Genomic DNA, 72,089 nt, shown 5'->3' with positions numbered 1-72,089 from the left:
TTTTCTTTCTTCAAACCATAAGTTCCTCAAGCGAATAATATATTGGGAACGTCCCAACCCAGTGTATGATAATGATATCCATTTTGGTCACCTTTTCATAATCAAAATGGTTCGTTTTTAAAATGCCTTATCCACTCCAGTTTGAATAAAATCAAATGCTTTAAAAAATAGGAAAATGCTTTTGTATTAAGAGCCTCCAAAGTCAAAATTCTTTTTTGTTAGTTGAGGTATGATTGGCTTACAATATTATATTGTCAGGTATACAACATAGTAGTTTGAAATTTTATGGATATAGTCCATACAAAGTTATTATAAAATATTGGCTATATTCCCTATGCTAAGCATTACATCATTTAAATTTTTTTTTACTTTATACCTAATTGCTTATACCTTTTGATCCCTTTAAGCAATTTTACCACCCCCACCTCATGCCTCTCCCCACTGGCAACCACTAGCTTTTTCTTTGGGCTTCCCTGGTAGCTCAGCTTGTAAAGAATCCACCTGAAATGCAGGAGACCTGGGTTCAATCCCTGGGTGGGGAAGCTCCCCTGTAGGAGAGCATGGCAACCCACTGCAGTATTCTTGCCTGGAGAATCCCCACGGACAGAGGAGCCTGGCGGGCTACAGTCCGTGGGTTGCAAAGAGTCCAATGCAACTAAGCACAGCTTTTTCTTTGTATCTGTTCATCTGTTTCATTTTGTTACATCTGTTCTTTTGTCTTATTTTTTAGATTCCACATATAAATAAAAACACACAGCATGTGTCTTTCTCTGTCTGACTTACTTCATTAAGCATAATACATCTTTTTTATCCCTTCATTTGTTGGTGTACACTTAGGTTGCTTCCTTATCTTGGCTATTGTAGGTGAACGCTGGTGCTATGAACATATGCATTTTGACTTAGTGTTTTTGTTTTCTTAGTATAAATACCCAGGAGTAGATTGCTAAATGGTATCATAATTCTCTTTTTACTTTTTGAGGGCACTCCATACTGTTTTTCATAGTGATTTTATTAATTTACATTCCCACCAATAGTGCACAAGCATTCCCTTTTCTCCACATCCTTACCAACACTGTCAACACATTATTTCTTATCTTTCTGATGATAGCTATTCTAACTAGTGTGAGGTAATATCTCATTGTAGTTTTTGATTTTCATTTCCCTGATCAGAATCTTTTTATGTGCTTGTTGTCTATCTGTATGTCTTCTTTAGAAAAATGCCTTTTCAGATCCTCTTCCCATTTTATAACTGGGTTCATTTTTTTATATTGAGTTTTATGAGTTATTTACATATTTTGAAAGTAAAAATTCTTATTCAAAATATTTTAAAAAGTGAGTAAATAATCTATTAAATATGACAATGTACGTTCTAATAATATAACTTCCTTTTAATTATTTTTCAAGGTATTCATTACAACTTTTTAATTAATTAAAATAATACATAGTACTGGTATACATCTGTGACAGAGGAATGGGAAGCTATTAGTTTTCATCTTAAGTCAATAAAATAATCTTGCTTTTTGTTAGAAAAGATAATTTGTCTTTTTTATCCAATTGAGTATGCTGATAACAAATTATTAGTTAACAATAATTAAATATCATTTGTTATTAATGAGGATTTAGATGAAGATGTAGTGTTTAAAACAAGTTCATTTCTTTTCTTGAATTCACACCAATATTGTCTCAAAAGAATCTCAGATTAGTAGATCAACTATTGATGAGTATTTTTAACAGGCCTTTTTACTAGAAACATCCTGATTAATTTCAATGAAACAAATTGTCATAGACTAGAATAAATAGAAAAAGAAAGGGCAAAATATCAGAGTAGCTGAGATATTTTCTCTTAAATCTTTACCACTCTATTTAATTAAAACAACTGAAAAGATATCTGAAATTTTGATGACAGGGGTTTGATAAATAGTTTATCAATAACATGCTGCAGATAAAACCACATAAGCATCTGCTCAGGAAACAGATAACTAACTTGAACATATGTCTGGGAAATGTTTGAGTTAGTTTAAGCCTTAAAACAAAAGAAGACAATCAAAGCCATCTCTGCTACCAAATTACATTATCTGGTCTAGAAATACTGAAATATTGTTTAATATTTTGAAATGAATATTTTGAAGAAAAGGCAGCTATGCCATTTCCAGTCAATATGCAATTGGGTTGAAAATACTGCCTTCTTTCCATGAAATAAGATTCTTTTCTTCTGTTATATGCATACTAATTTGATTAACAATGAGAATTACTAACTTGTGTGTAGATTTTTGAAGCTTGAAATATAGTTAGTGACTTCGACAGTTTGAAAAGTCTCTTTACCAACCATAGTTCTGTCTAAAAATGAAATCTTAGAGTCATATTATAAGCAAAACACATAGAATACCTAGAAACATATTTAGATTTACTGTTTTGGTCAAGAAGCAGCAGAGAAAACTGTGACTTTCTAATTTCTACACTGGTAAATGCTGCTGTATTTATTTTGGTGTTATTCCATCAATCCTGTAATGTATGATGAAAATCCTTGTCATAATTAGAGCTATAGCTTTGACTCAACCTCTTCTTGGAAGTTTTTTTTAATTAATGTGACTAGAATATAATATGAAGTGATTCTTTACCACTCAGAATATTTGTTGGATTTGCAGAGGATTAGTCTTGGATTAGTCTTGAATTATTCTTGAATAGCAGAAAGTGAAGAAGAGCTAAAGAGCTCTTGATGAGGGTGAAAGAGAAAAGTGGAAAAGCTAGCTTAAAACTCAGCATTCAAAAAAAGTTAAGATCATGGCATCCGGTCCCATCACTTCATGGCATGTTAGATGGGGAAGAAATGGAAATAGTGACAGACTTTATTTTCTTTGGCTCTAAAATCACTCTGGATAGTGACTGCAGACTTGAAATTAAAAGACACTTGCTCCTTGGAAGAAAAGCTATGACAAACCTAGACAGTGAATTAAAAAGCAGAGACATCACTTTACCATCAAAGGTCCATATAGTCAAAGCTATGGTTTTTCCAGTAGTCATGTATGGATGTGAGAGTTGGACCATAAAGAAGGCTGAGTGCTGAAGAACTGATGCTTTCTAATTGTGGTGCTGGAAAAGATGCTTGAGAGTCCCTTAGATTGCAAGGAGACTGAAGGCAAAAGGAGAAGAAAGTGGCAGAGGATGAGATGGTTAGATAGCATCACTGACTCAGTGGACATGAATTTGAGCAAACTCCACGAGATGGTGAAGTACAGGGATGCCTGGTGTGCTGCAGTCAATGGGGTCACAAAGAGTCAGACACAACTTGCCAACAGAAAAACAACAAGCCTTGAAGCCTTTGATAGAGTTTTTATTGGGAAATATCACTGTTTTCTTATAAAAATGAAATCACTTTCCAACTTGACAAACACAACAATCTGAGTTTATCTGTGGCTTTACTTCCTGAGTAGATATTGGCCGGCACACGAATGAGAATGGTTTTTATTTAAGGCTCTGTGATTACAAACCCACTTGCTGCTAAGCATATAATTTGTCAACATGTTCATCTGGAAATGCGATTGAAGACAGTAGAAGGATATGCTTTTGAAGACTTGTCAAATTTGCTGCAGGTGGAAATCAACAGACATCTAGAAACAATGCATAAGTTTTGACAGAAACTTTGGTTAATACCACTTAAAAAAGAATGTGGACTAATTGCAACTTATTACTAAAGAAGAAGGACTTCCCAGGTGACTCAGTGGTAAAGAATCGGCCTGCCAATGCAGGAGGCACAAGACAGACCGTTTGATTCCTGGGTCAGGAAGATCCCCTGTAGTAAGAAATGGCAAATTCCAATATTCTCGCCTGGAAAATTCCATGGCCAGAGGAGCCTGGTGGGCTACAGTCCATGCGGTCTCAAGGAGTCGGACACTACTGAGCACAGATACACACACACACACACACACACACACACACACACACAGAGTAAGGAAGAAACACTAGAACTTACCAAAACTGACTTTGATGATTTATGTAAAAAAAATGTAAAAAACAACTTTAATGCAGTGAGTTGGGGATAATTCTGTGCCTCTCAATTCAAGAGCTTCCTCTGTGGCAGAGGCTGTTTTCTATTTAACACTAATTCTTTCCATTTCTCAGCTTGCTTACTATTAGAGACGGAAATAAACACTCTTCTCCACAGCCAACAAATTGAGTCCCTGTCTCAGATAAGAGATAGCCACGAAATGTGAGCAGCTATTAAACTTTTAACTGTTTCCTCTTCATTTTTCTTAATGCTGGAAACACGTATCTGATGTCTGGTGGTCCTGCAGTCATATTATCATCACGAGTTCTTGTTAAGGATAGTGAAGATGGAAAACAGGGAAAGCATGTGATATCAAGGATATAAATGAGGACAAAAACAAGCCTCAATTTTGCTTAAAATTTTGTTTGTTCGCTTTAGGTCTGTATAACTAGTGCTAAATAACATTAGTATAGCTAGATATGGAAACGTTGATTCCATTTGATTAAACATACTTTGTAAATCAGTGTTTTGGCCTGGTTGTAACCAAACTGAGTGGTAAAAATTGACTAGATGCCAAAAGTTATATAGCAATTGACATTATATATTATCCATACGTTCATCTTTCTAATTTAAATGCTATAGAAATAGTTTCACTATTAAAATTCCTTTTGTATTTGAATTAAAGTATATTTTGTGGGATTTTTTACATCATTTTTTTTTTTTCCTGAAATTGATCCTTCATTTTTGTACTGTAACATAAGATTGAGCAAGATATGTTTCTTTGTTGGCTGAGATCAGGTTCCTTCAGAACTCTGACACTCAAGTGGAACTTGATAGTGGTCTCTAGTTAAGGCAAGTAGGCCAGGTCTTTATTACACTGGCATTGACTGGTCTTTGGAGGTGGACCATCCAAGGGAGTTAGTTTGGTTTGTGTGAGGCTGTTGTCAGCTGAGTGGAGGTTGACAGTCAGAGGCAGACTGATGGGTAGCATTTCTGCTGAGGATGTAAAACATCTATTTGTTTTGTTTTGTTTTTCTTTTTTTCTTTTTTCTTTTTTTAAATTATGAAAGTATGATAATACATTTACAGGAGACTTGGTAAATATAGAACAAAGTTACATATAGTTCCTCTATATATTAAAATAATTTTAAGTAGATAAATTAAGATTTTTAGTTAGAGTTTCAATGTCAAATTCTCAAAAATTAACGGAATGAATATGTAGAAAAGTAGAAGGATATAGTAGACCTAAAAAGCACTATGTACCAATTCAATATAATTAAGATTTATATAATTTTCACATAATAGCAAGATATGAATTCTATTCAAGTTCCCATAGACTATAAACCAGGAGACACTGGAACATATCCAGGGACATAAAACAAGATGCATAAATTTCATGGTCTAAAGGTATCAAAATCATACAGAGTCTCTTTTCTTATCACTGAGGAATTATGTTAGAAATGATATCAAAAGATATTTGAAAATAACTCACATTGTTTCAAGTATAATGTGACATTTACAGAGTGATCTTTGAGCCATGAAAAGTCTCAATAAAGTTAAAAGACTGAACAAACATGGAGGGTGGTAAATCCTCTATTTCTAAATGGTAGTGTGTTTCTGGGCAATACATCACAGAATCACAGAAATAAAATTATTTTCTTAAAAAATCAATTTCACATGCAACAAAAAGTGGTATGTATGTGCAATTTTCTGAAGAGAAATAAATAAAACTAGGATGAAATCCTCAATTTTTTAAAACTTCTATCTTGACACAAATAGTTTAAAAACTGCTTAGTCTTTTGGAGATAGGCAAAAATACTGCTCAATTAAAAACCTAGCATGCAAAAAATGAATTTTCAATGAGTGAATTTTAGGCAGACATGTCTTAGGTAAATTCATCGTTAGGCAAAGTGACTTGAGGCTGGTTAGTAAGATGAAAGGCAGTAGTTTTGCTGATTCCAAATTTCTAGGTAAGAGCAACCAATCAATAGTTTTATCCCTAAAAAGGTGATTACTTAAAACAATGATTTCTTTTGATGAATCTCTGTTTAAGAAATGCACTATCCTAAATCAAAATAAACAGAATGATGATTGAAGAATTCTAAAGCCATGCTACACTGTGTCCTTGAGCAAATCATTCGTAATTTTAGTTCCTCCATCCTACTATTCAAACATTGTTTCTTTGTCAAAATTATTTGATTAATGTTGTGAAAACACCCTAGAACAAAAAGATGAACACTGAACAAGCGCAAAATACCATTATGTTTTTTATTCTTGTCATTAATCGCCTATATCTCTCTATTATTTAATCTAAGAAGGAAAGGTAACACTCCATGTCCCTTCTATCACTGTGAAAATAAATAAGCATAACAACTGCTTTCAATTGGAATAATAGATTGGCTGTGATGTGTGCTGTGCTTAGTTGCTCAAGCATGTCTTACTCTTTGTGACCCCATGGACTGTAGCCCTTAAGGCTCCTCTGTCCATGGGATTCACCAGGCAAAAACACTGGAGTGGGTTGCCATACCCTCCTCAAGGGGATCTTCCCAACCCAGGGATCAAACCCAGGTGCCACAATGCAGGCGAATTCTGCACAAGCTGAGCCACCAGGGAAGCCCAATAGATGGGCAACTGCTTTATTTATTCATTTTTTCAATGTATTTTTTAAATTAAGTGGATTTTATTTTTTTAGAGCTTTTAAATTTTTTCAGCAAAATAGAGCAGGAAATACAGAGCTCCCATACACCCCTTGCTTCCACAGCCTCCCCAACTATCAACTTCATAGACCAAAGTGGTACATTTTTCACAGTCAGTGAATCTACACTGATGTGAGTGATAATATTATTATCACTCAGAATCCATAGTTTACAATAGAGTTCACTTTTGGTGTTGTGCATTCTATGGGTTTGACAAACGTTGAATGACATGTATCTATCATTCTGGTAACACACACAGTATTCTCATTGCCCTTAAAATCCTCTGTGCTCTACCTAGTTATCCCTCTCTCACCTTCCCAACCCTCAGAAACCATTGATTATTTTCCCTGTCTTCACTGTTTTGCCTTTTCCAGAATGTTACATAGTTGGAGCGGCACTTTTAGATTGATTTATTAAACTTATTAATGCATATTTAGGTTTCCTCTATGTCTTTTCATAACTTTATAGCTCATTTCTTTATAGTACAAAATAATATTCCATTGTCTGAATTATCACAGTTTGTTTATCCATTTACCTATTGAAGGATATCTTGTTAATTTCTGTTTTGGCAATTATGAATAACGTGCCTATAAACAATCACGTCCAAGTTCTTGTGTGGTTACACTTTTAACTAGTTTGGATAAACAGTAGAGCATGCAATTCCTAGAACAGGAGAGCATGCAATTCCTAGAACATATGGTAAAAGCCTGTTTCATTTTGTAAGTGATGGAGAAATTTTCTTCCAAAGTGACTGTACTATTTTGCATTCCCACCAGCCATAAATAAGAGTTCCTTTTGCTCTACATTATGGTCAGCATTAGATGTGTTTTGGATTCTGGTCATTCTAATAAATACGTGGGAAGATCCCCTGGAGGAGGGCATGGCAACCCATTCCAGTGTTCTTACCTGGAGAATCCCCATGGACACAGGAGCCTGATGGGCTATAGTCCACGGAGTCGCAAAGAGTTGGACAGGACTGAGTGACTAAGAAGAGTAAATATGCAGTGGTGTCTTGTTTTAATTTGCATTTCCCTGATGATATATGATGTGGAGGATTTTTTTCATATGCTTGTTTCTTCTTTGGTGAGATGTTTGTTTAAGGGGTCTTTGATCCATTGTTAAGTTATTGTGTTTTTTATTGCTGAGTTTTGTTTTATATATTTTGGATAACAATCCCTTATTAGATATGCCTTTTGCAAAGATTTTCTCTCAGTCTGTGACTTCTTATTCTTTTTCACAGAAGACAAGTTTTTAATTTTAATATTCAGCTTATAAATTATTTCTTTCAAGAATCATGTCTTTGATGCTATATCTAAAAAGTTATATCCAAAGTCATCTAAATTTTCTCCTTTTGTCTTCTAGAAGTTTTATACTTTTTCAGCAAAAACTTTAATGACTAGTAGATCCGTGATGCATTTCCTTATAATTGCTAGTAAAATTACTATAATTTGAGCCGTGAGGATGTATGGATTGAAGTGGTGACTGTCTATTTAAATCTTCAGTATACCAAATTAAAAAGAAATACCAATTAAAAAGGAAAATAGAAAGAACTATTTTCCCATTTTAATTTAAATTCCTATGACAAATGTCACCTGGCCTTCTGATTTTACAGATATTAAAAAAGTACATGTGATTGTCACAACCACCTACATATCCTATTTAACCAGTCATGTTTTGCAAGTTTTCTTTATGTAAAGTTCAGCTCAACGGTGTGATATAAAATTTTTGTGGCAAATTGAGAGCTACTCATTTCCCCTACCCATTCCTTTATAGTTCTGATTCCCTCGATGATGGAGAAAAAATAATCAGGGCACTAACACCAAAGTGGGTGAAAAAAGACCTGAATGATTTTTCACTGGTCAATCATTTTGGCAAAACTTCTTTAGCAGTGCCTCACTACTTTTATATGTGGAATAATCCTTAAGTATATTCTAAATTTGGTGAACAGGAAAACACATTAAAGAAATCTATGCTCCGATTCTGACTTCATCGCTTAGAACTAAATGAACACCTGTGATTTAGTTGACTCCTGTGAGCTTCATTTAACCCATTTTCAGATGAGGATGGCAGTACCTATTTTATAGAACTGTTAGGAAGAGTGAATGGAATAGAATATAGAGAATTTTTAGCTGTACATGACAAATGCTAACCACTTGAAAATGTTTATTTTCACTCACTTTTTACTCCTATTCATTCCTGTTTTAGCTATTTATATTTTACATTTATTCTACTATTTTCCTATGTTTGGCACTTTGTTTCTGTCTTTCTTAACTATCAATGTTTTCTTCTCTGATCAGAGTTTCTATTGCTTGGGTTTTACTATGAAATATTTTGTCACAAAATTTCCTTACTGTTATTCCTGCCTCTTTCCATATCAAAAGACTCTTTGTGATTTCTTAACTGTCCTTTTATTGCTTCAGATTCTTTCACTAAGTATTCAAATGTATTCACTTGACCAATTCATTCATTTCTTCAGTAGATTCAACAAGTAAATGAGTATGTAAAGCTCCTTTTGTGTACAGCACTCTACTAGCCACTGCAGCTGCTGCTGCTAAGTGGCTTCAGTCGTGTCCGACTCTGTGCAACCCCATAGACGGCAGCCCACCAGGCTCCTCTGTCCCTGGGATTCTCCAGGCAAGAATACTGGAGTGGGTTGCCATTTCCTTCTCCAATGCGTGCATGCATGCTACTATTGCCACTAGTTTCATAGTAAGAATTGAAACAGTCACAGTGAGAAAGACAAAAACAACTTTAAATTGTATAAATATTTCAATACATATGGGGATTGAACAGAGTCTCTTAACTGAGATTTCCAAACGTTCTTGGCTCACAACACCACTAAGCAAAAAGAAATTAATAATTTGTTATTAATAGATTAGGTCCAAAAAAATTAGCATTACTAGACTGTTTGGTGTCTGGCAGATGTTGCTATGAATTAAGTTCAGAATATTAAATTCTGTAACAGTGCCCCTGTAAGTTTGCTGTGGCACCACAGGCTACCTCAGTACACAGCAGTTTGAGAATCATGAGATTTAAGAGTTAAGGTGTGATCACCTTTGAGGAAGAACACTCTGGGAAGCTGCTAGTGTCAGGGGAGTGTGCAATTTCCTTGCTTTTGTCTAGCTACAGCAAAGATTTGAAATGGCAGACCATTGTTACAGCTCGGTCACAGTTCAGTTTTATTTGACAAGCAAAGGAGAGTACACCCTCAAGGCGTAAGGGTGAGCCGACCCCAAAGGAGAGGCCTCAATCTGTGTTGACCTTCTCCTCTTTCCTCTATTTCTTTGCATTGTTCATTTAAGAAGGCCTTCTTATCTCTCCTTGCTATTCTCTGGAACTCTGCATTCAGTCGGGTATATCTTTTTCCTTTCTCCCTTGCCTTTTACTTCTTTCCTCAGTTCTTTGTAAAGCCTCCTCAGAAAACCACTTTGTCTTCTGGCATTTCTTTTTCTTTGGGATGGTTTTGGTCACTGCATTCTGTACAGTGTTATGAACCTCCATCCAGTTTTTCAGGCATTCTGTCTATCAGATCTAAATTCTTGAATCTATTCATCACCTTCATTGTATAATCACAAGGGATTTGATTTAGGTCATACCTGAATGGCCTAGAGGTTTTCCCTACTTTTTAAATTTAAGCCTGTATTTTGTAATAAAGAGTTCATGATCTGAGTCACAGTCAGCTTCAGGTCTTGTTTTTACTGACCGTATAGAACTTCTTCAGTTTGGGCTGCAAATAACATAATCAATCTGATTGATTGATTGATGATTTGGTGATGTCCATGTGTAGTCATTTCTAGGTTTGTTGGAAAAGGATATTTGCTATGAGCAGCATGTTCTCTTGACAAAATTCTGTTAACCTTTGCCCTGCTTCATTTTATACTAAAAGGCCAAACTAGGCTGTTATTCTGGGTATCTCTTTACTTCCTACTTTTGCATTCCAATCCTTTATGATGAAAAGGACATCCTTTTTGGTGCTAGTTCTAGAAGGTGTTGGAGGACTTATAAAGAACTGGTCAATTTCAGATTCTTTGGCATTAATGGGTGGGGCCTAGACTTGGGTTACTGTGATGTTGAATGGATTGCCTTAGAAACAAGATCATTCTGTCATTTTTGAAACTGCACCCAAGAATTGCATTTCAAAGTCTTTTGTTGACTATGATGGCTACTCCATTTCTTCTAAAGGCTTCTTGCCCACAGTAGTAAATGTAATGTTCATCTAAATTAAATTCACCTATTCCCATTCATTTTTGTTCACTGATTCCTAAGATGTCAACAAGACTGTCTGAGTCCAAGTTTCCTTTGTAATGACCATTCTGGAAAAAATATAGAGTTCATATTTCCTTCAGACTAGGAGTCTTTGTCTTGTCTCTTATGCCATTGATCCATTTGTCAAAAAAGTGAAGTATAATACTTTTTGTACCATGGACATGTTTTGACAAGACTGAAATTTAGCATCATTGATTTTACACAGTTGGTGGTCATCTCATCCACCTGCAGTCAAATGTAGCACTTGACTTTTCCTTATTTCCTGCTGTTAGTTTTTATTTGTCTGTATAACTTAGGGTTTGTATTACTCATGAAAAGAACAGGTTGATTTTAAAAGATAATCATTTTTAGTTTACTTATACATTTTAACAAAGTAAAAAGATTTGTATTGAAGGTAACAAATCTGACATAATGTTTTTTATACATGCACTTTATAAGTCAAATTAATCACAGATTGTGTGTTTAGGTGTGTGTTTTCTGTACGGGAATCTGTATGTGGATTTCTCTAGTTACTTCACCTTGAAGATTAATAGCCAAATGTATTATTTATCAGTTTAGGAAGAAGCATGAACATAAATAAACCTCTTTTTTCCCCCGTGATGACTGAGTGTGAGTAAGATAATACACAGCCACCCATATGCACAAGCACACATTATCTGAAGATATTTAATAGAAAAATAATGATTAAACAGTACATTTCATTTTTAATTAAAAATAGCACTCACATTATCATTTGAACAAACATCTGATACCTTTATAAATGCTCTTTAAACTTTATGTTTTCCACAGACCAAAAAACAACAACCAAAAAACCCAACAGCAACTTTGTCTAGATAGTGAAAAACTAGATATTAATCTAGTTTTAAAATAGAAACATAGACTAGGTCAGAAATAATGAGACCCAAATCCATTTTTATAACAATATTAACTAACTTTCTTAGATAGAGCCTTCTCCCCTGAATTTTAAGACAGTTGTTATTAAAATTTTAAGTTATCTTGTTGTGTTCTACGTGACATGATTTGACTTCTAATTGAATTTGAGTTTTCTTGTGTGATTTTTCTGTATGTTCCCATGGGGAAAAAAAATCAGTGTTATTTTTGTCATTTCCTTTTTATATTAGAGTATATCACAATAAAATGTACAGCCACATTTAAATCTAGATGCGCTTGCTCTCAAGCAGTTTTCTTTCCTTCCATCATGCTTTTGAAGTTCCTTAAGATTCAGTTTTAGGTTTTCTTGCTCATCTCGTTCTGTAAGAAGACTCATTCAAACCATTTTCTTCAATTACTTGAAAGTCAGCTTAGAGTACTTTTGTGACTTCAATACTTACTTATTAGCCTACCTCATAAACATCTCAAACTCAGCATACATAAAACCAAGACATAGGTCCCCTATTGACCTCTAACTGCACAAGCTGTACCCTGTCTAACACACACACACACACACACACACACACACACACGAAATTCAAAGTCTTTTCACTTATCTCCAACCTTATTCAAAGACACCATTTTTCACTCAGTTGATCAAGCAAATAACCAAAAAGCCATTCTATATAGCTCTTTCACAGCTCTATATAACAAACCTGTCACTAAGTTCTATTCCTCAGAGCTCTACTTTCTCTTGAAACTATAATATTTGTTTCTCTCTTTCCCTGATTTCATCAGAACAGTCTCAGGAAGTATCATCTTTCACCTAGACTCCTAGAATAGTAGATGTTCTCTTCCTACCCATCTGACTTTGCTCTATTTTTCACACTGCTTCCAGGGATACTTTTTTCAAATTTAAATCTGGTGATGTCATACCAAGGATTAAAACTCTTCAGCAGCTTCCCGTGGCTAATAGAATTATGACCAAAATTAATATGACCTTTAAGTTTTTTATGATTTAATCTTTGCTGACCTCAGCATGCTCATCAATCTTTGTTCTTCACTATCTGCACACTGACCTTTCAGTCCCTCTTCTTTGTCATGCATGTTCTAATTTTTGTATACATCTTTTCTCAGTCTGGGATGGTCTGTCCTTCCAGACACCCAGTAGATATCAGCTTAAAGGTAATATTTTCAGGGAAATCTTGGACCTCTCTACCTAAATGTATCCCTGGATTATTGACACTCATAGAACTAAGTATATAACATTTATTAGCATTTGTTATAGTTACTTTTTCATATGTTTATGAATAATTAATCTTTCTTCTCTATCATATTATAAGCACAGTGAGGACTGAATTGTTTATTTTTTTTTTTTAACTTTTTATTTTATATTGGAGTATAGTTGATCAACAATGTTGTGATAGTTTCAGGTATGCAGCAAACTGATTCAGTTATACATATACATATATCTGCTGCTACTGCTGCTGCTGCTAAGTCGCTTCAGTTGTGTCCGACCCTGTGCGACCCCACAGACGGCAGCCCACCAGGCTCCGCCATCCCTGGGATTCTCCAGGCAAGAATACTGGAGTGGGTTGCCATTTCCTTCTCCAGTGCATGAAAGGGAAAAGTGAAAGTGAAGTCGCTCAGTCGTGTCCGACTCTTCATGACCTCATGGCCTGTAGCCTACCAGGCTCCTCCGTCCATGGGATTTTCCAGGCAAGAGTATTGGAGTGGGGTGCCATTGCCTTCTCCATACATATATCTATTCCTTTTCAAATTATTTCCCCATTTAGGTTGTTTCAAAATATTGAACAGAGTTCCCTGAGCTATATAATGAGTCCTTGTCGGTTACCCATTTTAAACACCAAAGTGTACATGTCAATCCCAAGCTCCCTAGGTAGCCCTCCCTTCGACTCTTCTCCCTGGTAACCGTTAAGCTTGTTCTCTAAGTCTGTGAGTCTGTTTCTATTTTGTAAGTAAGTTCATTTGTATAATTTCTTTTTAGATTTCACTTATAAGCAATATCATATGATATTTCTCTTTCTCTCTCTGGGTGAAGTAAGTCAGACAGAGATGGACTGTTTATTTTTACTCACGAGTTTAACCCCACTTATGCTAGCAATTAGAAAGTGTCTCACATATGGTACAGACCTCAATAAGGATATATTAACTGACTACAAGAATAAATGAATGAATTGTTGAATAAATCATCTGAAAAATTATCCCAACAAAAAAACAAACAAAAAGTATTTATTGGTTATAATTATGAAGCTGCCAAGAGCAAGTTCTTAATAAATGCCTGAAAATTGCTTACCATGAAACAGATACTACAATAAGATAGGTGCTTTGACAGTGTATGAAGAATTGAAAACGAATGCTGTTACTAATGTTATTACCTTTTATATTTAACTTCTTTTAGAAATAATTATTAGGCAATAATAAATCATGCAAAACTGCCACTTATATTTTTGTTATGTTTCAATCTTATATGGTAAAGTGAAAACAATCAATCTAACAATTCTTTATGTAGAAATTGAGAAACAATTTTCAACATCATTTCTGTCATTTACTTGCTGTCAATGTTAATTGAAACCAGTTGACTAACTTGTTTTAAAGTTGAGTTTCTTATTCTTTAAAATATGTATACTGCACTGTATCATATAGGATTGTTGCGAGGATTACGTGAGATACATACAAACATACCTGTCATAGAAAAAATTTAGGTTCATAAATATTTGTAGTTTAATAAAGTGAATGCTTAAGTATAATTTAGCAATGTAATAAAAACACAGTGTAACACATGCCAGAAACACAAATCTATATCAATTCAATTAGTATTTTCTAGGCTCATGATGGGGGCTTCCCCAATGGCTTAACAGGTAAAGAATCTGCCAGCGAAGCAGGAGACACAGGAAACGCGAGTTGGATCCTTGGGTCGAGAAGATCCCCTGGAGAAGGAAAATGGCAACCCACTCATTCTTGCTTGAAAAATCCCATGGACAGAGGAGCCTGGTGGGATACAGTCCACTGGGTCACAAAGAGTGGGACACGACTGAGCAAGTGAGCACAGCACTAGGCTCATGGCATTTCACACAAACTATCATCATCTATCTGTGTAAGGTGTCCCTAATCAAAGAGAAATTGAGATATTATTATATGGTATTTTGAAAAGATACTCAACATCTTTGTGGTGAATAAGTACCCTTATATATACATCCTCTCTAGTTACAAATAACTCTAGTGGTAAGTCTTATAAAAGAGACCTTATTTCCAGTATGTCTCTGGATAGTAGAAATGTGTTCCTTAGTGGTTTTGTTAAAGTAAATAAAAGATATTATTCAGCCAATGTTTTTGACCAGTTGGATTTGCAAAAATTTAAATAATTCTATCAAAAAATGAATTACTGCTCTTAACAACTAAGGACATTTAAATATTAAGATTTGTCTTGTTTGTTTTACTGTATAGTTGGCCCTCTTCATCTGTGGGTTCTGCATCCATAGGTTCAACCAACCTTGCTGAAAATAGCACCAAAAAAAAAAAAAATCCAGAAAGTTCCAAAAAGCAAAATTTGAATTTGCAGCATGCTGGCAACTATATACATTTACATACACTTATAACTATTTACAATGCAGGAAACCCAGGTTCAGACACAATTAAGTGACTAACACTTTCACTTCCTTTTCATAACTATTTACGTAACATTTATATTATATTAAATTTGATGATTAATCTCCTAAGTAAGCAAGAGTTAGTTGCTCAGTTGTGTCTGACTCTTTGTGACCCCATGGCCTGTAGTCCACCACACTCTTCTGTCCATGAAATTCTCCAGGCAAGAATAGTGGAGTGAGTGCCATTCCCTTCTCCAGGGGATCTTGCTGACCCAGGGATCGAATCCCAGTCTCCTGCATTGCAGGCAGCTTCTTTACCACGTGAGCCACCAGGGAAACTAGAGACAATTGAAACAATGCTGGATGATGTGTGTAGGTTATATGCCAATACTATGCCATTTTATATAAGGGCCTTTAGCATTCACACATTTTGGTATCCACAGGGTATCCTGGAATCAATCCCTGACTGATACCAAGGGAGAACTATAGAGTAGAAAGAAAATCAAATTAGTAACAAGAGGCAGGCATTTTTCTGTCATATGTATGTGTACTTAGCATGTATGGATGTATGAACGTGTAAAGATCTATCTATCCATCTGCCTGTCTTTCACTAATCTGGAATATATTAAATATGTTAAAACTCCTTTCTGTGGGTATATAACCATTCAACTGAATTTTTCATCTTAATTTCATACTGCTAATTTGCACATATATTTTTATGATTTGCCAGGAAATTATCTCGGATTCCCTAAGTATGTACCATATCATCAGTGACCGAGAGTATATTTTTCTTTAATTATACTTACTTTTTACTTTCTTAAATCATCCCCCCCCATTTTCTGTTAATTTCCATTTTCTAGTAATTATTGAATAAAAGTAGTGAAAACAGACATCCCCATCACCCTCTTTTATAAATTGTTTTATACATTTTTCTCTATATTTTTTATGTTTTTTTTTTTTTTTGGCCATACTGCATAGCCTGTGGGATCCTACTTCCTTAGCCAGGGATTGAACCTATAACCCCGCAATGGAAGTGTGGAGTCTTAGCCATGGACCACCAAGGAAGTCCCTCTATATTTTGGATGAAATTTTTAGCAGTATCACCTAGATGATGAATGACCCCACATTTAATGCATATTGTCATTGAATTTTTTGTTCTAATGATCACATTTTATATGTTGAAAATTCTACTTACTCTTTGTTCATAGGGTTTTAATCAGTTCTGTCACTTGTTCTTTGTTCATATTTACAATTCCCTCTATTTTTCATCTTTATATATTAGAACTATTTTATATTCAGTATTTTACAGACCCAATATCTTAAGCTCTTGTGGTTATAATGTCTTATGTGGTTTACCAAGTTGTTAGTTTTGAAATTATCTGTATCTATTTCTTTCCTATAATATTTTATAGAAATATTTTTTATAGAAACCTGCTTCCAAATTTACTTCCGTTAAATCTTGACTTATATTTCACATAAAAATGTGATTTTTAATTTATTCCCTTTAGTTTATTTTCTCTAGGAACTTACTTTAACATTACTGATGAGGGTTTAGGTAATGTCATCTAGTTTCCCTTATTTGAGATCTGTCCTATTTATGTGATCCTTGCCTTTTCAAAATCAACCTATGCATGTATATGCAGAGATACATAAATTGCTATCATAAGCAATTATTTAAAAAAGCAAACATAGACAAAAAAAATATTAAGTTCTATTCTTTGGCCTCTTCACTGTGATGGCAATTTAGAGTAGAACTGTACACTTCTAGATGCCTCAGAGTACTAAATGTGGTTAGCATGTATAAAATTTAGCTACCTGAAGAGAATGCTTCATATGAAATTAATGGCATGGGCATAAAAGCAACCTTCACAGTCCTATAAAGCGTCTCCCTAAAAAGATTCTAAGATGATCAAAAGCAAGGAAAAACAAGCAGAGAGGGGAAGATGATATTTTGTTAAACTCTACATGGGTATCTGAATAGTATATTAAATAGGTTTTTTTAATGAAAACTATTTGAATTTGTCAAATTGCTTTACCATATCTGCCTCTAACATTTTTGTGAAAATTTATTTCATATATTCATATTTGTATTTTCTTTAATAAATGATAAATACATGTTTTAATATATATGTATATATTGCTAAATATTTTCATTTGCATATAGATATATATACACATACATATGGATATACATGGCTGTTATATATATTTATCTCATAAAAATCCTATATATAAGATACATATATATGTGTAATGTGTATGTATATCTATATACATATACATATATTCTTTTTGAAGAATTGGAGCTGGGTCAAACCAAGATTTGAACACAGATTTGTGTGTATGTGTATCTTGATTTCTGGTCTGTACCAAACTAACTCTTTTACTATAGAAAAGTTGCTTTTCATTTGGAATCTCAGAATCTTAAAATAAGAATAGTTATTACACATGTTTATTGGTAGATTGAAAGAACATAAAGGCATTAACATGTACGTGAACAATAAGAAATTACCATAGCATGATAAAAATATCACTTTTCATGCAGAGTGAAGGATTGGAAGGCTACACAATAGGAATTTGACATGCTTGGAATTAAGGGCTCATTCACAGTCATAGATGAAGTAATGACAACTTTGAGAAGCTTTGAATTTCCAGTCTCCTTTTATATCACTGACCCAGGATAACATTAGTCAGAACATGTTTCTTGGTAATTGCCATTTCGAAAGATAGGCTGTGTTTATTGGATGAATTATTCCTCTTTGAAGCAGTAATATGCACTTGAATGTGTGATTAGTTAATATCAGTATGTGTTAGAGCACGCTAAGGTCTAGAAAAACGTCCCACTGAAATCAAATAAAATCTACCTGATTTATGTGCCAGACAGTTAAACAAGACTCACAATGATTTTAGCAGCTTTATTGGTACTCAGATTTACAGACAATTGAGTTTCTGCAGCAGAATCTTCCTGACAATAAAATTTAGTGACAAAGTAGGAAACATTGTTAGCACTAAGAAGGATATTGTTAAGAAGAGAAATTGAAATTTGTTATGGCAGCAGCAGAAAGATTCAGTGTGAGTAAAGTTAAGTTAGCCATCGAGGGAGACAGAAAAAGAAACCTAAGTAAATGTTTAGAATGATATTAATCTTGCGAAAACAGAGGGTAGGAAAAGACCTGGGGATATCATAGTAATTAATAGCCTGAAATTAAAAGTTCAGGGTCTGACAGGTATAATGAAGGGAAGTAAAATCCCAGGACATATAATTTCTTAAAAAGGTAATTAAAAATCAGGTAGATAATAGACCTTGTTTCACATGGTGTGCCAGTACTAATCACTATTTCAGTATTGAGCTGATTTGAAGTATTATTCTTTTTTTCCTCCTCACACACATAAAACCTTAAAAGATGGTGTTAAAAAAGTAGAAATGTGTAGAGCGAAAATGCAAAATGCAACAACATATTTACCAGGATTCAATTAAGAGCTATTTCTCAGAATACTCTGATATTCTAAGTGTAGGTTAACCTTTGAGTCCATGGGTTCTGTGTGTTTTTTTTTTTTTATGTGCATTATAAAAGCCTCCAACAGATGTGTTATTATTCTAACAGTCGAGTGATCATTTTGAAAACTCAAGAATGTTCATTAGAATGTATTCTATTTGAATATCAAGGTTGGTTTTCTTCAGTATTTAGTCATGAATGACCTTAACTAAGTAGTATAGTCTTCGCATTCTATTGACTTAATTTGATATTTTTCTGAAAGTATAATCATATTTTAAGTTAAATATAAACAGATCTAAATAATAGCCCATCAGAGATCCAAATAATAGCCCTTCCAAAAATTATTACATACTTGTAATAGATGTTTAATTTGAACTTGAAAATATTTCTCAAAAACACATGTTCACTTCAACAAATGTTCATTAAATACATACTATTATCATAGACCCAGGTAGCCTGGTGCAGAGGTGAAAAGGATGAAGGTCTAGATCTTCAAAGGATTCCTTTGCAAGAGAGATTGTAGACTTTCTTTGGGATGAGAATACTAGTAGTAAAGCAGGGAAACCAAGGCTTTGATGCTGGAACTTAATTTTTGAATTCTACCCAAGCCCTTGGTAGGTGGTGAATCTGGTTCATTATACAGAAGCTCCGAGTTCCACTTTCCTCTCTTGTAAACTAGAGTTAATACTTGTGCTAGAATATCAATATCTGCAAAACTTGACATTAAATAAGGACTGGCTGAGTGGTAAAGAATCTGCTGCTAGTGCAGGAGATGCATTTTCCACCCCTGGGAAGCCCCATATATATATACAGATGAATATTATTATAAATGTTTTCTATGTTCAAATTTGTAATTATCATATATTGATTCTCTGGCTTCTTTTTGTACAATTGCTTTGATGTACAAAATTTTATTTTCTGCCATGCTGTATTTGAGTCTGTATTTCAGTTCAGTTCAGTCGCTCAATCATGTCCGACTCTTTGTGACCCCTTGGACTGCAGCACGCCAGGCCGCCCTGTCCATCACCAACTCCCGGAGTTTACTCAAATTCATGTTCATTAAGTCGGTGATGCCATCCAACCATCCCATCCTCTGTCATTCCCTTCTCCTCCTGCCCTCAATCTTTACCAGCATCAGGGTCTTTTCAAATGACTCAGTTCTTTGCAGCAAGTGGCCAAAGTATTGGAGTTTCAGCTTCAGCGTCAGTCCTTCCAGTGAATATTCAGGACTGATTTCCTTTAGGATGGACTGGTTGGATCTCCTTGCAGTCCAAGGGACTTTTTAAGAGTCTTCTCCAATACCGCAGTTCAAAAGCATCAATTCTTTGGAGTATGTATTTACTATTTAGTAATTGTATATAGAAAACAATGACATTAAAAATGCTGCTGTGATTATGACTTATGAGAAGATTAAATAAGATGACAGAATTACAACAAAATTTGCCTATTTGTCCATTGGATATGTTTATATTGAAATATATCAACATGTTTTATTAAATGTATAATATACATTTAATTATAAATGTTCCTTAATAAATTGATAATTTTTTGTTAGTCTATATTTTCTGACTTCAGTTTTCTCAATATTTAGCAGTCTGTCCTCTTTTATTTTTTTCCCTCCTTCCTTCAGGTTGATGTGATAAGGCAATAAAAATGATCATAGAAATTGTGGTTACCTATAGTAACAAGTATTTGGAGCATCTGTGAACTGTTTTGAAAGCTGAAACTAGTAGTAATTCTCTACTAAAATGGCAGATTTAATTGAGGTTAAGAATGCTAAATGGGACTTCCCTCGTAGCTCAATCAGTAAAGAGTCTGCCTGCAATGCAGGAGACCTGGGTTCGATTCCTGGTTCAGGAAGATCCCCTGGAGAAGGCAATGGCAACCCACTCCAGTATTGTTGCCTGGAGAATCCCAGTATTATTGCCTGGACAGAGGAGCCTGGCAGGCTACAATCTGTAGGGACCTAAGAGTCAGACATAACTGAGCGACTAAGCACACACACACGTAAGAACGCTAAACAGCACATTTTCCTACTTTCAAAGAGACAAGAGTATTTAAAGGCAACGATAAACACTGAAAACATAAGGGAAAATACAAACCTTGTAACTCAGCAATAGTCACAGAAATATTCTAAGAAAATGAAGCAATAATTTAGAGTACAGGTATAAAGAAAAAACGAAGACCATGGCAGCCGGTCCCATCACCTCATGGCAGATAGATGGGGAAACAGTGGAAACAGTGGCTGACTTTATTTTTCTGGGCTCCAAAAGCACTGCAAATGGTGATTGCAGCCATGAAATTAAAAGACGCTTACTCCTTGGAAGGAAAGTTATGACCAACCTAGACAGCATATTAAAAAGCAGAGACATTACTTTGCCAACAAAGGTCCGTCTAGTCAAGGCTATGATTTTTCCAGTGGTCATGTATGGATGTGAGAGTTGAACTATACAGAAAGCTGAGTGCCGAAGAATTGATGCTTTTGAACTGTGGTGTTGGAGAAGACTCTTGAGAGTCCCTTGGACTGCAAGGAGATCCAACCAGTCCATCCTAAAGGAGATCAGTCCTGGGTGTTCACAGGAAGGACTGATTTGAAGCTGAAATTCCAATACTTTGGCCACCTGACGCGAAGAGCTGACTCATTGGAAAAGACCCTGATGCTGGGAAAGATTGAGGGCAGGAGGAGAAGGGGATGACAGAGTCTGAGATGGCTGGATGGCATCATCGACTTGCTGGACATGGGTTTGGGTGGACTCCGGGAGTTGGTGATGGACAGGGAGGCCTGGCATGCTGCGGTTCATGGGGTCGCAAAGAGTTGAACACGACTGAGCGACTGAACTGATAAAGAAAAAAGTAAATGTTTTATTTGATGAATTTGTGTTTTATTTTTGTTTTTAAGTTTAATCTTCATGTATTGCTTTAAGTTGAGCAGTATATGTAAAAGATGTTGTGTAGCATTAAATTGTATTTGTTTAATTAGTGATTTGACATTTAAATGAATGTTTTTCAAAAAATGCCAACAATCAACAAAAAAAATTCAAATTTAGTTTTGAAAAATAGATTAGAATCTTTAAAAATGTTTACATTATGAAGGAATATCATTATAAATTATGATATTGATGTATCAATATTTTATCCATAGTTATGCAAACCAGTTTCATGTCAGCTTATAAATAAAAGCAAAAAATTTGTGTTTGCTTCATTTGAAAAAGAGAATTAAGAGTTAAGGCATATTATTTGAGTTCTTCATGATAAATGTTGGAGATAAGTAACTGGATTTGACCTTTTTCATCTTTGGTTCTCTCACTGGTGCTTACTGCATATTCGTATCACTGAAAGATGAAGCTAAATCCAAGTTAAAAAAAGCTTAATTCAATGTAAAATTGCTCAAATTTCTTGCTGTATCCTTTTAAATCAGTAAGTTCACATTTAAAGAATAATTATGCTGATATTGCAATTTTTTGAAGTGGCCATCTTCATCACAGAAACACCAGAATTTTACACAGTGAAATTATTGCTTGATTAAAATTGAGCAAGGAGAAATATGTCTAGTAATGTTAAAGTAACTTTGCATGGCTATTTGAAAAGAATTATATTGGAATGCAGATGACTAAACTGGCAAAAGATATTTGCACTGTTCTGAGGGTTTGTATATTTTTAAGTTTTAAAAAACATCAATTAAGGGACAAGTATTCTTCGAATATGTAAATTAAAAACAACAAATTGTTTTAAATATCTCAGAAATATTAAAATAATCTCTGTTTTGTTGGAAAATAGAACTTGACATTTATGCAACCAATTTATTTGACAAGATTTATTAAACATAATCTGACACCATTTAGGCATAAGTATATGGCATAAATTTCTGACAGTGTGTGTGTAAAAAGCAACAACTAGAAATATAAATGGAGTGCATCTTTAAAGTCTATGTGTTTATCAATTTATGAAACAAAATTGCTTTAGATATACATTAATGAAATTGTTTTTCACTGTAATGAAGGTGTAATAAAACATGGATATACAATAGTTTAAAAAGAAAGAATCATAATCCCTTTCTCTTTCCTTTTTTGTTCTGGTAAAGCTAGTTTGAGGCCAGTCAGGATCAGCATATTCTAAGATAACAATATAGCAACCAAGCATGAGATCTGCATCTCCACATTAGATTTCTTATTCTTGAACCTCTTTTTGCCTTATCAGTACAGCTACCAAAGGGCTTAGCAAATGCAGCTGGAGTGGAATCTTTCACTGCATTTCAGACTGAAAATTTAATTGTTCATGTCTATTTCCAGCAGCAAACCATGTCTGCAGACCTGTGATAAATTCCAAGCAAAGAACAGGATCAACTTGAGAATGTATGCAAATAAAACATTAACCCACATCTGCAAGAGTTAATGTAGCAAATTCTATTATAGATATTATGTACATAACTTAATTTCATTTATGCTTTACATTGAATAGCCTCATCAAACGGAAAAATATTGAACCTGCATTTCAAGTAATGTGGGTCAGTTTAAAATGCCTAATATCATCGGGTCTTCAGCAAATTCATTTCTGTCAATTAGATCAAAGGCATATATTTGCTACATTTCCGTGCCTGCTTTTCAGACTGACCTCTGTTCTTCCTTCTCTCTAAAACTTAATGCCTGTAATCCTACAGAATATAGAAAATAAAAAAAACTAAATTGCATAAATGATCTTCTTTCCCCCAAAAAACAAGTTTTTTCTCTTTGTTCAATAGATTCATTTGTTTATCCATGCTGTGTTTTAATTTATTTTAATACAATAAAGTGTTATACTAGGAATGAATAGACAACAAACACGAAAATGAAAGAAAAAATGTCCAAACTTGCCAGATGAAAATACATAATTTTTTCTAATGTAATGAGAAAAATTTGATTTCTGAGTAAAGGGACTATAAACTATAGTAAAAAGCCTGTTATAGTGAGTATACAAAATATATAAATTATGTAAATTATGAATAAATATAAACTGCAACCTACAATAAAAAACCTAATTGGGTGAATATATGGAAAGTAGATATATTACACTGGGAAAAATTGAAGGCAGGAGGAGAAATGGACGACAGAGGATGAGATGGTTGTATAACATCACCAACTAGATGGAGTAAGCTCTGGGAGTTGGTGATGGACAGGGAAGCCTGGCATGCTGCAGTACACGGGGTCACAGAGTCAGACACGACTGAGTGACTGAACTGAGGCATATTATGACCAATTTCAGTGAATAATTCAACTATGAGTATGTGCTAAATTTAAAAGAAAACTAGATCCTGTTTGATTATAAGGCAAAAAATAAATGAAAGAGAAAATAAAAGGAGAAGGGGGAAACAACATGGCAAATAGAAAGGCAGCAGAGACTGCAGTCAACTGCAGTCAAGACAAAGACAAGACACCAAGTACCATTTTTAATGCTTTAAATAACATTTGTAAACGTCTTAAAGCATAATCATTTCTGTAGCTCTTCTGTATTATCAAATACTCAGGAAACATAGGATATTTTTCTTTGGAATGGTAGTGTTGTCCTTTTGATAACAGAAGCTTCATAAAATGCTTACCCTTGTTTATTTACTTGTACAAGACTGATGCTTCATATCACAGAAATAAAGTGTATTAGATGTAAAAATACAATTTTTAGTTTAATTATAACTGTTTAGTTGAGATGTGCTAAGATATCTTTTCTGAACATCCTTTTAATTCAGATCAGTTGCTTTTTTTTTTTTAGGTTTACTAAGGTTTTGCTGTGAGTCTATGTTCAATGATGCTGTTATCACCAAGTGTGGCTTATTTCATGTCACAATTACCCCTTATACCTGTGAAGATTAGAAAGTGTATAGAAATATTTCCTTCCCATTGTCCCTTACGGATATTATTTTTGAAGCCATCTATTGATGCAGCTGTTTTATTGGTTAGAAAACTGTAAGATTACAGCCCCGTAAAGAGTAACTCTTTGGAATCATAAATTGGAAATAAAGAAATTTTCCCCTGGCCACTTTTTAATTTTGCTGTATAATACTGATGAGAAGGGCAATAAAGCAAAATTCTTTTGAAGATGGAAAGTACTATTTATATTTTTGAGAAACAAATAAATCAGCTTGGTTTAATAGTGTAATGGAATTACTATTAGAGAAACGTCTATGTTAACCACCAACTAGATTGATCAGATGGTGGCAGATGGTACGAGGGTTTGGAGTTCAAAAGAACTGGGTTTGCAAATCGTCTTCAAAACTTACTTTATGACATTGGATAAGTTAATCAGATTCCATGAGTGTGCATTTTCTGAACTAAAAGACTGAGGAATGATTACTACTTTGAAAATTTTAATTATTTTTGAAGTAATATAGCTGACACATGGTCCCTACGCAACTAACATTGCTCAGTCACTTCAGTCGTGTCCGACTCTCTGCGACCCCATGGACCATGCCCTGCCAGGCTCCTCAGTCCATGGGCTTCTCCAGGCAAGAGTACTGGAGTGGGTTGCCATTGCCTTCTCTGCGCAACTAACATAACTAGCATTAAATTCATATGTTAAATGAGATGGCTGGCATGGAAACTACATGACCAAACAAAGTTAATGAGATTATTTATCTTCATTGAAATTGACCCATTCCTTTAAGTAGTTATAGTGATTCATATTTTCTGAGGTTGAAGTAAATACTTCCATTGTAGTATAAGATGGAAAATTTATAGATTATGGTGACATATCTAAAGTAGTCTTAATATATTTAAAGATTAATAATTAGTAAAGATTTTTGATGTAATGCTTATAACACAGTAAGAATTTTTGTTTTGGGGAGCCTTGTAATTGCCTAAAAGAAAAAGAAAATTTGGTACATAAAAGTATATTTCTTAACTTTTTAACAAGTTTTTTTTTTTTCATTATACAATTTAAGAGTAAAACACATGATGTTGTACATAATTCACATTTGGGGACTTATTTAATTCAGCCCAGATATCCCTATTATTCATTTCCTCTTGAAGATGAGACCAAAAATACTCAGGCAAAGATAAAGAAATAAGTAATTCAGACTGAGAGAACAGCATCTTCAAAAAATTGGAGACAAGAGAGGGCATACTGGTTCAGTATCTTTTAGATATAGAACGTTATATATAGGACCCATGGTACGAGAGAGGGTAATAGAAGTGAGAAGCTAGTATATGATTTGTATGCCATTCATTTAAGAGGAGAGGTCTGTCAGATTTTTTTTTATTTCAGAAGTGACACTGATCTTTAGTGTGGAAAATATAATGAAATTGGAAGTGGGGAAACCATTATAGAAGCAGTCTCAGTAATCCATCTAAGGGATGATGAAGAATCCAAAATATGAGACAACTGGGATGGAACTGATGAGAATTCAATCACTCTGGTAAAAGAAGAGTAAAGCCATTGACTACTCTTTATGAAGTCAAATGGGCCTTAGGAAGCATCACTACCAACAAAACTAGTGAAGATGATGGAATTCCAGTTCAGCTATTTCAAATGCTAAAAGATGATGCTGTGAAAGTGCTGCACTCAATATGCCAGCAAATTTGGAAAACTCAGCAGTGGCCACAGGACTAGAAAATGTCAGTTTTCATTCCAACCCGAAAGAAAGGCAATGACAAAGAATGCTCAAACCACTGCACAATTGCACTCATCTCACACACTAGCAAAGTAATACTCAAAATTCTCCAAGCCAGGCTTCAACAGTACATGAACCGTGAACTTCCAGACATTCAAACTGGTTTTAGAAAAGGCAGAGGAACCAGAGATTGAATTGCTAACATGTGTTCAGTTCAGTTCAGTTCAGTTGCTCAGTCGTGTCCGACTCTTCCTGTTAGATCATTGAAAAAGCAAGAAATTTCCAGAAAAACATTACTTCTGCTTTATTGACTATGCCAAAGCCTTTGACTTTGTGGACCACAACAAACTGTGGAAAATTCTAAAACAGATGGGAATACCAGACCACCTGACCTACCTCTTGAGAAATCTGTATGCAGGTCAGGAAGCAACAGTTAGAACTGGACATGGAACAACAGACTGGTTTCAAATAGGGAAAGGAGTCTGTCAAGGCTGTATATTGTCACCATGCTTATTTAACTTATATGCAGAGTACATCATGGAAACACTGGGCTGGATGAAGCACAAGCTGGAATCAAGACTGCTGGGAGAAATATCAATAACCTCAGATATGCAGATGATATCACCCCTCTGGCAGAAATCGCAGAACTAAAGAGCCTCTTGATGAAAGTGAAAGAGGAGAGTGAAAAAGTTGGCTTAAAACTCAACATTCAGAAAACTAAGATCATGGCATCTGATCCCATCACTTCATGGCAAATAGATGAGGAAACAGTGGAAACAACGGCAGACTTTACTTTTGGGGAGCTCCAAAATCACTGCAGATGGTGACTACAGCCGTGAAATTAAAAGACACTTACTCCTTGGAAGAAAAATTATGACCAACATAGCATATTAAAAAGCAGAGACATTACTTTGCCAATAAATGTCCATCTAGTCCAGGCTGTGGTTTTTCCAGCAGTCATGTATGGATGTGAGAGTTGGACTATAAAGAAAGCTGAGCGCCGAAGAATTGATGCTTTTTAACTGTGGTGTTGGAGAAGACTCATGAGAGTCCCTTGGACTGCAAGGAGATCCAACCAGTCCATCCTAAAGAAAATCATCCTGAATATTCATTGGAAGGACTGATACTGAAGCTGAAACTCCAATACTTTGGCCACCTGATGGGAAGAGCTGACTCACCGGAAGAGACCCTGATGCTGGGAAAGATTGAAGGCGGGAGTAGAAGGGGATGACAGAGGATGAGATGGTTGGATGGCATCACTGACTCAATGGACATGAGTTTGAGTAAACTCCAGGAGTTGGTGATGGACAGGGAAGCCTGGCATGCTGTAGTCCATGGGTCGCAAAGAATCAGACACAACTGAGGGACTGATCTGGACTAGTGTCATTCAGTGATTATGAGAGCACAGGACTCAAAAGTGAAATACAAGGTGGAGACAACAAATTAGGAATTATCAGTGGTTTTAATGTCAAATACTAACTTAGTTTTGCTAATTTAGTATAGTTTTTAAACACTTTGTAATTTATAGAGAAAAGACTACTCTTTTCATTTGTGATGATTATTCAGTTTGTTAACTAAACAGTTCTAAAATATTTTGATATACATCAATAAATATAAATATATAAATATCTCCTGGAGAAGGGAATGGCTACCTGCTCCAGTATTTTGGCCTGAAGAATTCCATGGACCGTATAGTCCATGAGGTCACAAAGAGTCGGACATGACTGAGCAACTTTCACTTTCACTCACTATGGAATTTTAAAAGTTGGTATGTTCTCATGCAAAAGATAAGCTTTTTTACAAATGGGATAATTTTTGCTGTTTTGAACACTGCAGTGTACCAAGTATGTGGATAACAATTTTATAACGTAACTTTCCAAGATTTTTAATTGTTTTTTAGGTAAAAGTATAGCCGTGAAATTTCATTTGTAGCATTTCAGATTGAGGTAAAGTCTGGGAGAGTATATATGTATGCTTATGTGTGTGTATTATTTACTTGGTGTTTGTTTATTTCAGTTTACAGGTTAGATAAACCAAATTTTCAGAAATTGGTTTACATTATTAACAACTTTGCCATGTGATTCTTATTTTTAAGCCACAGTTGGAAAACACCTACTTTCTGAACTAGATTCCTGCAGCTCTGAATATCATTAAAGAATGTGTTTAGAAGTTTCATAACTTTCTCTCCAGGGGATTATTAAATTGTGTTTATTATCATTAGCATAATATATATCAATTAAAAATCTATGCCTCTATAAAAAGCCATTTGGAAAATCACAGAGTTATTTATATTATATAAGAAAGAAATACATTTTAAATATTAAAGACTTGATACATGGATAATATTACTGATATATTGATAATAACAATGCACTAATTATAGAGGAACAACTTAAAACTGACCCATGGAAACAAATCTAGGACTACTAAACACTTGTCCTTGAAAACAGATCTTTATTTATCAAATATTCATTTATTTATTAAGCATTTTTATTATTCTCCTGTTAAAATTTTACTTAAACCTAAATTTACCAGATACAGAAGCCCCAGGTCTGTCATAATCTATATTTCTCACAATAAGGCAGAAAAATCCAATATTATTGGGTCTGATTGGCCAAAACATTAAACCCCCAAAGGAAGCTTTAGAGCTTTTTTTTTTCTTCCTTTGGTGCAGTGAGCTCAGTTGTTTCTGATTCTCAGTGAGCACAACACCTGTGAACATGATAAGTTTTCTTAACGCTGCCAAATCTGTGGCAAATGACCCCCACATTTCAAATAATATTCACATAAGCTAAGAATAAAAGCAAGGTATCCTTTTGTCTGGAACAGGTGCTTCTGGAATGACTTTCAGTAAGTCATCCTTCCGTTTGATCCCCACAGCTGTGAGAATATGTCCCAAGCAGGTGACAGATTGTTTATCCACTAAATTAACAGTTGTCACTTTAAATAATGCAGACATTTTCCCAGTGCCTCCAAATGATTACATTTACATCATTTTTAATGGTCATTATACAAATATGTCATCCTAGCTTTACCTTGAAAACTACCTAAGCCACTCTTTGTAACATGGAAGCTACTGAAGCAAACTGAACACTGTGTAATTCTAAGTCAGTTTCCATTCTAGTAACGTAAAAATAACAGATGAGACTTGTATTGCCTATTTTTTCTCTGCCGAGTAGCTTTGAACATTCCCAAGGTCATATATTTGAGCTTAGCTCTTTGTTGGGGTCTAGAAATGTCAATGATGTTTTTTAATTTCACTTTGAGTCTTACTTCTCTGATGCCCCTCGCTTTCCTTAGCAGAGATAAAACAACAGTGGTTTAATGGTGGCGCTAGTGGTAACGTGCCCGCCTGCCAATGCAGAAGACATAAGAGAAGCCAGTTTGATCCCTAGGTCAGGAAGATTCCATGGAGGAGGAAATGGCAACCCACTCCAGTATTCTTGCCTGGAGAATCCCATGGACAGAGGAGCCAGGCAGGCTACAGTCCATGGGGTCACAGAGTTGGACACAACTGAAGTGACTTAACATATTTAGAAGTGGCATTTATGAAAAGATTTATTGCACATTTACAATAGATTAAGTATAAATAATTCAATATCCATACACTATTCTAACTCAATCTATTTTTAACTCTCCCTAAAAATCTCACCTTAATTTTGTTGTTGTTCAGTTGCTAAGTCATTTCTGAAACTCTTTGTGATGCCATAGAGTGCAGCACACCAGGCTTCCCTGTCCTCCACTTTCTCCCAGAGTTTCCTCAAGTTCATGTCCCCTGAATCAGTGATGCACTCCAACCATCTCTTCCTCTGCTACCCTCTTCTCCTTTTGCCTTCAATCTTTCCCAGTATCAGGGAATTTTCCAATGAGTCAGTTCTTCGCATCAGGTGGCCAAAGTACTGGGGCTTCAGTTTTAGCATCAGTCCTTCCAATGAATACTCAGGACTGATTTCCTTTAGGATGGACTGGTTGGATCTCCTTGTGGCCCAAGGGACTGTCAAGATTCTTCTCCAGAACCACAATTAGAAAGCTTCAGCACTCAGTCTTTTATATGGTCCAGCTCTCACAACTCTCACCTTAATATTTCTGTCCTTATTCTCTGTAGGAGACTTAGTAGGTGGTATTTTATGTACCCAGCCCTCACTGTGTGTGAGGATCCTAGAAAGGCTGGGGAATTAACATCCTCAAGTCACCTTCCCCATCCACAGTCCATACTATGACTATGGATATTATTAAGTAAACTAATACAGTTGTCTCACCTCTCAGGTCGGAGAAGGCAATGGCACCCCACTCCAGTACTCTTGCCTGGAAAATCCCATGGACGGAGGAGCCTGGTTGGCTGCAGTCCATGGGGTCGCTACGAGTCGGACACAACTGAGCGACTTCACTTTCACTTTTCACTTTCACGCATTGGAGAAGGAAATGGCAACCCACTCCAGTGTTCTTGCCTGGAGAATCCCAGGGACAGGGGAGCCTGGTGGGCTGCCGTCTATGGGGTTGCACAGAGTCGGACAGGACTGAAGCGACTTAGCAGCAGGAGAACCAGCTTTATTAATAATCAAATTGAATGAACAGAAAATTTTGCATAGTGCACACACAAGCGTGCACACACACACTCACACAATCAGTTTAGAATCTCAGATTTTCAGCAAAACAGCCTATCTATAATGCAGCCAAGCCTCAGAAAGCAATTTTACAATCCAATCATCTAGAATAAACGTGGGTGCTCCTAGATCAGCCTATAATTATATGAATTAATATTCATATTTTTGCCCTATAATATCAAGAAAGTTATCAATGCCTTCAAAACTGTTTTGTAAGAAGTTAAAAATGTTTCATATGTTTTTAAATGGCAAATAACAATGCTTTATGCCAACAAACTATCCTGAAATGTTATGCAGCAGAATTCACTTTTAAAATTCAGAATAGCTAATGGTTTATTCCAGAGAAACAAACTCAAATTTTGACAGTTTGGACCTCATGAAATGAATGCTTCCTTTAACCATGTAAAAAAATGATGAGTAAAGGAAGCCACTTAATAGAGTAGATATTTACATTTCTTTAGTAAACAGGTTTCTTAAAAACATTGTAATGAGAAAACATTTTTTTCCTAATTTGTACAGTAGACTAGATTTACTAAAAGCCCAAAAGTTTATAGTAAAATAATCAGGGCTATTAAAACTCACTAAATAAAGAGATAAATAAAATATATAAAGTAAAACAAAGTATTTATCTGTAAACAGAATTATAACAGCCAAAAAGTAGGCAATTTCCATATGAAGCATATTTTTTCTCTTTTGCTAATGTATATAAATGCTGGATCAATCTAGCAGTGACATTCAAAATTAAATTATGGAAGATGCTATTCATATGAGTATTACATACACTGAGATAAAGATGTACAACCACAAGCAGGAAGAATTAAATTAGGTTAGTGTAGACAGTTGTCCTTTTATTCTGCTGAATATTAGCATCTTTAATAATAAACATTATATTACTTTTCTTACATTTGATATCTTTTAACATAATTGAGTGAGTCAATTCTTTTGCAAATGTTGTAAGTTTTTTACAGATGCATCTGGGAAATCATTTATAATAGTTTCTGAATCTTTACAGTAATTTTAAAGCAATACCCTTTTAATTATCCATATTTTTTTTATTTTCCTAAAATAGAAACACTAAAAATGGGAAAAATCCTTTAGCTATTTGTTATAAACACACTTTGTAATTAGAAAATATAGGTTATGTGCTTATACATATAGATACAGTTTACATACTTCAACTTTTGTTGAAATGAGGTATATACTTGAAGCAATTTTAAGTAAGCTTATACATTTTATCTCTTGATATATTCAGTGAAAATGTGATAAACTTTTATTGTCATGTTTATTTTTAACATAACATACTTCATTTCAGCTGTTTAAGTGTTTCATTACTTTTCGAGAGTCAGATTAACTTAGTTCACTGAAGCAGTGGACAAGTTATTGGAATGTTACTTCCTCTTCTGTAAAATGATGGAATTAGTTCTGTAACCTCCTTCATTTCTGCTCATGATTCTGAGGTCTTGTGCTCAGATCTCAGTAAGTCTTGAATCTACAGATCCTTACACTCCATGTGCCTTTACCTGTTACTTGGATTCTTTTCTTCTTCATCTCTATCCTTTGAAATTAGTGGGCCCTTTCATGTATGGAGTCTCTCTTAATCTATTAAAAAATACCCCAAATATATTTTGTTTTGTACATATCATAGGTCCTAATCTATAAACTCCAAGGGGCAGAAACTATATCTAATCCTAACTTGGTTTTCTTCATTGTTCAGAGGATTAGCATTCTCTACATTTATAGCACAATGTTTGGAGACAGGCAAATAATACATGCAATGAATATGTATGCATTAATTGGTTTTAATTGCTTGGTTGGTAATTATGTTACAGATAATAAGTTGCTTCTTTTTAACTTCAAAACCAAAGCAAATATATTAACTGTGCAAATCTGAAAATTATTTGTTTTAAAACATTCCAAATGGTTTTAGGCACCATTTTTTTTTCTTTCATTGAATGTTGCTAGAAGTAAAACTAGAAATAGGTCCATAATGTAGCTGTAAACTGTTTCCTTCAATTTTTCTTATAGAAATTATGCATAAATACATAGCAATACTGCTTTTCAGCAGATTCAAAGGCTTTAAAAATGGAGTTTTGGTGACCTTATTTTTTTCCTTAACAGCTGTTTTAACTTTTTTTCCAAAATAAGTAGAAACAAAATAAGATAATACTCACAATACAAAATAGGTTTCATCAAGTTTCTGGTCCTTCAAAGACAAAAAGTAAAAAGTAAAATTGTTTTTGTACTGGGGCTTTCCTGGTGGCTCAGCTGGGAAAGAATCTGCATGCAATGTGGGAGAGCTGGGTTCAATCCCTGAGTTGGGAAGATCTCCTGGAGAAGGGAATGGCTACCCACTCCAGTATTCTGGGCTGGAGAATTCCATGGACTGTATGGTCCATGGGGTCACAAAGAGTTGGACACGCCTGAGTGAATTTCATTACACTTGTATCATGCAGGAAATTCTTTTCTTTTAGTAGCTTGCAAGTAATTTAGGGAATATATGCTCCACTAGTAGTATGATAGACCTGTTGTCTGGGATAAGGTACACTATTTAAAATTTCTTTATGCTTCAATCATTTTAAACAATTATTTGGATTTCAGAGAGCAGAAAGCAGAGAAGGGACCGTATAGCACCAATTATGCAAAATATTAATTAAGCAAAAAATAATAAAAATTAAATCTATATTATTTTCTTGTCCAGTAATTCTCAAAATTTAGTACATGCAAGAGTCAGTGGGACAATTCCAAGGAACTTCTCTGCGTCTACACATTGAAAATCTCTGAATGTAAGGTCCAGGAATATGCATTTTGAGAATGATTGAAGGGAGTTATGAGCCAGTGAAGATTCAAACCGACCTTCAAACTTGCTTTTGAAGTTCATGCAGGTTGAGTCAGTCATGGTTCAGGTCATAGAACTGAAACGCAAACACTTGATATATTGTGGTCTAAATATTATAGATGTACAAATCATGATAAATTCTAAAACTGTAATTGGTTATATCAGTTATACAAATACAATCTTATTATATTTAACTTTAAAAATTGATGATACTTATTCTTATGTAAACACTATTTATTAATTTTAATTTAACAACATAAGTGATGCATACTTATTTCAAGTGAAAATTGTTATTTTAATTGGAAGAATGACAGAACTTTATCCTCATTTTTCCCATCCCATTATCTGTATCCATTATTCCCTGAGTATTGTACATAGTTCAATCATTCTATTCAGTTACCACTAGCTATTTCAAATTTCTTCCTCATAGTCACATAACATGCTGCTAAGTCGCTTCAGTCGTGTCCGATTCTGTGCAACCCCATAGACAGCAGCCCACCAGGCTCCGACGTCCCTAGGATTCTCCAGGCAAGAATACTGGAGTGGGTTGCCATTTCCTTCTCCAGTGCATGAAAGGGAAAAGTGAAAGTGAAGTCGCTCAGTTGTGTCCGACTCTTAGCGACCCCATGGACTGTAGCCTACCAGGCTCCTCCGTCCATGGGATTTTCCAGGCAAGAGTACTGGAGTGGGGTGCCATTGCCTTCTCGACATAACATAGGACCCACCAATTGTGAAGCACTGTGAGCAACATATCGTCAAAGTGATATTGCTGGCCAAAATAGTAAATATTTAGACAAAATTTAAAGAACTTGATTAATTCTAATTCATTGCTAATTAATTCTTAGTCTTACTTCCTGTAGGTCCACATTTTTCTGATTATGAGTAATTACATATAATTATACACAGAGTCAGACTTTGTGTATAATTATTAAACAGTGTCAGACTTTATTTTTTGGGGCTCCAAAATCACTGCTGATGGTGATTGCAGCCATGAAATTAAAAGACGCTTACTCCTTGGAAGGAAGGTTATGGCCAACCTAGATAGCATATTTAAAAGCAGAGACATTACTTTGCAAACAAAAGTACGTCTAGTCAAGGCTATGGTTTTTCCAGTGGTCATGTATGGATGTGAGAGTTGGACGGTGAAGAAAGCTGAGCGCCGAAGAATTGATGCTTTTGAACTGTGGTGTTGGAGAAGACTCTTGAGAGTCCCTTGGACTGCAAGGAGATCCAATCAATCCATCCTAAAAGAGATCAATCCTGGGTGTTCATTGGAAGGTCTGATGTTGAAGCTGAAACTCCAATACTTCGGGCACCTCATGCGAAGGGTTGACTCATTGGAAAAGACCCTAATGCTTGGTAGGATTGGGGGCAGGAGGAGAAGGGGACGACAGAGGATGAGATGGTTGGATGGCATCACCGACTCGATGGACATGGGTTTGGGTAGACTCCGGGAGTTGGTGATGGACAGGGAGGCCTGGCGTGCTGCAATTCATGGGGTCGCAAAGAGTCGGACACGACTGAGCGACTGAACTGAACTGATACACAGAGAAAAAAAGCTATTTTTAATGTTTATTTTTATACTTTCTTGAAATGTATGGACAATTTCAAATTCATTACCTTGCTTATTTCTAATAGCATATTTTCCATTTTGCAAAAATACTTAAAATAAATGACAAAAAAGCCCATATATATGCCATTCTCCAATTTTTGTTTTCAAAGTAAATCTGTGATTTTGGATACATCTCATTCCTTGGACTGAAAAATTCTTCCATCTAAACAAGGACATAATTGCTTTGAACTAGTTATCTTCAGGCAATGGCAACCCACTCCAGTACTTTTGCCTGGAGAATCCCATGGATGGAGGAGCCTGGTGGGCTGCAGTCCATGGGGTCGCTAAGAGTCGGACACGACTGAGCGACTTCACTTTCACTTTTCACTTTTCACTTTCATGCATTGGAGAAGGAAATGGCAACCCACTCCAGTGTTCTTGCCTGGGGAATCCCAGGGATGGTGGAGCCTGGTAGGCTGCCATCTGTGGGGTCGCACAGAGTCGGACACGACTGAAGCGACTTAGCAGCAGCAGCAGTTATCTTCAAATCCACCTCAAATGCCATTTGTAAATTAATGCCAGGATATTGGAATTGTGAAACATCCATCAACTTAGAGTTTTGTTCATTCATTCACACAGCTGGCAGCAACTAGATGCCAGGTTCTACATTTAAAGAGTGGATGACACAAGAGCTAAACTGAGTAGCAAAGAATGTTTAAAGGTCTTAATTGTTTTACCAGCATATAGCTTAATTAGGTAACAAAACAAAACAAAACAAAACATTACTCTGCTCCATGACTAAACAAGCTACTTAATTCAAAATTTCCCCATAACTTCTTTAGAAATGTAAAACCCATATCTTCATTTATTTCAACACATACACATAAAGTATTTATTTTATACCAGGTTCTACAGAAGGCTCTGAAGTGAAAGTCACTCAGTCATGTCTGACTCTTTGCAACCCCATGGACTATACAGTCCATGTAATTCTCCAGGACAGAATACTGTGTGGGTAGCTTATCCCTTCTCCAGCAGATCTTCCCAACCCAGGAATCGAACTGAGGTCTCCTGCATTGCAGGTGGATTCTTTATCAACTGAGATATCAGGGAAGACCACAGAAGTCTCTGAAAGTCAAAGTCGCTCAGTCATATCTGACTCTTTTTGACCCCATGAACTATAGAGTCCATGGAATTCTCCAGGACAGAATACTGGAGTGTGCAGCTTTTCTCCAGGGGATCTTTCCAATCCAGGGATTGAACCCAGGTCTCCCGCATTGCAGGTGGATTCTTTACCAGCTGAGCCACAAGGGAAGCCCTCTAGAGATACACAAAGAAGACAGTGACTATATGGGAAATGGGGAAACAGTGGAAACAGTGTCAGACTTTATTTTTTTGGTCTCCAAAATCACTGCTGATGGTGATTGCAGACATGAAATTAAAAGACGCTTACTCCTTGGAAAGAAAGTTATGACCAACCTAGATAGCATATTTAAAAGCAGAGACATTACTTTACCAACAAAGGTTCATCTACTCAAGGCTATGGTTTTTCCAGTGGTCATGTATGGATGTGAGAATTGGACGATGAAGAAAGCTGAGCACCGAAGAATTGATGCTTTTGAACTGTGGTGTTGGAGAAGACTCTTGAGAGTCTCTTGGACTGCAAGGAGATCCAACCAGTCCATCCTAAAGGAGGTCAGTCCTGGGTGTTCATTGGAAGGACTGATGCTGAAGCTGAAACTCCGATACTTTGGCCACCTCATGCGAAGGGTTGACTCATTGGAAAAGACCCTGATGCTGGGAAGGATTGGGGGCAGGAGGAGAAGGGGACGACAGAAGATGAGATGGTTGGATGGCATCACCGACTCGATGGACATGGGTTTGGGTAAACTCTGGGAGTTGGTGATGGACAGGGAGGCCTGGCGTGCTGCAATTCATGGGGTCGCAAAGAGTCGGACATGACTGAGCGACTGAACTGAACTGATACACAAGAAGCCAAGCCTAGTGAAGACAACATATATGTAAATGCAGTATATATTTAACAGTCAATAATGAAAAATACAGTTCGTACATTCTAATAAAGTAATACTTGAATATAATGATAATTAAACTATTTATGGAATACTGATCTTGTTTGTCATAGATGCAAAGTGACACAAAACCAAAGTTTCAAAAGTTTAACCATCTAGTTGGGAACACTCACACACTCACATGTTATACTTGAAAATAAATAACAGTGAAAGCAGTGGAAAGATAGGAAGCTAAATTTTTTGATTGGCTCATTTGCACAAGGCATGAATTAGGAAGTTTTTGCAAATCATATTTAATCATAATCACTTTAGTAAATATGGAAATATTGGTAAATATTTTAAGATGAGAGAAGAGAGATTTAGAGAAGTCAAATAACTTCTGCAGAAACTAGGACAATCATAGGTCAAATACACTTCTATATGGCTGATCATCACAGCTGTGTTTTCCATCACTAGGTACTATGTTACTTAATGGGAATTACAACAAATAGAGAAAGATAGCATGAATGCAGTAAATGTTTCTGTATGATTTCATGTTTTTGTTTATATAAGATTTGAAGCTGTAGTAGATATGAAAGTGATAAGATATCAGTCAAAATTTGAAAGATGAATGAATTTGAAATACCAACCAATCTGACAAATATATAACACAATTCAGTTAAAGTATTCTTTGAAGATTGAGTATAATTAATGAAATAGCTCTTTATGCATAGAAAAGACATCTAATCCACAGAGGAATGAATGTTTAGAGAATAAAGATGAGTTCAGATTTCCAAAACATTGAATTTAAAATTTTTGTGTGCTTAAGATGCACAGATCAAATGTTAAGAATGCTAGTTCCTCAGATTTTCCAAAGTCCTACTCATTAGCATCTCTGGGAGTGAGATTCTGGTATCATTATTTTAATAACCTCCATAGATGCTTTTGATGCAGGTAGTTTCAAGAGAATGATAATATATACACATTGTGGAGAATAACAGATTAACAGATGAGATATATACATAATAAAAGAAAAGACAGAATAAAGATGATAGATGAAGTCATTGATTCCTGACACAAATTTTAGAGGATAAGAAGCCTTAATGTATTTTTTTTATAATGGGATTTGCAACGTAATGTGTTTTAAATGCTAATGAAGATCATATAAACCTCTACACGATATTAATAAGTACTAACTAAAAAAGGCATAGAGTTTTCTATTTCTTTCCTAAGACATGTGAAATCCATAATAATAGTAATAGCTGCTAAGTCTTAATTAGCCCTTAATTTGTGTCAAATACTATTCGGAGTGCTTCATAAGTAAACTATTTAAGATCAGAGTGATCCAATAAATGTATATCACTATGATCTCTATTTTATAGAATAAGCCACAAGAACAAGAATCTGGGTAACCTGACCCCAAACTATCAGAAAGTAACATAGTTGGATACAGAGCCCACAATCTTACTCAACATCATGTACCAATATGGTGATTTCAACTTATTTTGTTATAAATATTCAAATTAACCTGCAGTGAAATTTTCAGTTAATTTATTTATTTTTCATTCAGTAAGTACTTTTCAAATATTTATAGCATTTCCCTTAATGCTAGAAAAGTTTTGAAGATTATTTTTGAGTATAAAGTGTCACTATAGAAATCATTTCAGATCTATGTGACATATACCTTAGCCATTTACTTTACTTCCATCCATCTTTGTCCTCAGTGTGTAGAAATATGTCCACAAGTATGGGAAAAATAATGTAAATTCACTTAAATGAGTGGAAAAACCCATAACTACTGTCAACTGTCAAGTGAATTAGAAAAACTGAATGAGTAATGACAAAGTATATATAATTCTGCTGATGGTCTGGATTTACAGATACATATGTGACATTTGTCCCACAAAGAAAGACAGAGACAAGTGAACTGTTTTAAACACATTAAGTATATCTTTGCAGAATTTATGAAAACTTTTTTCTAAAAATAGTTTACTTGGATTGATATATTTACACCTTTACAAAGCACACATCCCAAAAAGCTCAGTTCAACATAGAAATGACAAGTCCCTAATTACTCATAATGAATCTTCTCTTCAGAAAAACAAAAGCAAAAACAAAACCCCAAATGGATACTCTATCTCAACAAGTAAAAATATAAACAAAACATAGATACACAGAATTAAAAGTTTCAGGAAGAAATTTCTCATATGACATTTTAAAACTCTTAAATTTATATTCATTGGAGTGTCTAAGGCCAATGATCAAAAGTCAAGTTCTTTTGTATTAAATTAGTGAAATTTTTAAAATTGTTGGTCAATAACAATTATACGGTTGAGACATAATATTGTTTAATGAAATGGAATTTGCTGATGAGATTGTTCTGTTTTTAGAAATATTTCAAATATACTACCTCACTACATGACTGAATCGAAGCATAACCTCTTTCCATTCCAGCTTGTTTTATACAGAACTGTATAAAGCAGATCATTTGAGTGTACCTCATACAGTTGTTCTTAGCAGGAAATGTGATAATTCAGGTAGAAAAGTTCTGGATCACAGTTAACATCTCCATAATTATATATTTTCATTATTATTATCTCTCAAAAAACAAATTTTCAAACTTAAAAACTTCACCTTAATATTTAAATATATAAAAGAAGCAGACCATTTATAATGAATATTTTAAAATTACAAACCCCCAAAGCACAAAACCAGAAGAAAACATAAGCAAAACCCTTTATGATTTTGGAGTGGCCAACGATTCTCAAATAGATGGTTTCTAAAGTAGAAAACAAAAGCACAGAATATAGAAGAAAATTTTGATAAAGTGAACTTTATCAGAACTAAAACCTTGCTCTTCACAGGTCATAAATTAAATAAAAAGGAAATAACAGACTGGGAGTAGACATTCACTGCATGCAAATCTGGCAAAGGACTTCTGTTAGGAGCTCTGATAAAAAGATAAATCAATTCAACATGAGAATTAGACAACAAAATTAACAGACTGTTCACAAATGAACATTAGGAATAGTAAACAAGCACATCAAAAGATGCCTAACATTATAACTAACATTAACATCATTTTATTAAAGAAATACAAATTAAAAGCATAGTAAAAAACACTCCTATAAACCTACTATATTACCTAAACTTAAAAAAACAGATCACCTTAAAATATTATTGTAGATGTGGAGGAAGGTAAATCCTGAATTACTGCTTGTAGAAATATAAAATGATACAATCAATTTGGAAAATTATTTGGCTTTTATGTTTGAAAAGCAAAACTTAAACATACCATATCATGCACCAGAAACAGCTACATTAGGGAAATCCAGTAAAAAACAAAGGTATAAAATATTATAAAGAAATAAACTTATACTATAAGAGTGTCTCAAGTAATACTATATTTTCCTTGTATACTCTGTTTTGTTCTAGAAACAAATAATTTTATCAATGTAAGAAACAGTTGCTCTTTGCTAAGAAATGAACTATTTACAATTTAATCATGAGTTCCTGTATTTTGTTGAGAGTATGATTTTGCAGATCTATTGCCAGGGGCATTGAAAATTTTTATTCCATTCTCTATGTTATTTATATTTTTACAGTGAAACCTAAGGAGCCCTTAGCTCAGGACTGTGCAGGCAACAAAATAATGATCATTGAGAATGACCAAATCTGAAACTCAGAATAAAAAAAAAAAATGTGATTTTTATAGATCCTTAATATGAACATCTGAGATATATAGTCAATTTCTTAATAAGAAGAAATTAGTAAAGTTATTTAACAAGTGAATATACCCATGGTTCCATCATATTATTGACTTTATTCATCACCTTATTTCCTTATTATCCTGATTGTTTTCTGTGCATTAGGGTTTAAGAAAGACAAGCAAGTAGAACACATAAAATTCCCTTTCACCTATCAAGACTATTACTTTAAATGTTGAGCACACCCAGTCTCTCTGCATTGAAATGTTGAGAGTCAGAGATAATCACTGGCGATATTTTGAGTCCAATTCCTACTCCTACTTTATACTGTGTAAGTTTCCAATGTTTCTAAACATGAAATAAGCTCTGCTATAATAATGGTTCTGTAAAATATCAGCTGTAGGTCTCCTTGGCTTTGTATTTACTCTCACTTTAGACATGCTCAGTTTCCCTAAGAAGAGACCTAGGTCATGCTATTTCCACAGGTTTTGGCACTAACTTTCATCAGAAAAAAGGAGTCATTCCAGCTTGCACATTATATTCACAAAATTCTCTCCCACTAAGCAGATTTTTCTAACTTTATGCTACTATACAGTCCTAGCAGGCAGAAAATAAAACAGTAAAAATAATAATAGTAGGAAAAATTACAGTTTCTATTTTGTATGCTTTAAAACGTTAAATGACTATGAAACAAGCAAATGGAGATATCAAGAAGGTAGGCACATTTATTACGAATTCAGTGGAGAGTTCTGGTCCAGAATAAGAACTAGACAGGTTATAAAAAAATGCAAAAAGTTAATAAACAGAAACATCAATAAAATAGAGTTGGGATACCGGAAGGGGAAGCTCTCATGCCCTTCAAGGATAGCAGAAAAGAACAGGAAGAAGAAAGACTACTCTTCTTTCCTGGTAAAGACTCAGTCAAAGAAAAGCCACGGATCCTTGTTTACTGTCCCTCCCACCTTCCATTTCCTTTCTCTAAATGTTCTCCTCCCCTTGCCATGCAAGAACTTGTATGTGTCTCACCACAGTGGCAGACCCTGAGTTGCAATTCTCTGCTGAATTGGAATAAACCCATCTTTGCTGGAGAAATATCTGGCAGTCTATTGGTTTCAAGCAACCAGTATAGGAACCAGAGAAGACCCCCAGGGGCTCCAAGGCTGGTGAACAAACAGGTGTAGTAGCCACAACTGAGCCCATTGTTCCTCCCAGCTTCTCCTGCCAACCCTAGAGTTTGAAGATCCATCTTTGTCTTGGATTCCAGCTAATGCCCTCCTTGTGTTTGAAGCTCTCTTGGATTTATTCACGATCTATTTGAAGGTTTGTCATTTCTGAGTAAGGCCTTGTCCTCTTTGCAAGTATATTTGGCACTCTGATTTTGATATCAGACTGTTTCAACTGAAATTGGCTAAGAAATCTTCTGTCCATTCCTTAGGGGACAGGGGTTGTTTGGCTGAACTTGTGCTGTTTTTCACCTTTCAGCCCATTTCTTTGGAATAGGGATCATTCAGCGGGAACTGGCTAAGAAGCTTTTGGCTTGGTTCCTCCAGGAACAAACTGTTCTCTCAGAACAGGCTGGTATTAAGCCTGCAGGTTGTTTGAACTATTTGGATTGCAAGCTGTTTGAATTGAGCTGTTTGAATTGTCAGCTGTTTAGCTATTAGAAAATGGTCCTTTTACTCTAGAGAAAAACCCCTGAGAAATGAAGTTCCAGTTATTTAATATTTTGAGGGTGGCTCCCTATAGGGACACCAGTTGATCTTATGTTTAAAATCCATGGTCCTTCCTGATGAGCACTTCTAACTAAATGGACTGACCTGACCAAAGGCAATTTAGAATATCAAAGGCTATTACTGAGAACTTTTGATATCCCTAAACTTAATTTCTTTAAAACCATTGGACAACAATAGCTCAAAAATTTCCAGAACTGAGTGGAATGCTTATATTGATTGGTATTTTGTGGTTATCCAAAGTAGTCAGGAGTCTAAAATTGCCTCTCTGCAAAATAAGATTTTAAGATTAATTGAGGCAAACAAAGAATTAAAAAAAGATAAAATGGCTCGCACAGCCTCAGGCTCTTCTTTGGCTTTTTGTGTCAGGCTCCTGCTGTTTTGTCTTCTCTCCCCTTCCATCTCCCCCCCACCCCCAGCTCCTCCTGGCCAGACCCCACCTTGGGAACTATCTTATCTTCCTCCTTCTCTACTGCACTGCCTGTGCTTCCTCTACATTCTCAATCCCCCATTCTGATGTTCTCGCTGAACTTCTCCTTTGCTCTGAAACTCTCCCCACTCCCTTTTCCTCTGAACTTGTTAAAAACTGTCCCTTTACATAGGGCTTCCCAGGTGGCACTAGTGGTAAAGAACCGGCCCGCCAATGCAGGAGCCACAGGGGAAGAGGATTCAATTCCTGGGCTGGGAAGATCCCCTGGAGAAGAGCATGGCAGCCCACTGTAAAAATTAAAAAAAAAAAAGCTGTCTCTTTAAATTTAAGCCTTCTGAGAAGCCAGAGGCTAAACTCAAATTCTTATACTCCCTGGATTAAAGCTGAGCTGAGAGCCAGGGAGTCAAGGACTTTCCCAAAGTAATCCAAGATCCTCACAGATTTGCTGAGGGATTTAATAAAAGCATTCAGATTTATCTACCTGGTTTCTCTGACTTCTATCAGCTACTTCATATAGTTTGCTGGTGAAGGACAGGGCCAGCATTAGATGAAAACCACTAATTGAAAAAGTCTTGCAAGGTCTCCATAAATAAAACCAGACCAGTCTGCTAACTTATTACCTGAAAAGGTTGGGGTAATTGCTAGGCAACTTTTTGAGCAATCCCTACAGCTTTTCTAAAGCCTACTGACTGGAGCATCATCTTCTGTGACATAGAAATGCATTTGTCCCTTGATCCAAGAGAATTTTGAAAAGTTTTATAAATTGGAAAATAAAAAAAATTCTTAGGATATATCATGATGAAAAGATTAAAGAACATCCTATATTTTGTTTTTTCCTATATTATAATGTAAAAGAATCAGTTTTATGTAAATGAAATAGTTTCAGCTTTACTGTTATACTTTTCTAGAAACAATTGACTAGCTTATTGTTATTCATACAAAGAAATTAATATCACATGGGAAATGATTCAGATATTTTGGCTTACTAAAAGAATGGTAAGGACCATCTGCACCACTAGTAAATACATTTTAGAGAGAATATCAGAGTAAAAGCACAGTTTTATTTTCAAGACAGCAATATTTAAGAAAAATATGATCACAATAACCAAAATTATAATAAAGGTATAGGCTTTGGTATACAAGTGGTGTAAAAGCATCAATTCTTTGAGGATATAATATTTAGAATCCATACATTCATATTTATTCATGATGCAATTAACCAGACACCAATTCCCTACCTGACCAGAAACGAGAAGCACTAAGAGGAAACTCAGAGGAAACTAAATTTAGATTGTAGAAAGTTTACAAATCTCGCTTACCTTGAGGTGCAAGGGACATAAATTTAAGGACTGACAACATAAGGTGGTCACAATGGCCACTTTTATAATGGAGATCACTGAATATTTCCTGGCACTCTAAGAGACAGTGTACTTTAATGTAGATTATATTGATTTACCCTAAGATAACTGTTTCCTCTTACCTTGCAATAACCTGGAGCAAATCAATGCAATCTGCATTTCAATACTTTGTTTTACTGACTTCTTAATAGAGATGGTTTGAAAAATTTGATTAGACGGGCAATATGCCCACACCTGCTAAAAACTGAGCTGCTTCCAGGTAGGAAACTGGAAAGCAAATAAATCACTTTATTTTTAAATCCACTAAGGCAATTAATGCTTCTCCATGCTAGAAACTTTACTGACAACAATGTGACCTTGATAACTTTGTCATAACGTCTAAAAGGCCTTGCTTAAAAGCATCCATCTCCCACTATTAAGGCTATATATTGTATGATTGCATTACAATATAAGCAGTGAAAAGTTCTGACAAATTCGTCAGGTCTCTCATTTTTTAAATTGTTTTTAGTGGTCACATTATTTCCGTGACTACAGACATTATTAAGAGTTAGTAGTAAAACTATTTCTTAATCCACTGTTTTGTGAAAGTTGTGGATTACTCGTTTCCCATAGTTGTCCCCCATTCTTATCCATAGAGAGCTACTGTTTAAACACAGTGACCAGGCGTATTGTATGTGCTGCCATTGTTGCTATATTGACCAAGGCTTAATGCATTACAAATCTAAAAATAAATCAAAGAGGGCAACTAGGGCAACGTAAGCCCACCAGGAAAGACATCTATAAGAATCAGTATAAAGGGCTTATATGAATATAGGTCAATACAAGAGGAGTTAGTAGGAGCATAATTTTTGTTATGCTCATATTACATTTGAGTACAAAAAGTCACGTTAGGAAGACTACAAAGCTGAGATCTGATTAACTATTTAATGGAATTAATGTAAGAGTTACATATGGATGATTTATACAGAGAAAGAAGAAAGAGATTATCTCTGTCTTCCTGTATCAGTCAGATTTAAAATAACTTGTTTCTATAATAAAATAAATAAAAGACACAATAAACCTTTAAGGTGTATATTTTTGGGTTAATGCAGTATGATGGCATAAAAATTGACTAAATTTAATGCAACCTTTCATCAACTTTTCTAATTTTTCACATCTTTGAATATTCAGCTCAACTCCTAGTTCTTTTTCTCAAATCCATATGCATACACTTCTTCAGTTTCATTTTACATTTATTGTACATGATTATATTCTTTTGAATTTTATTTATTATGCAATCATCTCTTCCTAGGGCGAGTCTAATCATACACACAGACACACACATTTTCTATATCATATATCACTGGGCTTTTTCCACAGCAGGACTTATAATTATCTACAATTTGATAAAAATCTAATAAAGTGCAATTCTAACATTTCTATTCTCCTGATCAGTAAGTCCAAATCATAGGGATATTTATTTGTAAGAACATTTCAAAATTTATTTTTATGAACTTTAAAATTGACATTTGCAAGAACATTTGCAATTGACATTCATAAGAAAACTCATTAGGCTATTTTAAAGTACATTCATTAGACCACTTACAGTTAAAAATAATTAAGGCCAAAGGCATGTTTTTTTTATTAAGTGATCCTGTTAAAACTTAATGCATGCAGCTAGTCAGGTATATGTGAATAATAACAAGGTGTGGTAAATAATCAAAAAAAGAGTTTTCTGCATATTTAACTTTGATTTTAGCTTTGCATAAGAGATGAAGTATTATTTTTAGTTTCAGAACAATTTCTTATGGTTTTGGTGAAAGTGAAATATGAAGTTATACATCTGGAGGTAGTTTTAGGTTTACCTGTTGTAGTTAGATGGTTAAAATTATTTCTACTGATTTTCATTTAAACCTCATGCATTGTTTACCTCTTAGTTTGATTACAGTGATTTAAACTATTCCTAAATTTGAAATTTCAGGGTAATTGAACTTTAAGAATATGACAGACAAGAACCTGTTCACAAGAGCCAAATTTATAGTCAAAATATTAAGGTGTTAATTTATAGAAGAATTTTGTATTAAATATTGTCTGTAAGGAAAAGAAACCCTTACAATATCCAGAAAAGAAAAAAATATTTATAGCTTGATAACGGTTACATCCTCCAAATATTCAGTAAATATAACACTAAAGTGGAAAACCTTAGCCATATCCACTTTAAAATCAGGAAAACACATATATCTTTAATCCTGCTTCTGTTCTTTACAGTAATACTTTCCAATGTTATAAGGTAGCAGAAAAAGAATTGGCAGGAATAGATGAAGCTCTCATTACTTGAAGATAATATGATCATTACTGTGAAAAATCTGACAATATCAACAAGCTAGTCAAGTGGATGAGAGTTTATGATAATATTTGGTCAAATGTAACATGAATTTTTCCACACCAACTATAAGCAATTAGAAAGCACAATAACACCTGCCAGAGAATGGTAAATAGGATGCAAAATACAAATTGCACATAATATAATATCACCTTATTACCAGTCAATAAAATACCCTGACCAATTTGAGCAGGAAGTATTCATTCAGCTGCCTGGTCTAAACATCTTGACATCACTAGTGTGAAGTTGCCCACTCTGCCTTCAACTTTGATAAGGATGACCCCTGATGCTGTGATATTCAGTCCCTTCCAACAAATAACAACAGCACTTGGAGAAATATCCACCTAGCTGTTACCTAGGTGATTAGTCACTCAGTTGTGTCTGACTTGGCAATGCCATGGACTATAGCCCACCAGGCCCCTCTGTCCATGGGATTTTCTAGGCAAGAATACTGGAGTGTGTAGCCATTCTCTTCTCCAGGGGATCTTGCCTACCCAGGGATTGAAACTAGATTTCCTCCATTGCAGCCTGATTCTTTACTGTCTGAGCCACCAGGGAAATGCTGTTATCTATATTTTGATTCAAATCCAGGAAAATTGGGAGGAAGACTAGTGAAGACTGAAGAACACGCTGTTTACCTCCTTCAAGTTGCCTAACATTTCTCTAGAGACAGTCTCATTTCTTTCTTATCCCTCTCCTTCTTGTAAAAATAATAATTATAATTATTTTTATCTCACTAATGTTTGTAAATAGGGATTTACATTGTGCAATGAAAGTCAATCACTTAATGCCTAAGATCAGAATGAGATGAATTACCGTAGAGTTGCCAATAAAGGTCTGTATAGTCAAAGCTTTGGTTTTTCCAGTAGTCATGTACAGATATGAGAGTTGAACCATAAAGACGGCTGAGCATCAAAGAATTGTCACTTTCAAAGTGTTGGAGAAGACTCTTGAGAGTCCCTTGGACTGCAAGGAGATCAAACCAGTCAATCCTAAAGGGAATCAACCCTGAATATTCATTGGAAGGACTGATGCTGAAACTGATCTTCCAATACTTTGGCCACCTGATGCAAGGAGCTGACTTATTGGAAAAGACCCTGATGCTAGGAAAGATTGAGGGCAACAGAGGATGAGATGGTTAGATAACATCACTGACTCAATGGACATGAGTTTGCACAAACTCTGGGATATGGTGAAGGGACAAGGAAGCCTGGCATGCTGCAGTCCATAGGATCACAAAGAGTTGGAAATGACTTAGTAACTGAACAAAAACAACAACCACAGAGTTGTACTATATTATAGAATATAATATTCATATTATACTCAAAATAGTATTGAAAGCTCTAACATCACAGGAAATAACTGAATAAAGAATGTTCAGTATCTTATTTGCAAATGATCTGACTGATAAGTAGTTAATATCCAAAATATGAAAAAACAGCTGATACAACTCAGTATCAAAAAACCAAACAATTCAATAAAAAACGGACTGAACACACATTTTTCTGAAGAAGATATACAGATGGCCAACAAACACATTGGTAATTTGGTCAACATTAATATTCATAAGAGAAATGCAAATCAAAACCACAACAAAAGAAACAGGCTCACAGATTTAGAGAAAAAAGTAATGGTTAGCAATGGGGAATGGGAAGCAGGGAGGAACAAGATAGGGGTATGTGATTAAGAGATAAGGACTACTATGTATAAAATAGACAAGCAACAAGGATATATTGAAGAGCACAGAGAAATATAGCTATTATTTTTTTAATAGCTTTAAATGGAGTATTATCTATAAAAAAATTGAATCACTATGTTGTACACCTGAAACTAAAATAATATTGTAAATTAACTATACTTCAATAAAAAAGAAATTCTAAAGGGCAATTGCTTCTTGAAGATATACAACTATTAAGCAAGACTTTAAAAACTTGCTGACAAGTCTGTACAAAACTTCCAGCTTATTTATGAACACCTATTACCTATGTACAAATAAGGTAACATATCCTGAAGATATACTACCTTTTCAAATGTATTTACTGTCTTCCATAACCTAAGAAGATTGTGGAATAGCTATTCTGATATACTTCATGAAACAAGGATTGTTTAACGTTAAGTGAAATCAAGTATAAAAATCTTCCCAATTAGATTCATTGATTCTAGACTACTGATATCTTTTCATACTTAATATTGGTTTAATTTGCTAATCAGAAGAATTAATAGTAGATTTCCTAATTTAAGTTCAGCAGCATGGAAATTCAATAACTTTAACTCTAAAAAATGTTCTTTATGAAACATTTTTATAAAAGATATGTCCTCATTAATTTTATGGATGGAAGGCCTGCTGCTGCTGCTGCTGCTAAGTCGGTTCAGTTGTGGCTCTGTACGACCCCATAGACTGCAGCCCACCAGGCTCTCCTGTCCCCGGGATCCTCCAGGCAAGAGTTCTGGAATGGGTTGCCATTGTCTTCCCCAATGGAAAGCCTGTCATATCCATATTATGAAGTTATATATGAAATTGAATTATTCCATGCATAAATTAGAATCATGAGAAGTACAGTTTAAAAAGCCACAAAGAAGCATATAATGGTGACAATCATTGATGAATTTTTGAATTTTATCCTGTGTAATTGTTCTAATAAAACCTAATAAATTTGAATTTTTACATTTTATTTAGAAAAAATAATGTTCAATATCTTCCCAAGTGACACAGTAGCAAAATAATCTGCCTGCTGATGCAGGAGACACAAGAGATGTGGGTTTGATGCTTGGATTGGCAAGATCCCCTGGAGGAGGATATGGCAACCTACCCCAGTATTCTTGCCTAGATAATCCCATGGACAGAGGAGGCTGGCAGGCTACAGTCTGTGGGGTTGCAAAGAGGTGGACATGATTGAGTGACTGAGTAATTTGACACAGATGCCCATGATATCCAATATCATCTGGAAAATTTTATAACTATTAACTATATAAACAAATACCATGGTACTCTACTAAAGATGATTTTTATAAATTAAAAAATTTACATACTAATGGATTAAATGGCTGACATTTGCTGCTCAAATTAAACTGGCAACTAAATGTAACCCCAAAAGTGAAATTGTTAGTTGCTCAGTAATGTCGGACTCTTTGCGACCCCACAGACTGTAGCCTGCCAGGCTCCTCTGTCCATGAAATTCTCCAGGCAAGAATACTGGAGTGGGTAGCCATTCCCTTATTCAGAGGGTCTTCCCAACCCAGGTATCTAACCTGGATCTTCTGCTTTGCAGGCAGATTCTTTACCATCTGAGCCACCATGGAAGGCCAAATGCAACACCAAGAATGTTTTTATTTTAAAAAGTAAAGATCTAAATAATGTTGGAAAAAAAGAAAAAACATGATGATGGCTCACTCCACTAAATATTAGCACATGGTAAGAAGCTACAGAATATAAATCAATTGGTTCAGAACAGAAAAATAAGAGATAACCTATGTTTGTATGTCAATCAGTATAATATAAATAGTTCATCACCATGTTCGTAAAAAGTAGAATTAGAACATAATATTTAACATATATAAACAATTCCTGAAAATCAAAGAAGAAAAATTTTAAAATGAACAAAAGATATCTACATGCAATACAACATCTGGACACATATCCAAAGTACAGTTACCTATATTCATGAGAGGAAACAAAAATATATTCTCCAATTCTCTTTGTAGTGGTAGAGAATTCATGACAAGCTAGTATCAACCAGTATGAATACAGATATATTAAACATAAATACAATGTATCAGGAAACAAAATCTCAATGTAGATATACTTATGCGTGTTTTAAAGAAAAATATTTTGAGTGAAATAAGTAACAAAATAAGTAAGCACAATAAGAAACAGAAATTGATGTATTTTGGACATTCTACAGTGATAGGATGGATCCCTGTTCAACATTTACTTATAGTCTCAAAGCTGATGATGCCACATGCCTGAAACTTTCAGGGGAAAACAGGGTGACTCTCAAGCTGATTAAAAACATGGCTTCAGAAAGCAGAAAAGGGAGACTGGTCGGAGATTTTATAGTGGTTAAGAAGTGAGTTGGGGTGAGTGTTACCGTGCATGGGAAAGGGCTTCGTGATTTTTTACTTCTCATCTGCACCAAAGGAGAGAACACTCATGCTTTCTTATTGGCTTATTCAGCTGTGCGGCAAAGAAAAATGGGGAGGTGGCAGCATCAAAGCTGTCAATAAACATCAAAAAATAGACTCGAAGGCTGTTATAAGATCTATAGCCGAGTAGCACATATATACCTGTAAACAGACAGACACACATGTACCATTATGAATCTCCCAAGAAAAGCTACACATTCAACACCTTCAAGTATGCTAGAGTTGAAGTCTCTATAGGTGATGGGAAAAAAAACTAGCAACCTCAAAGTTGCATGTTAAGCATGGAAGGAGTAACAGATATCATAATAAAGAATAGCAACCATTGATTAAGCATATGCTGTATTTTAAGAGCATTAAATGTATTTTCTTACTGAATCAACCTTTTGAATAGTTCAAAGGAAACAAGCCATAGGAGAAACTACAGGATGTTACACTAGGATTTAGAAAATTATCTTTGCCCATTCCAGGATCTCTGTTTCTAGTGACTCAATTATGACAGACATATTATGTCTTTCCCTCAGAGAATGTTTTACAAAACCTGACACATTTTTATCCATATCTCTTTATTTGAATGTTCACAGCCTGTCACTGAAAAATGGTGTGGTATGTAGTAAGCCTAAAGATGTGCCTAAGAAGTGCTACAAGCAGTGATTATAATATAGAAAGAAACCTTGTTTAATAGAAATATATATCCAGATGTAGCCATTATTTTTCCCTTGTCTAGAATGTCTTTGGTGAAATAGACTAGGAACTTAACTGAAAATTTCAATGCATAGTGAAAATTTTGTACATTATTCCATGCTTCCACAACTAGGTCTTGACTTTAAAAATTAAAGAAAAAGTAAAAATAAGATTTGCAAAGTGAAAAATTCTATCATTCTGGCACTCTTCTTCTTTATCTTATCTAGAAAATGTCTAATTCTTTTCACTTCTCTCTTGCTGAATTGTAAATAGCCCTGATACCTGTATGAGTCCTTCCTTCACTCTCTATGGTCTCTGAGTAAATGTCATTTTCTAAGGAAAGCCTTAACCAATCATCATCTGTAAAATAATAACACCTTATCCTAATCGGGTACTCCATAAAAGTCCTCCTTCATGCTTTTCTCCCTCTCATTAGTGCTTATCAATATTTAATTCATTACATATTTATTTAATGTATATTCATAGTCACTGCTTCTAAATTATCAGCTCTGCTATTTTGTCAAAATTCGAATGTATTTTCAGTGGTAAAAAGAGCGGGATTAACCTCGCTGAACAAGTTCTTTTGTTACCAGAGACCAGATATTGATCTCTAATGTTGTCCTAATTTTCCTATCTGATGGAAATAAATGTTTTTGTTCAGTACTTGGCTTGTGGAGAAGACATATTTAAGTTCCATCTCTTCATATTTTGCAATATTAATGTTAATAATCTGTGTGTACATGCATGCTAAGTCACTTCAGTCATGTCTGACTCTTTGCAACCCTGTGAACTGTAGCCCACTAGGCTCCTCTGTCCATGGGATTCTCCAGGCAAGAATACTGGAATCAGTTGCCATTGCCTTCTCCAGGCGATCGTCCCAACACAGGGATCGAACCCATATCTCTTATATTTGCTGTATTGGCAGTCAGCTTCTTTACCATTAGCACTATTTGGGTGTGATATATATATTTTATGTATTAGTGGTCATATAACTTTGTATTTTAAAAACACCCTGCTGCTGCTGCTGCTGCTGCTGCTGCTAAGTCACTTCAGTCGTGTCTGACTCTGTGCGACCCCATAGACGGCAGCCCAGCAGGCTCCGCCGTCCCTGGGATTCTCCAGGCAAGAATACTGGAGTGGGTTGCCATTTCCTTCTCCAGTGCATGAAAAGGAAAAGTGAAAGTGAAGTCACTCAGTTGTGTCCGACTCTTAGCGACTCCATGGACTGTTGCCTACCAGGCTCCTCCATCCATTGGATTTTCCAGGCAAGAGTACTGGAGTGGGTTGCCATTCCCTTCTCCAGGGGATCTTTCCAACACAGGGATCGAACTCGTGTCTCTTATATTTGCTGTATTGGCAGTCGGATTCTTTACCATTAGCACTACTTGAGTGTGATTTATGTATTTTATGTATTAGTGGTAATATAACTTTGTATTTTAAAAATACCCTAATACTCTGTAAATGAAATTTCTGTGTCAGGAAATTCCATGGTGTGTATTCTCAGGTGTGTTTTTAGTTCTCTTTATAAATTGATGTTATTACAATATCATATTTTTCCATTTGAATACATTTTGTTTTAATTTGGGATATCTTCAGAAGGGAAAGGTATTTCCTGCGTGAGAGAAGCGCTCATGAGCCTAACTCCCACTCCTTTCTCATGGCCATGCACCTCAAGAAAGTCCAGTTGTTTTCCCAGCCAAAGAAGCTGCTTCCTCTTGAACAGAAACCAACCTTATATAATATAAAGTAATTCCCTTATAGTGACTAGTTTAAGCATTAGAATATTTTTGCCAGTATGTATTGAGGAACCGTTGAGGGCAAAGAGTGACTTCTGGGAACTTTTTTTTCTTTTTCGCTCTTAACAAGCACATGAGGGATACATGTCCCCTTTTATGCCTCTGGACACTGTTGTACCTGGATGTGAGAACTGAAATGCTGCTGCTATTAAATGAGCAGAATGAGATCTAGCCTGAGGACAAAGCAAACACAGGGAGTAGAAAAGAACCAAAGGGAATGCAGAGAAGTGGATTAGGAAATGGTCACACCATGTTCGGAGACACCATGTATTTGAAACTTGTCATTATGTGATACATTTCCTGTTATTTAACTGAATAGAGATAATGTTTACTACTTGCACTGAAAGGCATTTTAACCTATATAAAACATAAAATATATAAATTATATATATATATATATGTATAGGCATATAGATATATAGGCAGAACACTCTTCGACATAAATCACAGCAATATTCCTTGAATCTGTCTCCTAAGACAAAAGAAAGCAAAAATAAGCAAATGGGACCTAGTTAAAAGCTTTTGCACAGCAAAGGAAACCATTGACAAAAATGGAAAGATTACCTATGAAACAGGAGAAAATATTTGCAAATGATATGACTAATAATGGGTTAATATAGAAACTATACAAACAACTCATAAAACTCAATATTAAAAGAAAAACAAACTCAATCAAAAAATAGCAATTATATTGTAACAACTTTTAATGGAGTAGAAACTAAAAATACTGAATCACTCTGTTGTATACCTGAAACTAAAATAATACTGCAAATTGGCTTTCCTTCAATTAAATAATAAAATAAAATTCAAAATATCAGTGCCTATGAGATACTATTAATATATGTTACTATTAAGCAATAATTATAGGTGTTAATAGGAACAGTAACATTTTTGTTTGTTTGCTAATGTTAGTTGTTGGTAAATATGTAAGGAAATTGATACCCTTGGATGTTGCTCCTTGGACTATAGATTAGTACAGTCACTTTGGAAGGCAATTTATCCATAGGAGTAAAAATTTTAAATGCACTGAAATCCTGAAATTCCATTACTCATTGTCTGCCTTAAAGAAACTATCACATGTACACAGAAGACATATACAGGGCTTTTCATTCCAACTTAGGTTTAATAGGAAAAAGTGGAAATAGTCAAGATTTTTCATGATTAAGTGAATGGGTAGATAAAAGTGAATGCTATTTTGAAAAGCTATGTTATTTACTTTTGTTTACTGGCCCTCTTTACTCCAGTTCACCCAAATCTTCTATCCGTTTGAAAAGAGTTAAAAAATGTTACAAGCAGAGAATATAAATGTAATAATAGTTGCTGTAATGCAAGAAAAAGATTATCTATGAGGAACAGAGTTTTTGAAAGAAAAATAATCCAAATACCTTTTTTTTTTCTCCTCTTACTGAGTTAAGGGTTTTGAAACTTAATTTAGAGTTCTATAGTATTGAAAATAAACTCATTTCATATATGTCATCTAGGTCACTCTCAGACACTATCAGCATTATGTGTTGGGACAAGTAAAGGAATAATGGCTTCTTTTCTGGATAATAAAGATCTGGGGAAAAGTGAGAGACAGAAAAGTAAAATGATGAGATGAGTATGAACAGAACTTCTCTCAGGATGTTGACCTAAGAAGGAAAAGTAAGTGAAAGATGAAGGATTGCTGAGACTTTTCCATCAGTATACCCTTCATTCCCCCCTCACTTAGATTACAAAACGTCTCACTCGTCTGTGGAGTACAGTCTTTCAGAGAGGGGAGCCTTGTGTTTGTTCTATTATGTCACCCTCAGTCTTCCTCTTTGCTTTGTGGACATTAAATTGAAAATAAATGGACAGGCCATGGTGCCTGCTTTAGCAGGGAGGGATGAACCTATGAAAAGAGAAACAATGAATCCCTGGCCCAGTGGGCTAGATGGATGAAGTGGCTCTACTCAAGGGTTGCAATGAGGAGGGGAATAAAAGGCAGTGTACTGATGGCCTCTAAGGTGAGAGAAAACAGCTAAAAGTTACCTTTTTTTTAAGCTTCATTTATGAGTGTTTCCAAGGCGAACAACAGCCAGGTAGACAAGCAGCACTGCTTTAGAGACCAAAGAAGGAAGCACAGAAACATATGCCCGGGGACCAGTTTTTCCCTATCTCTTGAGTTTATGAGAGTTCACTCTTCTTCAGTCTCCTCACTCCACTGATTTGATCTGTGTATCAGGATGGACTGCAAGGAGATCAAAGCAGTCAATCCTATAGGAAATCAATCCTGAATAATCATTGGGAGAACTGATGCTGAAGCTGAAGTTCCAATACTTTGGCCACCTGATGCGAAGAGCTGACTCATTGGAAAAGACCCTGATGCTGGGAAAGATTGAAGGCAAAAGGGAAAGAGGGCAGCAGAGGGATAAAAAGATTGGATAGCATCACCATCAGTGGCCATGAATCTGAGCAAACTGCAGGAGAGAGTGGAGGACAGGGATGTCTCGCATCCTGCAGTCCATGGGTTGCTAACAGTTGGACATAACTTAGTGACTGAACAACAACAATCAGGACCCACAAAAGGGATGCTGTTCCAGTGGTCACTAATCTAAACCTGTCAGCTTTCACTTATGGGGAATGCCTCACTGTCACAGAAAGCTGCCATACACTTACAATCTTCCAGTCCAGCTTTACTTAGAAAATAGAACCTGTAACCTGATGAGAAAAGCTGATCTCCTAGCCAATTATGCTGTTTCCTCATTGCCTCTTCTAATTCTCTACAAAATTTGGTCTTGTCCCAAATTCCTCAGAAAGAATGCTCCACTGCTTGTGAGGAACTGTTTTCTCCTACTCCATGGGAGAAATGAAGTACAGATTAATCAGGTATGCTATTTTATGGGCTTCCCAGGAGTGTGCAGTGTTGCTTAGTCACTCAGTAATGTCCGACTCTTTGTGACCCCATGGACTGCAGTCCACCAGGCTCCTCTGTACGTGGAATTTTCCAGGCAAGAATACTGGAGTGGATTGCCACTTCCTACTCCACTTTCTAGGTGACACAGTGGTAAAGAATTTGCTTGCCAACGCAGGAGACACAAGTTCTGTCCCTAGGTCAGGAAGATCCTCTGGAGAAGGAAATGGCAACCCACTCCAGTATTCTTGCCTGGAAATCCCATGGACACGGGAGTCTGGAAGACTGCAGTCCATGGGGCTGCAAAGAGTCAGACAAGGCTTAGTGACTAAACAACAACAGATTCTATTTTACGGTCTATGTCATTTATTTCTAAAGGTAAAGAGCTACCTTGAGTCTATGACTTGATTACTGAAAAGTCTCAGAGGCTGAATTCATTTTCTTATGCATTACTTTCTTATTATTGATATTTGGGCTTTATTAGATGACAAGTCTCCAGAAGAGGTGATTTTTCCTAATGGCCCCGCGGTTCTCTTTGCTACTTTCTTGCTTACTTATCTTCTTGCATCTGTCCATCTGTGAAGGGGTTTTGGACAGTCTCTAAACCTTCAGTATTCAGGATATAGAATTGTAGAGTCAGTTAGCTAGACATATCATCTAAAATCTCTGAGCATGTTTCCTCTTTGAATGTTAAAATGCAACAGATATTACAGGATTCCTATGCAGTAGTGTTATATCTAGTTCCTACTCTCCCCTTATGGCCTTGTCATGATCTATTTGCAATTTCTATAAGTTTTTCTATTATAGAAAAAAAAAAACCTTTTAAAGGAGCTTTTAACATAATTTGAATATATTAATAGCATTTAAACACAAGTTTTACAGAATGTAATTTCCCTGTCATCAAAGAGTATGCTCCCCTCTTCACTGACTTGCAAATTTTCTTTTTAGACAATATGAAGTGCAAAAATACAATGTATTAAATAGTGAAAAGGCCAAGATATCACAAAAAATAGAGAATCCATTAACATATAGATTAACCCCATCAAAGGGTGATATTTGATGGGCTATTCAATGTGATTCATATATCATAAACTAAAAGACCAGAAGCTTTACTTTTGAAAAGCCTCTAATTCAGCAGTCAGCCTTACTTTCTGACATGAAAAGTTTAATACGAATGCAATGTGCATAAATGCCAATTACTAGGATAAAAGAGAAGCTCATGGCGATTAAGAGATTATGGTCCTTTGAAAGATGTGATTAAATGGCAGAAAGTTTAATTTCAGTAATTCCTAAAGCAAAAATGTATGGTTTTATTTTTATTTTTATTATTCCAATAATTTAAAACTTAAGATAATGAGCCCAGTAAATTTTACAGCTCAATAACTGTATTAGAGAAAGTATAGATTTTATATCATTTATTGTATCACTGCACCTGATTATTCATTGGAAATTTTGCCTTTTATCAACAGATATAGTAATATGCAATTCCATTCCCAATATCATTTTACAGATCCTTTCTAAGACTAGTTGAAGTGTTATAGTATGAACAAACTACAAAATACATGCAAAAATAAAACAAATTTTTCTTAACAAATTTTATTCAAACACTTGATATTTAGCCAGTAGGTTAGGAGGTTGTTTAAATAACTACTTTAAAATTAAATTCATTTCAAATGACTGAATTCTCTTTTCCTGGAGTTCCAAAATTTAATATGTATAAAGATATATGTATATAGTCTCAACCATTCTCTCCTACTTCAGATTATGACAGAATTTAACTCAGAGATTTGATACCAAATATTTAATGATCAATTTTAATATAAAGACTGTATTTTGTGTTTGTATTTCTCTCTCACCCATGAGTTATTTATCTTTCAAAATCTGTAAGTAGAATCAGTTCAGTTCAGTCTCTCAGTCATGCCCAACCCTTTGCAACCCATGGACTGTAGCATGCCAGGCTTCCCTGTCCATCACCAACTCTCAGAGTTTGCCCAAACTCATGTCCATCTAGTCAGTGATGCCATCCAACCATCTCATCCTCTGTCATCCCCTTCACCTCCTGCCTTCAATCTTTCCCAGCATCAGGGTCTTTTCTAATGAGTCAGTTCTTTGCATCAGGTGGCCAAAGTATTGGTCTCAGCTTCAGCATCAGTCCTTCCAATGAATATTCAGGACTGATTTCCTTCAAGACTGACTGGTTTAATCTCCTTTAGTACAAGGAACTCTCAAGAGTCTTCTCCAACACCACAGTTCAAAGTCATCAATTCTTTGATGCTCAGTTTTCTTTATAGTCCAACTCTCACATCCATACATGACTACTGGAAAAACCACAGATGTGACTAGATGAACCTTTGTTGGTAAAGTAATATCTCTGCTTTTTACTATGCTGTCTAGGTTTGTCATAGCTTTTCTTCCAAGGAGCATCTTTTAATTTCATGGCTGCAGTCACCATCTGCAGTTATTTTGGAGCCCAAAAAATAATCTCTCACTGTTTCCATTGTTTCCCCATCTATTTGCCATCAAGTGATGGGACTAGATTCCGTGATCTTAGTTTTCTGAATGTTGAGCTTTAAGCCGACTTTTTCACTCTCCACTTTCACTTTCGTCAGGAGGCTCTTTAGTTCTTCTTCACTTTCTGCCATAAGGATGGTGTCATCTGGATATCTGAGGTTATTGATATTTCTCCTGGCAATCTTGATTCCAGCTTGTGCTTCATCCAGCCTGGCATTTCACATGGTGTACTTTGCATATAAGTTAAATTAGTAGGGTGACAGCTTTGATGTACTCCTTTCCCAATTTGGAACCAGTCTGTTGTTCCATGTCCTGTTCTAACTATTGCTTTTTGACCTATATACTGATTTATCAGGAGACAGGTAAGGTATACTGATATTCCCATCTCTTTAAGTATTTTCAACAGTTGTTGTGATCGACATAGTCAAATGCTTTGGCGTAGTCATTAGAGCAGAAGTAGATGCATTTTTTCTGGAATTCTCTTGCTTTTTCGATGATCCAGCAGATGTTGGCAATTTGATCTCTGGTTTCCCTGCCTTTTCTAAATCCAGCTTGAACATCTGGAAGTTCTCGGTTCATGTACTGTTGAAGCCTGGCTTTGAGAATTTTGAGCATTACTTTGCTAATGTGTGAGATGAATGCAATTGTGCGGTAGTTTGAGCATTATTTGGCACTGCCTTTCCTTGGGATTGGAATGAAAACTGACCTTTTCCAGTTTTTCTAAGTAGAATATTTGATATTAATTTCTAGTACTTTATATTGTGACAAGAATTTATTTGTAATACATCTGTATTTTGGAAATTGAAGCTTTTAAAATTGTTTTCACTTAAGACGTGATCAAGTTTCTAGGATGCTTCACATGATCTTAAGATGTATATTCTCTATGACCACCTTGGAAATTTTGATATGTATATATATATATATACACCCATTTATTTTGAGTTGTAGTAGTCTTAATTGTTTTTTGCCCACTTGATCTGTCTTTAACTAGTGATGTGTTAGTCTTCTAATATGAGTGTATTTCTGCCTATTCTTTCTTTGATTTTTTGTGTTTTCAGCTTTAATTAGGTGTTTCCTTGATAGTCTGTTTGGATAGTAAATACCTGACTTGCATTTTCTCTCCTGAACTTCTAGAAAAATTGTTGCTCAACCTGTCCTTCTTTCTCACATTGCTATCAAGGATTCTGTTTACAGCCAAAATCTTTTCCATGAAAGTGATTTCTCTAATGGAAAGTTCAGAGGACTCTTTCCTTTTACTGCTAAAGTCTATTAATTTAACAGGGTAAATCCTAGAAATTGATGCTTGTGAATCAGTTCACCCAGGTGCATATGGTTACTGTTAACATATAGATAGACTCAGGCTCTCTTATTCAGGAAAATTGTTCTTGAATTATAGTCTTAAAAATTAGTTCTATTTTATATTTCTTAGGCTTCACAAACTTTTATTTATAGCAAGTTGGATCTTCTTTACCCCAGAGTTTCTCTGTTACTTATTTTGTTTCTTTTTCATTTCGTTTTCCTTTCTACATTAATTTTGTTTTATCAATGCATATTTGTCAATGTGTACTTTATTGCACTTTATTGTGTTTTAATAATGCACTTTAAATTTTAATCAAAATTATTCTCCCTTGAATATTTTGAAATTTAATAATTTCCTCAATAATTTTATTTGTATTTTTCTAGATTCCATAAGCCCTTATTTGATATGTTTCTAATTTTATCATTTCTTATTTCTTATGTTTGATTTCAAATACAGTGGATTTGTACTGTTTTCTACAGATACTTCTTTCAAGATATGTTTGAGGCATTATATTATACTTTTCCATTCCTTCATGTTTGCTTTCTGTATTGTGGAGGGGGCAAGGGAATCGGGATTTTAATCATGAAAATTTATTGTTTTCTCTTTTCTTGTTAATTTTTGTTAATTTTTTTTTCTCCTTTCTGTTCATTTGGAAACTCTGACTAGCAATCAGAAGCAATTCTACATAGGAAGGAGTAACGGTTCTGGTTGACTCACTGATTTCTTATAGTAAGAGTGACTTTGTTTCTTAGTACAGTTCAGTTCAGTTCAGTTGCTCAGTTGTGTCCGACTCTTTGCAACCCCATGAACTGCAGCACGCCAGACCTCCCTGTCCATCACCAACTCCCGGAGTTTACCCAAACTCATGTCCATCGAGTCGGTGATGCCATCCAGCCACCTCATCCTCTGTCATCCCCTTCTCTTCCTGCCCCCAATCCTTCCCAGCATCAGGGTCTTTTCCAGTGAGTCAACTCTTCACATGAGGTGGCCAAAGTATTGGAGTTTCAGCTTCAACATCAGTCCTTCCAATGAACACCCAGGACTGATCTCTTTTAGGATGGACTGGGTGGATCTCCCTGCAGTCCAAGGGACTCTCAAGAGTCTTCTCCAACACCACAGTTCAAAAGCATCAATTCTTCGGTGCTCAGCTTTCTTCACAGTCCAACTCTCACATCCATACATGACTACTGGATAAACCATAGCCTTGACTAGATGGACCTTTGTTGGCAAAGTCATGTCTCTGCTTTTTAATATGCTATCTAGTTTGGTCATAACTTTCCTTCCAAGGAGTAAGCATCTTTTAATTTCATGGCTGCAATCACCATCTACAGTGACTTTGGAACTCCCGAAAATAAAGTCTGACACTGTTTCCCCATCTATTTCCCAAGAAGTGATGGGACCAGATGCCGTGGTGCAACTTTATCCATCATTTTCACCTTTTCTAGTGAAGAGGGCTTGGTTTTCTGGTTTTGTGAATCTCTGTTAATTCAATAGGACCACTAGTTTCCATTTCTTTGTTCATTGTGTTTTCACTTCATCACCCATCCACTAATGTCTCACCCTGCCAAGTCACGTCCCTCTCCTCTAGAAGTGGTCCTCTTGAAGACAGCCTGTTTGGGTTCAGCACCCTCTCAGACTCCTTCCATTCAATTCTCTAGATTCCATCATTCAAATATACCTAACCTCAGGACTTACCTACTATTTATTTAGTCATAGAAGATGGGACTCTTATTCCCAAGGTGATTTTAGCTGTGCACGAACACATTTAGGGTCCTGAGAATGTTCTTTCCTGTTCAGTTTCTACCTGATTATTCATGGGCTCCAGAAATGAATCCAATGTATAGATAGAATGTTTCCATACTTACACAAAAATAGCTTGTAGTACATTGCATCACTGAATTTTGCTCTAGAACTAGGTTGTTACACAGTTTTCTTTTCTTGATGATCTGATATTTGGACTCTAATTTAGGCAGCAGCCACTATCCTAGAATATCCTGAAAGTTTGAGTTTAATTTTTCCAAATCACCATCTACATAGAAATAGAATTTACTTCTGTAAGCATAAAGCATATCTGTCACATGACATATAACTATAGATTTACACACATGGTTACATCAGTGGGTAAGAAAATTGCAGTAAATGTGAAATTTTTAGAGACTCATAAATGCAACATTTAACAAAAAGAGTCTTGAAAAATCATATTTCCAAAGACCAACTCTACCATCTTCCTCAAATTAATAAGTAAAAAATTTTAAGTCAATATATTAACATGGTTGTACCAATTTTAAACTTTCCCATTTCTTCCCTCAAGTATTAATATTTTGCCTAAAAGAGCTCTCTAGCTAAATAATATAAACAATTATTATATTTGTGTTTCACTCCTCTCATTCTTACGGTTAAATTTTCTATAACTTCTTAAATGTATACACTTCTACATTAAAGAAAAATGGTAAACACATTTAGTGTGTATGATTCCAATTTAATACAGGAGATTTTACAAGTGAGAACACTGCATAACCAAATATAATATTCACAGACAATAAAATATCCTGAATTCAACAGCATATAAAGAGTAAAAATGAATAAATGCATTAACAAATAAAAATGTTCAAGGACAGTCCAAAAATTATTCAGGCAATAAATTTCTCCACTAACTCAATAAAGTTGTTTTATTTAAAGTCAGCCTGGAACACTCAGCCACCCTCAGAGGATCTCATAAAGACTTGAGGCTAATGGACTATATCATACATTAATGCTGAATGCACGGGTACCTGGCATTCCTACAGACAATGTAGCCAAAGGCCAGTCCTCCAGTGGTTTGTAAGAATAATGCTAGATTTCTAACAATAGAGTACTATCAGCAGGAAGTACAACAACTGGATGTTCAGGGTAGAAAGCTACAGCTAGCTACAATGAAATGCATCAGTAAGGATCAAGCAAATAGAAAATGCTAGAAATGCAAAACCCAGGAAAAGTAAAAGCAAAAGCCATCTCAAATTACCACCTGTTGTTACTGCTATGCTTTGGTGCAAACATCAAAATAAAATGTTGCACTCAAACATACACATTCATAATTAAAATTAATTGAGAACTTCTACATGTTCAACTGTTTTTGCAGAGTGACCATGACACTTCATACATTTCCTAATTAAACCATTATTCGAAATACTTGATGCTGACTAGGAAATAATGGATGTTCATACTCAGAAATATATTATGTTCTATTTTTGTTTTAGAAAACCAAACTTAACCCTAGGAAAAAAACAACACTAAAGTAAGAAAGTTTGGTTCAGGAGCTATATAAAAGAAACATATAAACAGTGATGGAGTCTTAAGGCAACTCCTGGCTATCAGGAACTAGTTTGAGCATTTGTTTGGACAGAGAGTCCCAGCAGTGGGAAATGGGTAGAGGTCCATATTTTAACTCTGTCTCTGTCTCTCCTCATTCTTCCGGGAGAGTCAGTCTCTGTTCACATGATCACTATGATGTAAAAACAGCATCAATATTATAGCCCATCAAGTGCCCACTGGATGATATCATGGCAGTTATAAATCCTGTTGGGCTGACAAAAATGATGAAAGGAGAAGTAGGTGGAATAGCTGTTCTAGTCATCCTCCCCTCCAAATTCTCTCTTTAAACCCTCAGGGCTTAAAGAGAGTGAATTACATGCGAAAAGTCATTTTCTCATTCCATGCTGCTCCTTTTTGAGAGTTTAAAAATCATCTCTAAAGAAAGAATTTTCTAGTGGAGACAACATACCAGGATGCTTGGTAGTAATTCTGGGAAGCTTGCGTTTCTCCTTGTGAAGGTTTATCGTCAACAACAGGACACAAGCAGAGCCTAGAGCTTGGCCCTCATTAGATACACATGAACAGACATGGTAACTCCTAACTCCAGGGGGAAATGAGCTGAGTCAATAAACCAATTATCTGTAGAGAATACAATCACTGTAAAAGGAAGGTAACATAGACCACATACACTAGATAAAGCACAACTAAAGGGCTTCCTAGGTGACACTAGTGGTAAAGAACTTGCCTGCCAATGCTGGAGACATGACATGCAGGTTGGATCCTTCGGTTGGGTAGATCCCCTGGAGAAGGAAAGGATAGCCCGCTCCAGTATTCTTGCCTGGAGAATCCCATTGACAGAGGAGCCTGGTGGGCTACAGTCCATAGTGTTGCACAGAGTCAGATATGACTGAAGCAACTTAGTATGCTAGCATGCATAGGAAGAGACAGATTAAACATATAAGATAAATATAATACATAATATCAGGAAGTTTAAGAGAGACTATGGATAATAAAAAGCAGAAAAGTCTCTGTACTTTTCTTAAATTATATAATTTTCCTAAAATTATTAAATATTGAAAATATATATTGTATATTTCACATTCATATGAATATAATTATTCATAAACCAATTTTTATAGGAGAGCAGCATACTTTTTGTTACTTATGCCTTTTGTCTGCTTTCCCTTTCTTGTAAAATACATTTGTATATATTCCCACATCCACATCTACACTCAAACCCACCCACAACACCCCCCCTCATACATTCAGTCATACTCTTATTTTATAAACAGTTGGGCAGGGAGAGAGATTTAGTAACTGTTTTTAAAAATATAATAGATTATTCAGAAATCTTTGCATATTTTTTTTCCTAATCTACACTAGTTAGTAGATATCCCACCAAGACAATAACATAGCCCCAGTTTAAACCTCAAAATATCTGGAATTTGTTTTTTAATATATGTAAAATGTACATCCAATTCTGTTTTCTTCCCAGTGAATTTTAAACTATGCACATATCTTTTATGAAATACTTCCACTGAATTGAAGTAATAACTGTATCATGCATTATTATGAAAATAATGATGATCTATTTTGCTTCTCTGTTTTATTCCACTATCTGGTATCTCTAAGGGAAGTTTCACCATACATTTTTTACATGGTTTGTTAGAATTTTTGTGTGCATGTTTAAATTTTTAGGTTTATTTAAAGAAATTCAACAAATGAAATTGTGTTACATTTATAAGCTTATTTTAGTACACTTAATATTTTCCTATGTTGCATTTTTGATTAAGGAAGATAAAAAAATATTATGCCTCCCTATTGGCAAAGATCATATTTTAAGATATTAAAAGATACTGTATAAGGATTTATTTCTTTCGTATAAGAATTATGCCTTTTTAAAAGGTTTATTCTCAGGTAATACACATGCAAAATATTTTCCCTGATTTTCAGGGGAGCTTTTTCTTTCATTTGTATTTCTAGGTATTTATTGCTGTTAATATATGAAGAGTAGATAATGGATCTACATAGAAACCCATTATTATAGTATTTTTAAAGTAATATTTTTGAAATTTTAAGGTATAAAATCATATGATCAGCAGAAAAAGATAGTTTTATCTTGTCTTATCCAATATTTGCTCCAGTAATATCTTTTCTTTACTTGTAACATTTGCTAGAACTTCAAAAATATATACATATAAACATATAAAATATATACATATAAAACAATATCCTCGGTTCAATTTTGTTTAAAAACCTATTACATTTAAATAATTTGGCATCTATTTTTTACTGTCTAAGAGTTGTTGTCAGAATTGATGTTAAGTTTTATTACATGTCTTTTTATCCTCAATTTATATAAACTGATATAATCATGTTATGTTGGATTTAGATAGTGAATTGGGAGATTTCCATCTTCTTATGTATATTCAATAATTTAGATAGTTTAAATATGTTTTGAAAAGGATAGATCAAATTCAACTGTGGACATGTTTGCTATGGTTTTAATGTCAATGTTAATCACTTTATCCATATTGTCCATGACATTTCATGACAATTTTGGTAGTTTATATTTAGGTAGACAATTTATTTAGATTTTTCAATTATTTTTGTTTAGAACTGCATTATTTTTCTCTTATAATCCCTGGGTTTCCATTTATTTTTAGCTTACCTTTACTTTCTATTTTGTAATTTTAGCTACGTTTTCTCATTTTTTACTACTGTTAGCTCATGAGGGCTTTACCTATTATAGTAATTGATTTAAAGAACATACTTTTGCAATAGTTATGTTTTCTTTCTGTTACCTTTTAATTTTCAATTTCAAGCTGTAGGACCTTCATCAAGATATTCAACAACTGAGCCCTGTCTCTTTATATTGAAATGGAAATAACAATGTTAAAACAAAGGTGGAAGCTAGAAAATACCTCTGCAATGTAGGATACAAAAATAAGAACTCAACATTAGTTATTCCTTCCAACTCTTCTCATCAATATAAGGGGTGTGATATAAATTTGGGAATGGGTTGTGTCACCAAAATTATCCCTCCATAAATTAAGTGAGAAGGAAGAATCACAGCAGATTCACAAACCATTTCAACAGTGTGATAACTATAACTCTCCCTAGTTTAGTTGTCTCTTATGTAGCACTCTTGGTCAAAATCTGAAATTGATCATACAGAATATCATTTCTGTAAGTCCTTTACCTGACTATAAGCATGTTTTTCTATACTTTTGTTTTAAAAAAACTCCTTTACACACTATCTTCTGTATTTGCATACTATAAAATTTTACCTTGTTTGTGAATTTCCTTGAATACATATTTTATTGAATTTATGTACATGTCATATTTTCCCATTGCCCTCTTAAATTCTAAACACCCAGCTACCATAGCCACAACTGTGGCACGACCTTTGTACAATCCCTGTAAATAACACAAATGCTATGTGTGAATAGACCCAATCTCATCTGAAGCAGATTCATGCTGCAGTTTTGCCTTACCCTGCATAAGTGTAACTATCACTTTCATTACTTGTGTTAAGTAAGAAGTTAGGCACTGGATGAGGGGTGACCTAACAAAAAAGATTCAAACTGATCTCTAAACTCCATCCCAGACACACCCCAAAGCCACCCACAGAGCTCAGGGATATGCTACAAGATAACCACAGAGACTTTTCCAACTCCAGCAGATGTGCTCTTGATGTACAGCCCTGTTCTCAAGTGATCTTAGGCAGCCAAGAGCCCATTAAAGGTTCATAAATATTCTATACATACATACATCTGATTATAATAGACTGAATTATGGGAAAGACATGTGCAATAGAGCCTGTTGTTATGTAACTTGCAGCTGTCAATCAAAATTGTCAGTCCTCGACCACCTAAATGAATATGTAAAAGCCTTGTCTTTAAAAACCCCTATTCCTCATCATTCTGGTGCCAGCGCCTCTCTTGGCTCAGTCCACATCTCCCTTGAGGTGTTCTTTCTGTTCTTTCCTCAATAAACTTGTTTTTGCCACAGGTAAGACCTCAGATTCTTCTTTGTGTCCTTACCAAGAACCGAGGCCCACAAGGGAGGATACTCTTCCACCCTCCCCAATTCGGTAGCACTGGACACAGTCATTTACAGTAATTCATATAAGATATTTCAGTTGGTGGGGGGGGGATGTTTATACTCTTTTTTTTTTTTTTAACTATTTCAAAGATCTTCATTTATTCCTTCTTTGACACTTTATTCTTTATGTAGATCCAAATTTCTGACCTATATAATTTTCCTTCTCACCGAACTTCAACATTTCTAATAGGGCAATAAATCTCTCAGTTTTTTTATGAGAAAGTCATTATTTCTCTTTCACTTTCAAAGGCAAACTTTTCTGGATATAGAAGGCTCTCCTGATTTTTGAAAATTTACACACTAATATTTATTCTCTTCTTGCTTGCATGGTTTCAAATGAGAAGTCTTTTGTAATTTTTATCCTTCTTCCTATATAAATAAGGTTCTAGCCATCATTACCCATTCTTCCCCTTATTTCAGTAATTTCTCTTTTTACTATTTTTCTACACTTGGACTATTATATGCTTAGGTGTATTTTTGATGATGTTGTACTTCCTGGTGTTCCTAAATTTTCCTGGATATTTGGTTTGGTGTCTGTTACTTCTTTTGGGAAGTTCTCAGCCCTTGGTGGCTCAGGTGGTAAAGAATCCACCTGCAATGTCAGAGACCAATGTTCAGTCCTTGGGTGGGGAAGATCCCCTGGAGGAGGACATGGCAACCCACTCCAGTATTCTTGCCTGGAGAATCCCATGGACCGAGGAGCCTGGTGGGCTACAGTCTTGGGATCGCAAAGAGTCGGACACAACAGAGCAACTAAGAACACACAGCCATTACTACATCAATACCTCTTCTTATCCATTCTTTCTTTCTTCTATTATTGTATTCCATTTACATATATGAATACTTTTAAAAATTTCCCTAATTTCTTGGGTGTTCTATTCTGGTTTTCTCTTCATTTTTTTTTTTTTTTTCTCTTTTCATTTCATTTTGGAAGTGTCTATTAACCTATGTTTAAGTTCACTGATTCATATTTTGGCTGTGTGCAATCTATTGCCAAACCCATCAAAAGCATTCTTCATTTCCATTACAGGAAAATAATCTCTAGCACTTCCTTTTTAATTTTGGGGGTTTCCCACACTCTACTTGCATTATTTATCTGGTCTTACGTATTGTCTACTATTTCCATTAGAATCCTTAACATATTAATCAGAGTCATTTTAAGCCCTGTGTGATAACTCCAAAATCTCTGCCATATCTGAGTCTAATTCTTATGCACATTTTGTCTCTGCAGACTGTGTTTTGTTTTGCCTTTTAGCATACCTGTTAACTTTTATTAGAAGTCAGAAGTGTTGAGCAGGTATTAAAATTTTTAGTGAATAGGACTTTGGTGCAAAAAGTTAATCTGGCAGAGAGTTAGACTGCTTTTAATATTGCTATAGTTATAGGTACCTGAGGTTTCTATTTGCTCTAATGTCTTCGTGTATGCCTCCCTTGGCGACTCTGAGTTTGCTCAAGTATTCCTCCTTCAGGAGAGTCTGTGTCTTGCAGCTCTCAGTAGTCATCTGCTATCATACTGGAAGCCTGCTGGTGTTGGTGCTAAGGACTGAGGAGCGAAAGTGTTTTATATTCTTAAATTTCTCAGTCTTTTAGTGGGTCTATCTCCCTGGACTGAAAATTCACAAGTTTTTCTTAGCTTTCCTCTTCAGCGCTTCAAGTGAGACCTGGAAAGGAACAAATGCTTTTTCCCACATGGGACAGGCTCTGGTAAAGTCTTTACCACTCAAGAGTAAGTTATCGTTAGGGCACATGTGCAAAGATTACTTCTCTTCTTCCACTTCTGGATTCAGGACAGGGTCTTTCTTTCATCAGGACTCTACTTGGTAGAGTACCTAGAGGTAAAAATCATAAAACTGTGGGACTTGTGTAAAACAGTGGCCCCAGGAGTTTCTCACTCTCACATTAGTCTACATTCAGCCCACAGCAATTCTTCAAAATGACAATTTAATTATTCCTTCCTGTTTATGGTGCTGGTATCCCCTTTACCGGGCTTCCCAGGTAGAGCCAGTGGTAAAGAACTCACCTGCCAACACAGGAGACATGAGAGATGAGGCTGCGATCCCTGGGTTGGGAAGATCCCCTGGAGGAGGGCATGGCAATCCACTCCTGTATTCTTGCCTGGAGAATCCCATGGACAGAGGAGCCTGGCAGACTACACAGTCCATGAGGTCACAAAGAGTTGGACACAGCTGAAGCAACCTAGCACTTACTCACACATCTTCTTTACCAGATAAGCAGTTCTTAACTGTGACTCCCTGGATTCTTCTGTCTCAAGGATTCGGAGCCCTGATTTGTTCTGAAACCTCTATTTTTTGATGGATCCAAGACAAATCATTGATTTTCTGTTTGTTCAGTTTTCTCTTGTGTGATTAGGAGTGACAATTTCCAAGCTCTTTTATGACAAGATGAGCCTGGAGATTCCCTATACACTTTTGAAAACTAGGATTTCTACATAAAAGAAATGTTTTGCAATTAAATGCATACGATATTTCGATATTTTAGTCTATATTTAAAGGACAGTACTGCTATTCTACAAAAGTAATAATTACTTGAATTTATATCTATAACTGAAATAATTGGTAATTACATTTAGGAAAAAAAATGCAGTTATTTGTCCTTTTCATGAGAACAAATCTTCAGAAGATTAAGACTTTGGATTTTGGAATAGTATGTCTATATATGTGAAAAGATATGTATTTTATGTAATGTCTGTAAAGTAAAGTTATGTTATAATCAAATATCATTATTCACGTATTTATTTAGTCAACATTAATTCATGTGGCGGGATAGAACTCTTCCTGCTTCCCTAGCTGGTTTCAACTTTACCTCTTATATCAAAGGATAAGTGTGTGCATGTATGCATGCATCTGTGTATGTGTTTGTATGTGTGCATGCTTTAGCATGATGTGGCATCTATTAGGCCATGAATTGTGCTGTGCTTAGTTACTCAGTCTTATCCGACTCTGCAACCTCATGGACTGTAGCTCACCAGGCTCCTCTGTCCATGGGATTCTCCAGGCAAGAATACTGGAGTGGGTTGTTATGCCCTCCTCCAGGGGATCTTTCCAACCGAAGGATTGAATCCAGGTCTCCCGAACTGCAGAAGGATTCTTTACTGACTGAGCCACCAGGGAAGCCATGAGTGGTAATCAATATTGTCATGAGAGTGTCTTCTTTTTTGCTTAGTATAAAGTAAGAATTGTCCCTGACTTCCCAGGATAGAGCTAGGAACAGGTTTGACACTTAGACACAAGAGGTTATTGGACCTCCTCGGCAAAAGCTAGAAAAGGTGCTGTTCAGAGCCAGAACCTACAGGTAAGGCATCAAGGAAAGAGTGAGGGTAATAAGAAGAAACTCATCAGCATCCAAACAAGGAAACTAAATCAAGGAAAAAAGGTACATATTCTGTCCAGCATTGAATGCCCAGTGTAACTGTGATTAGGCAGAGTAATGATGAGATTTTTAAAGAAAATATTTGCACTAGAATCCCATTTGAATTTGTGGTATGCAACAGAAAAGTGAAATTTATAGTGTTTAACATGTCTCAGAACTGGGAATATATAGTCTATATTGACCAAGATGATTAAACATTCTCCCAGCTTGACTAAACTTTAGACAGTTTTCTTCTTGACTTTAGGCCCCTTGACCTACCTTTTCTTAGTACTTAAAAAAAAAAAAGTACTTTAGTATTTTTGGGTACTTTTGGTATTTTAGTACTTTTCTTAGTACTTTAGTACTTAGTACTTCAGAAAACATGCAATAATAAATTGGCTCTCTGCTGTTTTATTTATTTTTTTAATATAAATTTATTTATTTTAATTGGAGGCTAATTACTTTACAATATTGTAGTGGTTTTGCCATACATTGATGTGAATCTGCCACGGGTGTATATGTGTTACCAATCCTGAACCCCCCTCCCCATCCCATCCCTCTGGGTCATCCCAGTGTACCAGCCCTGAGCACCCTGTCTCATGCATCGAACCTGGACTGGCGATTCACTTCACATATGATAACATACATGTTTCAATGCCATTCTCCTAAATCATCCCACCCTCGCCCTCTCCCGCAGAGTCCAAAACACTGTTCTATACATCTGTGTCTCTTTTGCTGTCTCGCACATAGGGTTATCATTACTATCTTTCTAAATTCCATATATATGTGTTAGTATACTGTATTGGTGTTTTTCTTTCTGGTTTACTTCACTCTGTATAATAGGCTTCAGTTTCATCCACCTCATTAGAACTGATTCGAATGTATTCTTTTTAACGGCTGAGTAATATTACATTGTGTATATGTACCACA

Source organism: Giraffa tippelskirchi, chromosome 11 (genome assembly GCF_054371585.1).
Source record: "Giraffa tippelskirchi isolate mGirTip1 chromosome 11, T2T-mGirTip1v1.2.pri, whole genome shotgun sequence".
Taxonomy (NCBI): Eukaryota; Metazoa; Chordata; class Mammalia; order Artiodactyla; family Giraffidae; genus Giraffa; species Giraffa tippelskirchi.
The sequence above is the reverse complement of the archived record's forward strand: the minus strand, read 5'-3'. Positions refer to the sequence as shown.